Source organism: Nicotiana tomentosiformis, chromosome 10 (genome assembly GCF_000390325.3).
Source record: "Nicotiana tomentosiformis chromosome 10, ASM39032v3, whole genome shotgun sequence".
Classification (NCBI taxonomy): domain Eukaryota; kingdom Viridiplantae; phylum Streptophyta; class Magnoliopsida; order Solanales; family Solanaceae; genus Nicotiana; species Nicotiana tomentosiformis.
In genome coordinates, this window is record NC_090821.1 from 35,472,036 (window position 1) to 35,544,124 (window position 72,089).

General features: G+C 39.0%; 2 protein-coding genes and 2 long non-coding RNA genes across 7 annotated transcripts in view; 3 read left to right on the forward strand and 1 right to left on the reverse strand.

The window, feature by feature from the left end:
• The first annotated feature begins 7,733 nt into the window (after positions 1 to 7,733).
• Positions 7,734 to 8,159, forward strand: LOC138900004 (uncharacterized). Its single transcript, XM_070186705.1, has one exon. It carries the CDS (start codon positions 7,734 to 7,736, stop codon positions 8,157 to 8,159), a length of 426 nt encoding a protein of 141 aa, XP_070042806.1.
• Positions 8,160 to 16,518: 8,359 nt separating this feature from the next.
• LOC104096692 (probable U6 snRNA-associated Sm-like protein LSm4) lies at positions 16,519 to 26,794 on the forward strand. Of its 3 annotated transcripts, XR_011411399.1 has the most exons (9): positions 16,519 to 16,666; positions 16,876 to 16,910; positions 17,034 to 17,075; positions 20,545 to 20,643; positions 20,759 to 20,836; positions 23,607 to 23,646; positions 24,349 to 24,504; positions 26,037 to 26,235; positions 26,526 to 26,794. XR_011411399.1 is itself a non-coding variant. In XM_070186320.1 (8 exons), the coding sequence occupies exons 2-8, from the start codon at positions 16,908 to 16,910 to the stop codon at positions 26,546 to 26,548; spliced, it is 441 nt and encodes a 146-aa protein (XP_070042421.1). In that variant the 5' UTR covers positions 16,521 to 16,666; positions 16,876 to 16,907; the 3' UTR covers positions 26,549 to 26,794. The 3 variants fall into 3 exon arrangements, 2 of the variants coding, with proteins under 2 accessions (XP_070042421.1, XP_070042422.1); XM_070186320.1 differs by lacking the exon at positions 26,037 to 26,235 and having other exon boundaries at positions 16,521 to 16,666; XM_070186321.1 differs by lacking the exons at positions 16,519 to 16,666; positions 26,037 to 26,235 and adding an exon at positions 16,669 to 16,761.
• Positions 26,795 to 28,592: 1,798 nt separating this feature from the next.
• LOC104096693 (uncharacterized) lies at positions 28,593 to 37,574 on the forward strand. Of its 2 annotated transcripts, XR_011411585.1 has the most exons (4): positions 28,593 to 29,291; positions 32,014 to 32,059; positions 35,188 to 35,288; positions 37,464 to 37,574. It is a non-coding gene; the product is annotated as an uncharacterized lncRNA (long non-coding RNA). The 2 variants fall into 2 exon arrangements; XR_004507115.2 differs by lacking the exon at positions 37,464 to 37,574 and having other exon boundaries at positions 28,625 to 29,291; positions 35,188 to 35,422.
• A 34,192-nt stretch (positions 37,575 to 71,766) lies between these two features.
• The window catches only part of LOC138900625 (uncharacterized), a 4,568-nt gene continuing 4,245 nt past the window's right edge, over positions 71,767 to 72,089 (reverse strand). The window contains exon 2 of the long non-coding RNA XR_011411737.1: positions 71,767 to 72,070. This is a non-coding gene — a long non-coding RNA (uncharacterized lncRNA). The remainder of the gene's footprint in view (positions 72,071 to 72,089) is intronic.

The window sequence follows — 72,089 nt, forward strand, 5'->3', positions numbered from 1 at the left end:
GGGCCCTATGAGTACAGGCACTTGGTATGTGTTGAGTGAGGGGATTTATGTCAGGCACCTGTACAGTGTTGAGAGTGTGCTTATTGATGGTTTCATTGTGAACTTGTTGATTTTGGCGTTGCTACTTGTCATGTAGGCATAGAGACGTATTTTTTCATGCTATTTGGAAACTCTATATCTTGAAATTGATACTTAAACTGATTTGATTGGAAAGCATGCTTATTTTCTGTTAATGTGAATAAGTTAAACTTGTTATTCTTGAGTTGTTTTCCCTTTATTATTATTATCATGTTGTTACTGTTATTGTTGACTGTTGAAAGTGAGTAGCGGACTTTGCCAATCCCGTCACTATCTTCAATCCAAGGTTAGGCTTGCTACTTACTGAGTACATAAGGTCGGTTGTACTCATACTATACTCTGCACTTTATGTACAGATCCAGGTGCTACTGATAGAGCTGATTGTTGAGAGTTGTCCTGGTTTTCGTCGGTGATTTCAAGGTAGCACTGTTATTTCCGTCTGCATGCCTTGGATTCCTTTCTTTTAGTTTGGTTATTACTATTTATGTACTTCAGACGGTATTGTGTCGATATTCAGACAGTTATACTTATTATTCTATAGAGCTCATATACTCGTTGACAACAGATTTTTGGATGGTATTTTAGATGTATCCCTATAGTGCTACTGTTATATATCTTATTCCACTTTTGAGGCTATTTCTTATCGTCATTTTATTTCATTTCTATATATTTGATATTGGCTTACATTGCAATTCTATAGAGCTCATATACTAGTTGACACCAAATTTTTGGATGGTATTTTAGATGTATCCCTACATTGCTATTGTTATTTATCTTATTCCGCTTTTGAGGCTATTTCTTATCGTCATTTGATTTCATTTCTATATATTTGATATTGGCTTGCATTGCAAGCAGTGTTAGGCATCGTCACGACTTTGGTTGAATTTGAGGTCGTGACATTAATAAGATAGGTAGAATAAATATTGTACTAAAGTTATGCCCTGTAAACATAAATTTTGGAAGCATTCTCTAAAATGTGTAGCGAAAAGGCTATTGTTGTACAAATTTCTCATACAGAGATTAAAGTTAAACAACATCCATAAATGATTCTATTTGTGCAAATCTCTCGTTCATGTTCAAATTCAACTTAGTTGGGTAAAACCAGTATGACCCAGTTTAAATCCCATTCTACCTGAAAAAATGAGTGCAACCCACTTTACAGCCCGTCAAGTGGGTAGCCAAACCGATGGTCATAGCAAGAGCCGTAAATTGGGCTTGGCCCTTAAGGCTGGCCTAACCCAGATCGTTACTTTAGTAGGGTTGGGCTAGAATTTTTTTAACCCATTTAAAGTGAGGCTAATAGGCCTGATCCAAGTTAGCCCGCCATCACTTGAGGGTCGACTGAGATTGGGCCAAGACTTGGGCCAAAAAATTATAAAAAATACTAAGGAAGAGTCAAAGAGACAGGTCTTACTCACATATAATACTTAATCAAATGAGTCCTCTAAGTTGAGTTGTTGGGATATGGTTTCTTGAAATGAATGTTCTTGAATTTTATATTTTTTATCTCCTAGTTGAATTATTTTATATTCGTACATATCCCAATACTTTGTTGACACAATGAAATTTATTTCAACGAAATAGAAGAATTCAATCCATGTTGGTTTATTGGGAACCCTTTAATTTTTTTCATGTTAACCTTATTCTATACGTATGTGACTATTGGGTAGGTATATTTTGATTAGCATATATCCATAGTTTGGGTTAAGGTTTCTTTTTGTGAAATGTCTTTTCCTTTATTTCGATTATTGATTGATAATTTCTTGGAATTTAGCTAACAATTTCAAAGTTTTATAAACTGCTAAACCCTTCTATTTGCAAAAACAAGTTGGCTTTCTAGAATACTATGAAGTTTTATGTAATATTGACATATTATTATAAAAATCTATGCTTTTATAATTTTTACTTACTTACACATCATCATATATTAAAAATATTAATAAATTTGTAGAATTTTAGATTTGAACTTAAATTGAAAAAATTCTTAAAGAAAAGATTGAAAAAAGGGCTAGCCCGACCTAGCTAAAGCTGGGTTGAACTGTTTTTATTAAAGGATAAATAACACCAGGTGACAACACATAGAGGAATTGGCAAATTTTTAGCCTTATATTAGATTTGAAAAAGACAACCCCAAACAATTGGCATTATATAGCCAAATCCTAAAAAACCTATTTTTTTTATTTTTTCTCTCTCACTGTTTGCCACCCCATGTGCCTAAGATCCGGGCGACCACTGTCTCTACTAGGGTCACTGGCAAATGATGTCACACCGACCTATTTTCTTATTTATTCTCTTTCACTGTTTGCCACCCCATGTGCGTAAGATCCGGGCGATCACTATCTCTACTAGGGTCGCTGGCAAATGGTGTCACACCGACGGTCACCAGGGAGAACTCCGACCATGCCTGTACTGGTGCGTCGATTCTCTTGACTAGGCTGGCTTTGGCTAGGCACAATGTTGGTAACATTAGCGTTGTGGTCGCTGATTTGAAGAGAGATCTATAGAATCAAATAAAAGTATATGTATAGTTTCGATTTTCTTCTTTTATAGGAGAGTAAATGATTTCATTTATCAAAGCCCAAAGAGATGATTTTCCATGGTTGCATCTTATTGGTGGAGAAAACCTCGTTAGCATGTTTTGTTTGCTACTACTACTACTATTCAAGATCAGATAAGAGAGTTGATGGAAATATTAGGAGACACTGTTATTAATTAATTATGCAACGATTTGAACTTCTGTGCTTGAAATAAATATATTACACAGACATGATGAAAATATTAGAAGATTTACAATGTCATTTAATTAATTATCAAAGATATACAAGGAAGGAAAATACATTTTCGATATATATTTTAATATACATAAAGAAAGAAAATAAATTTGTGATATATATTTTGGTATACACATTATTTGATGTGTTATACAAAAAATATAATTATTTTTGTGTTATATACTTGGATATAAGGACAACAATAAATTACACACAACTAAATTTATAATTTTTGTCACGCTCAAAACCCGAGGAGGCGTGGCCGGCACCCGATGCCATACTCGGCCCGAGCATACCACTCTGTAATTATAAAGTTTGAAGGGGTAGCCCTCAACGTAGGCCGACGAGGCCTACCTGCAAGCTGACAATATCAATCAAGGCTGATGGGGCCATATTCTGAATCATCTGAAAATGACGCCTATCTCATTCGAGGGGTAGACATACCCAAAATCTCATATACATAACTGTGCAGGCTGATGAGGCTGCCATAAACATCTACAACTAGCAATACCAAACTGAACATGCACACAGGGCTAATATCTATAAATAGCAACATTCGGCATCACACGGTCATCAATCATAAATACTGCAAGTCAAAAATAAGAGCTCACCTTACGACCTACTGGTCTGAACCGGATTGTGATGTAATATCCCATCTCAAGCCATATCTTCAGTATGAAATGGGTGAGGGTATTTAGACTTCATTTCTTCCTCCGCTTCCCATGTCATCTCTTCCACGTTCTTGCTTATCCATAAAACCTTCACGGAGGCTACCTACGGAGAATCTCCTCGTAGGATAGATCCTCTGTAATCTAAACGCCATCTACTGGGACAACCCGAGAAGGGTCTCCAATGCACTTCCGTAGCATGGATAATGGATTGACTCTAACTTTAGAGGAAATTAAGCTTATAAGCTACTCTGTCTATCCGTCAAATGACTCTGTAAGGCCCCATATATCTCCAACTAAGCTTGCCCTTCTTACCGAATCTTGTGAAGTCTTTCATAGGAAACATATTTAGGAATACCCAATCATCTATGATTTTCCATATGTTCGTACTTTAGGAATTGTTACTCTAAGAACTTGGCCATCGTAACTTTTTATTCTAATAATCATAGAACTAAAGACAATCCCCACCTTGGATCTCATAGTTCTCGCTTTACTTTTCTTAAACTTAGTTATCATCTTGGTACTTGTAATATTTCTATTCAGCTCTTCTGTCGAACCTTGTATAGAGATATGCATATATTTATGCTCCGCTTGAGGGGTGAGTGATTTAGGATCGGCTTCAAATTCTCAACCTCGTATTCTAGCTTTCTGACTTATCCCAGTCTCGTAAAAATTTATACTTGACTTGTTATCTTAGCTCACTCACATTCTTGATCTTTTGAATTATGGTACTTCTGTAAAAGATAGCACATTTCTATTTGGAGAGTCGGTCATCCATGTTATGCTTTATAGTCCATGATCAGCTTTGAAGTACCAACCAAATGACGTCGCTCGTCTCAGATCATGTTTTCTTATTTCTATAGTAATACGATGTTGATGTCGTCTGTGTTCTTTACTCGAATGGTAAAAATGATAATCCCTCGCCCTGGTAATGTCTCTGAGTCCTGCAACAGTGAGGGCACATATTTAGCATGTCATCTCCACTCCATCTTTTATTATCTCTAAGGCTGGTACTCTTTTAACATGATTTATCGTAGAGTTGTTATACAATATGGACGTTGTACTACCTCTCTTGAACCTCTGATATTAAGAGTGATTCTGCAATGTTCTGAGTCACGAATTCTATAATTATCTAGGTCTAATAATCAGACTCCTGATTTACTTAGTTATTGTAACTCTCGTGCTTCCTCTTCTCTCTCAGCCTTTATGTAGGCTTAAGTTGTCTTTCAATTTGTGACTCATGGTATTAGTTATTACTTTAGGCTTTCGTGGACGCTATGGAACATCCATATTATAATCTTCTAACAATTCAAGCATTTGTCCGTGACTTGGAGTTAATTCATTCTTCTAAGTTATACCGGAGTCTCCTATAACTGTAAGAATGTCAACATATATGATGCTTGGATAATACTCTGAAATCTTAAGTGTGGTCATAACTTAACTAACTCTGGGTCATAGATCGAATAATTCATTTTGTGCCTTCTCGGCTATCCTTAAACGTAAGCAAATACTTTTCATGGTCGTATTGCCACGTGTTGCATGAATACTTAGCTTATCTTAGTGCCCACGCATATTGGAATTTCGTGCAACTTATATGATATCGAATATTACTTTTGATTATACTTTCCGTTCATTAGTCACGATAGGTGCCACTTTCTAATGTAATGCATACAATGTTGTAGTGAGACTGTTGTTAAAAGATCATTTCTTCTTTAGGTTACTTTGCTTAAGTTGAAGTCTTCTTCCTTATTTCCTCAGCTAGTTTTTCGTTGTAGTACTTAGGAGAGACCCTCTGACTCTTGTAAAGCTGCGAGCTTATTACATCGTATACCCGATGGAATTTTTGATGTTCTTACTCGCCTATAATTATCCTTGGTTACTTACCTTTGTGTCCTTGTGCTCGTAGGATTACTTCTGAATATAAATTTTGATTGTCTCCTAGTAGCACTCTCGTTTATTGCCATAAAACCTATACGGTACCTTTAACTACCCAAACTCCTATCTGAATATTTTTCAAGGATTACGATCTCGTATCTGCGAGACTAAATTCCCTATGTTGGGGTTCAGTGCGTTTATCTTGCACGATATATTGATTTATCTTGACCTCTTGTCTAGCCATTACTAGGCTATTCCTGAATCAACTACTAATTGCTCGTTGTTCATTCTCATATCAATATTCCGCGTAATCTCTCTTGGGTTATGTCTTTTGTCTTAACCTACCTCTCGTTCTGGATCCTTATGTATCAAGTGTCCATTCACACTTATTTACCAATTAACATCCTTGACGAGAACTCTTATTGCCTCTTCTGTTACATATCGTGTATTCGTACGTTAAAGTATCGTCGTAAGTTAATCGACGTAGACTCGGGGATGAGATATTTTTAAAGTTATAAGCATTTATGCTATTTATAACAGGCGATAAGTGCCGTGAAGGTTAAAGGGTAAACGAATCAAAGAAAATGAGTTTCGTTGAAGGTGGTCAATTTGGAATAAAATATGGTCCGAGCTATAATACCTGGTATTTATGGACTAGTGCCATACAAGATACCACATGACCATGATAGTAGGGTACATAAAGTATGTTAAAAGTGAGTAGAATTTTAAGTAATTTGAGATAATTCTTAATTATGTGAGTAATTGATTAATTATGGGGATAATTATGGTATTAAATAGGATTAAGCGGATAAAGATTTTTTGGGGGCTGCCACATGGCATTAAGGTAGGCCAAGGTGGCACCAATGTTCATGATGAGTCATAACACATGAGGTGCCTTGTTTACACGTAAAAGTTCTTTGGATAATTACCTTTGTTTGGTTTCCTTATTGGTAATGTAACTTAGAGAATATGAAATAAGTTATGGCATGCTTGCCACTTTAGAGTTTAGACCAGCAACGTTGGTGCGGATTAACAGGTTTAGTTGTTATTCATCATTGCAAGTGATTTCTTTCAATGGAGTGAATATTAGTCGGATACGAAATAACGTGGTATGATATCAATAATATCATACGGATTTTTCCCTACTTCGATCCACCGTTACGTGTTTTGTCGCAATTAACATGTGTTAGAGGGATTGTCAAGAGAATCGGCTCAGGTATGTTAAGGCTATCCCTTCTTTCTTTTGGCATGATTCATACGATACGAACGAAACGAGCAAACACACATCTTTCATAAATACCTCTATTCAGAGAAGTACTAGGGGTGCCTATGTTCTTGATTCCCCATGTGGATTATTATTATATCTTCTGTTCATGGGTCTCAGAAAAATACATAGTTGATAAAATTTATCCGAAAGGCATATTGATCTTATGACATTCCGAGAAATCTTATTAACGTACTTCTTATGCATTTCATTCATTTATACATGTATATTGACCCATGACCATATGGTGTTATATACGCGTATATTATATGTATATGGAATATGAAAAAAGATTATGGTGTTATATACGCACCACCACCTGATCAGCTGGTATATATTGATGATTTTGCCCACAGTGGCCGAGATAATATGACGGGATGCCCTCAGAGGCTTGATCGTCTCATATATTCAGGGCCTAGTCATAATTCCAAGGCATCAAGTTCTCAGTATAGGAGTGAGTCAAGTCAGATGAGGCCGTCCTTGCCACGATGTGCTCAGTGTGGTAAGCAGCATACCGGGCAGAGCCGTATGAGGTTGGGTGTTTGTTATACTTGTGGCTATTACAGGAGATTTGTAGATGGATTTTCTTCCCTTTCAGCACCATTGACAAAGTTGACTCAGAAGGGAGCTAATTTCAGTGGACCGATGCTTGTGAACGAAGTTTCCAGGCATCGAAGGACATACTAACTTCTGCGCCGGTTCTAACACTCCCAGAGGGAACCGATGATTATGCTATCTATTGTGACGCTTCGGGCATTGGATTGGGTTGTGTACTAATGCAGCATGGTAAGGTTGTAGCTTATGCTTCTAGACAACTAAGAAAACACGAGAAGAATTACCAGACCCACAATCTAGAGTTAGCCGCGGTGATTCACACTAAAGATATGGAGGCACTATTTGTATGGCATTCATGTTGATATCTATACGGATCATAAGAGCCTTCAGTATATCTTCAAGCAAAAGGAATTATATTTACGTCAGAGGAGATGGTTGGAGCTACTAAAAGACTATGACATTGATATTTTATACCATCCAGGGAAGGCGAATGTAGTAGCCGATGCCCTCAGCCGTAGGTCTATGGGTAGCATGTCATATTTACAACCAGAGAAGAGTGGGATAGCCCATGACATTCATCAGATAGCTAGTCTTGGAGTTCAATTGCTGGACTCAGGTGATAATGGAATTACTATTCAGGACACGATAACATCCTCTTTAGTAACTGAAGTGAAGGGACACCAGTACGAGGATCATGTGTTAGCTCATTATAGGGATACAACCCCTCAGAAGGAGAAGACACCATTTGAGATTTTAGAAGATGGGGTCCTCAGATATCGAGGACGATTATGTGTCCCTAATCTTGCGGGGCTGCGTCGGCAGGTTATGGGAGAAACTCACTATTCTCGTTATTCTATCCATCCAGGAGCAACAAAAATGTATCGTGATATCAGGGAAATATATTGGTGGGACGGAATGAAAAAGGATATAGCGGAGTTTGTTGCTTAGTGCCCTAACTGTCAGCAGGTTAAGATTGAGCATCAAAAACCCGATAGGTTATTACAGGCTATAGAGATTCCGACTTGGAAGTGGGAAGTAATCAATATGAATTTGATCGTAGGTTTACCTCGTACCCAGCGTAAGTTCGATTCTATATGGGTGATTGTTGATAGACTTACAAAATCAGCCCATTTTCTGCCCGTTAGGACTGCATATTCCGCAAAAGATTATGCAAGGCTTTATATTAAGAGGATAGTATGACTTCATGGTGTCCCTATATCTATTATTTCGGATAGAGGTGCTAAGTTTACAGCTAATTTCTGTAGGTCCTTCCAAAAAGGATTGGGGACTCAGGTGAGTCTTAGTACGATATTTCATCCCCAGATAGACGGACAAGCTGAGCGTGCTATTCGGACACTTGAGGATATGTTACAGGCTTGTGTGATAAACTTCAAGGATAGCTGGGATGATCATCTGCCGCTTATTGAGTTCGCGTATAATAATAGCTATCATTCCAGTATTTAGATGGCTCCATACAAAGCTCTTTACGGACGAAAGTGTAGGTCACCTATAGGATGGTTCGATATTGGGGAAACTAAGTTAGTACGACCAGAGTTGGTACAACAGGCAATCGAGAAGATTAAGCTTATACAGGAAAGGCTATTAGCATCTCAAAGCCGTCAGAAGTCTTATGCGGATAATCGACGACGGGACTTGGAGTTTCAGGTTGACGATTGGGTATTCCTAAAGGTATCACCGATGAAAGGCGTTATGAGGTTCGGTAAGAAAGGAAAACTTAGCCCTCGGTACATTGGGCTATATAAGATCATACGCAAGGTAGGCCAGGTATCATATGAGTTAGACTTGCCTTCTGACTTGGACTCTGTACATCCAGTCTTTCATGTGTCTATGCTTCGTAAATGTATCGGAGATCCTTCCAGAGTCGTGTCAATTGATGATGTCCAGGTCACAGAACAGCTATCATATGAGGAAACTCCCATTGCTATACTAGATAGACAGGTTCGGAGATTGAGGACTAAAGACGTAGCTTCAGTAAAAGTACTTTGGAGAAACAATAATGTGGAAGAAATGACTTGGGAAGCCGAAGAATAAATGAAGTCTAGATATCCTCACTTATTTTCTCTTCCAAAGAAGGATCCGCTTGAGACATCACAGTCTTAAGATACGTGTATGGATTTTTGTGTTAGTTATTATCATTGGTCGTGTGAGACCATTGTCATTATTGATGATTGTGGTCCTATGTGGCATTGAATTATTGAGTTTTCTACAGGAAGGATTGATAGTAGTACTTTTACAAAGGTGACTCTGCCAAAATTTATATAGATCTCGGGGAGTTAAACATTCGAGGATGAATGTTTCTAAGGGGGGAAGGATGTTATATCTCGCGTTTTCGTACGTTAAAATTTCGTCGTAAGTTAATCGACGTAGACTCGAGGATGAGATTATTTTTGAGGTTATAAGCATTTATGTTATTTATAACAAGCGATAAGTAAGTGCCGTGAAGGTTAAAGGGTAAACGAATCAAAGAAAATGAGTTTCGTTGAAGGTTGTCAATTTGGGATAAAATACGGTCCGAACTATAATACCCGATATTTATGGACTAGTGCCATACAAGGTACCACATGACCATAATAGTATGGTACATAAAGTGTGTTAAAAGTGAGTAGTATTTTAAGTAATTTGAGATAATTCTTAATTATGTGGGTAATTGATTAATTGTGGGGATAATTATGGTATTAAATAGGATTAAGTGGATAAAGATTTTTTGGGGGCTGCCACACGGCATTAAGGTAGGCCAAGTGGCACCAATGTTCATGATGAGTCATAACACATGAGGTGCCTTGTTTACACGTAAAAGTTCTTTGGATAATTACCTTTGTTTGGTTTCCTTATTGGTAATGTAACTTAGAGAATATGAAATAAGTTATGGCATGCTTGCCACTTTAGAGTTTAGACCAGCAACGTTGGTGCTAATTAATAGGTTTAGTTGTTATTCATCATTGCAAGTGATTTCTTTCAATATAGTAAATATTAATCGAATAAGAAATAACGTGCTATGATATCAAGAATATCATACGGATTTTTCCCTACTTCGATCTGCCATTACATGTTTTGTCATAATTAATGTGTGTTAGAGGGATTGTCAAGAGAATCGGCTCAGGTATCTTAAGGCTATCCCTTCTTTCTTTTGGCATGATTCATACGATACGAACGAAACGAGCAAACGCACAACTTTCATAAAGACCTCTATTCATAGAAGTACTAGGGGTGCCTATGTTCTTGATTCCCCATGTGGATTATTATTATATCTTCTGTTTATGGGTCTCAAAAAAATACGTGGTTGATAAAATTTATCCGAAAGGCATATTGATCTTATGACATTCCGAGAAATCTTATTAACGTACTTCTTATGCATTTTATTCATTTATACATGTACATTGACCCATGACTAGATGGCATTATATATGCGTATATTATATGTATATGGGATATGGGAAAAGGTTACAGTGTTATATACGCACCACCACCTGATCAGCTGGTATATGTTGATGATTTTGCCCACAGTGGCCGAGATGATATGACGGGATGCCCTCAGAGGCTTGATGATGTTATGTACACTTATGCCTATGCATGATACAGCATTTATACGCACGTGCATGACATTATAAATATTTCAGGATTCACAAAGTTATTTAGACTTACAGGTGGAATTCTTTACTCCATGTTTCATCTATGTCTTTATGTACTGATTTTCATGCCTTACATACTCAGTACATTATTCGTACTGACGCCCCTATTTTTCGGGGCCTGCATTTCATGCCCGCAGGTGCAGGTAGACAGGCTGACGGTCCCCCTTTTTAAGGATCTTTGATCAGCGAGAGTTGGTGTGCTCCACTTGATCTAGAGCTGTTACTAGTTTTGGTACGCTATTTTTGGTATGAAGATATGGGTATGACGGGGCCCAGTCCCGTCCTTTATATAGTTGTACACTCTATTAGAGGTTTGTAGATAGTCATGTATAGTTGGATAGTATGTGGTCTTGTCGGCTTCCAGTCTTGAATATGTAGTAATAGTAGCCTTGCCGGCTCGCCCTACCATATTTCGCATGTATATGTATATATGTCTTTTGGATATGTTTTTCCTCACGTATGTTTTTCACGTGATTCAGCAGTTTATTGACAGATGTTATTCATGACCTACCCTTAATTCATGTTTATATCTTGAAGCATGCTTAGGGGTGTTCGACAGGTAAGACTCGGGAACTCGTCATGGCCCATCGGTTTGGGTCGTGACATTTTCGCGCCATCGTGCTTACATAATGTTCTGGAGTCATGACATATCTATAGTATCTGAATAAATGCAATCTCATTCATTTCGCCTTTTCACCGCATTTTTCCTTTACCATTCTATATTTATATGAGCTACTTAACTCCGACTTAATACCATATCTCGCCGTTTTCCCCCCTTTAGGGGAGTACTAACATTTAATACTATGAAGTTTTACCTATAGATGTTTTACCTCTTCATCTTCAGCGTCTTTCCATATTTTCAATGATCCTTACTCACCTTGCGGTAACCCTTTTGTACCAAGGATAACTGAATTTCTTATGCATGAGGGTCACACCTAGTGTAATTGGCACACTTAGTCCCTTAAGCTTAACTCGGCTCACAATGTTTGCTAACGAGAACCGTCTTCCCGAATGACCTTTAAAAGTTATTCTTCTGTTGTCCATTCTATTATTGTCGGAACACGATCTCCAAAATTCTCACGATGTCGACTATTATCAAATCCTCTGACCCCTAATTCATGTTTGGTTTTATCTTGTTTACTAGCCCATACTAATTTCTATTACTCTAGGGGTATAACTTAGCCTTCTGGTAATTACGTTGGAGTCACCAACTCATTTCTCGAAATGAGGATATGACTTTATGGCTTATACTCTTTTATTGTCTCAAGTCCTGTCTCCTCTTATCTTTTCCTTCACTAAACTATAAACTTTATCATCCTGTCATAATTTGATTTACCATTATGACCCATTTATCACATCTTACTCATAATGTTTCATTTACTTTTTTCTTATTCTCCTACTAATGTTTCTGTCTATTACCTTATTCTGAACATATCCTCAACAAAATATTCTTTCGCTTTTAGCTCCCCGTGCTCCATCCACTGGCTCTTCGAGTCGCCTAATATTCTCTTTTTACTAGGAGCGGGAGTCATACTAAGGTAAATATTTATCCCTTCTAGGATTCTAGTGCCTATCTTTTGAAATTTTTGAATATTCTAGTATTCATATCTGATTGTACTATTCTAGAGCGCACTACCTGGGCGTCTCAGAGGGAGAACTACTATCATGTTTGTAACATCCTTCAGAAATGTCAGCTAATGCTAACAATCCATCCACCATTTTGGGTTACTCTAACCCCAGCTGGATCCTTATATCCCATCCTTCTCTTAAACTATATATGTTAGCTCCCATTGGGCATAACTGAGATGGGTGTGGCCAATTGTACATACCTCTGTTACTGTTGAATGTAACTCAGAATGCTTATATTTCTTTGCATGAATTGTGGATATTGATAATCTTCACTAACTGGTACCTCGTATCCTTCTTCACCTTGCTTCTGTTACCTGTTGAAACTTATACTTTTACCTTCTAATACTCCCATGGCCTGCTATTCACGAGGTGTGTTATTTATTCCCATCCTAGGGTCTTAAGCATGAAATTTGCACATCTGGTATGCATAATCTGATAGGGCCTCAAACTGGGTCACGTCGTCAAGAGCTCTCCCTCTACTAGTGCCCTTACCTGCTGTTGTATTAACCCTCTAGCTAGCTATAATCTTTCTAATTGCAAGCATCTATGTATCATTAACAAACATAAGTCCCAGCTCAAACTCTTATGACTCAGCTCTATAACACGATTTGAATTTGAAAGAAGGGTAATAGACTTCTAAATGCCTTGTAGCTTCCTGTTTATATAATATGGTGCACAACACATCTATAAAAAAGACTCTACTAAATACGACTTGTAGACTCCCTAGGGCAGAATTGCTTTGATACCAAGTTTGTCATACCCCAAACCTGGGGAGGCATGGTCGGCACCCGATGCCATACTCGGCCCAAGCGTACCACTCTGTAACTGTGAACTCTGGAGGGGTAACCCTCAACTTAGGCCGACGAGGCCTACCTGTAAGCTGGCATTACCAATCAAGGCCAATGAGGCCATATTATAAATCATCTGAAAATAACGTCTATCTCATCCAAGGGGTAAACATACCCAAAATCTCATATATATAACTGTACAGGCTGACGAGGCTACCATAAACGTCTACAACCAGCAATACCAAACTGAACATGCACACAGGGTTGGCAAGGCTACAATACTAACATACAAAATATACATGACTCGTCTACAAACCTCTAGAGATAATAGAATTGTATCATGGTCGGGACATGGCCTCAATTTACCCATCAAACCTGTATATACAAAATAGACTCCAAAGTCTAGACCTGTCAACTGCGGGGAGTATAGCTTACCAATCAAGATGATGTTTGGCTCTGTCTACTGGGAAGGTCTATCCGGCTATCTATCAGGACCTACAGGCATGAAATGCAATGTCCTCGACAAAAGAGATGCCAATACGAAATAATGTACCGAGTAATGTAAGGCAATATAATAGCTAAAAGCTGAAATTGAATTGATAATATAATAACTAAAAGTAACTGGAGTAAAAAATGATCTAAAAATATGTTTACCTGCTGATACTGACTCAACACTCTCAATACAGTAAGGAAAATAGTTGTCCGGCCCTATAAAGCTCGGTACATGTAACTGTTCGGCCGTAGTAGGTTCACTCATAGGCACTCGGCCATACTAGGATCGGTATCTTGGCCATTCTAGGCTCGCTCATAGGTGCTCGGCCATAGTAGGCTCGGTATATAACTTACCATCTAATAAGAGGTTTCCCAATAAGGGACTTGCCTACCGATTATAGCTCGATGGTGGTGAAAATAAGGTAATACTTTCTCTTTATGTCTCGTTATCAAACACATGTAGTTACGTGATAATGCCAAAATACAGGAAAAATTTAGCCTTAACATACCTTATCCACGAAGCTAAAATTATCGCACAAGTCCTCACACCTCTTACGGATGGTAATCTATATCATACGAAGGATTAGTATCAATATTGACTTCATATTCTATAGGGAGGTTCATTTAGTCATTTTATCGAACAACTTATGTGCATAACTTCATAGGGTCATTTATAGTTCGAATTCAACATGTTTTAGCACAATAATCTTCATCTTCGCTTCTCCTCACCCCCGCCATTCTATCCATACCTTTATAATTCCATTTAGTATCTTAAATCATGCAAAAACTGCCCACCCAACATAGCTCAGCTTCATGTTTCGTAGTTACTAGTTTCTTCAAGAATTCTCCAACAAAATTCAACCCAACACTTGTACAAACTTAAGATTAGCTTAAGGAAGATGAAACTTACCTCAAATATACCAAGAACCCTCTGTTCTTTAACTTACTTCAATACCAAGTCACTTCCTAAGTCGTCACAACGAGAAGGAAAGGGAGTTAACGGTAGCCACGATATTTTTTACGTTGAACTTGTGTGGTTTATCTTTGGATTCACTTTAGGATCATGGGGGAACTCTTTGAGAGAATCTAGGAGTGTTTAGGAACTGTTTTGGTCGAGAAAATTAAGTTAAAACAAGTTAGAAGAGACTTAAATACGAGATGGACTTTTCCACCGACTTTGTGGGTCCCAAGGGAGCTGCTTGTGCAGTTTCGCGAAAATGCGATTATCTCTCAACTCCGATATCGTATCGACTAACGGTTTAATACATTGAAAACTAGACGGGTAGACCTTTAATTTTATGGGTGGATTACCCCATAATTCATATTATATTGAGAGAAAAGCTCTACTACATTTGACCCAATTTTCAGCAAAACTTATGACCGTAACTTGTGACGACGTTCATCGATCGATTGACTTCAAAACTTAACACACGACTATCATACGACTAAAATAACTCATAACATAACTTTCTTATCATGTTAAGCATCCTAGTCTCACCCCAAAATTACGGGTTATAATATTCCCAACTTGTCGACTTTCGACGAAACTTATTTTCTTCAATTCGTTTAGCTTCTAAACCTTCCAACTCTCTTGGTACTTGTTGTTCATGATATTAAATATTTGTAACTTTCAAGGTAATATGATTAACTTACTTTATATACTTTCAAAGATAATCTCATTTCCAACACATCAGTTGACTTACGACGTACCTTTAAGTACGAAAACATAGGATGTAATAATTTTATATTTTAGATAGACAAAAAAGGAAAATAAAGTTGTGATATACATTTTGATATAGACAAAGAAAGACAATAAAATTGTGATATAAATTTTGATATATACATTATTGTTATAATATACATTTATTGGCTACCTGATGCCAATATCTATAACTAGGTTTTTTTTCCGCTAATTATATGGGTACGTTGTGATAAGGGCATTTGCATCTATACCCAATTTTGGGGTCACAATTGAACTTATACCCACTTTGCACAAAAATTTGCAAGTCTACCACTTTAGGATCAACTTCACACTTATCAGGTTTTAAGTTAAAAAAAATATTTGTTTGAAATGCAATGCACTTAAGACCAATCAAGTCTAAAGTACAAAAAATTACACTTAAGATGTACTTAAGGCTAAATAGGTCTGAAGTGCAATAAATATTTTCATCCACTTAAGGTCAAATAGATTTGAAGTGAAAAAATTACACTTCAGATGCACTTGTGGCCAAATAAGTGTGAAGTGCAACTAATATTTTCATGCACTTAAGGATACGTAGGTCTGAAGTGCAAATTGCCTAGAAACAGAATTTTATTCTTCGAATTACATCAATCCTCTACTCCAAATGAGCTCAAATTTGAAACATAACCTCCAAATATCATCAAGAACAAACCCCAATCATCAATTTGTCAAAGCAATAATAAATCTAACAAACCCATTTTACAATTAAAAAGAAGAAGAAGAAACCCTAAGCAGTAATATAATAAAGTGTCACAACATCTCACCACTATAAAACACTATAAATTATCTTAAAATATGCTCAATATCATATGAATTTACCATCACCTTTATTTTCACATCAAAGGAGAAAAAGAAAAAGAAGAAGAAGAAGAAAAAAAGGAAGAAGAAAAAGGTCCCAAGTTGTCTTAAACTTTGGATACATGTTAAACTGGGGCGGGGGCGCCCTTTTGAAAATGGGATCGCCCGTTCTAGCTTATCAAATTTCATGGCCCGTAAGGCTTGATTGGGTTGGGCTGGACCAGCCCATTCTGACACCATATCAGCGGCATAATGGACAATATTCAATTTAGTAGTACTAGTAAAAGTGTCTGTAAAGTAGAATATTTGCCCTACGTCTGGTTGCCTAGAAGGTGGAAGACGAAGAAGATCAATCAGGTAATGCGTTTATATACGAATTTCGGAATTCTCAAATCGTTTCGTTTAGTGCAAATAACCTTAAAATCCAATTTTGGAGGGTCACAGTTTTGATGGTAGAAAAGAACGCTCTACAATTTGAAAGTGCTTTCCTTTTAGTATTAATTATATATACGCAGTTTGTTCTCTGATGCCATGTGTGTGATATTCGTCTGTTTTGTATTTTGCAGCAATTTGAATTCGGATCTTCACACATTAAAAGATGGTACGTTTAACATAATTGCTATAGATATTAGGGTTTTTATTTTTCATTAATATTGTTATTTTGGTTTGATTATGAAGCTGTGGAAAGATTTATCCCTGCCTTGATTTTTTTTTTCTGTCTCAGCTCCCACTCTCACTGCTCAAGACTGCACAGGGGCATCCCATGGTATCTCTCTCTCCCTCTGTTTGTGTGTGTGTGTGTTCATGTCTGTGTTATATGTCTCTTAAGTCTTAACAGCAGAAACAACGACAACAACTACTACTACTATGCTTCAAGCCCAAACTTGTTGGGTTCACCTATATGCATCCTTGATATCTTTTTTTTGTTTTTTCAAACATTGATACCTATTATGTTCTATTTGGACTCTTTTCATTCCAATGCCCAATAATGTATCTTTTGAAAACACATTAGGGTTTTCTAGAATTTGCCCCCAGGGCTTAAGTCAAGTGACAAAGTTTGAGGGACTTATGACTTAGGTCACAGGTTCGAGCCTTCCACCATGCAAACTAAGCCTAGTGCTTAAGTTGAGAAGGGTAGAGGCAGTGTTGTCAAAGGCTCATTTAAAGCATGCTTAAGGCCTGAAGCTCAGAAAAGCTTGAGGAGGGCGCTTCGCGTTGCTTAAGCTGCGCTTCAGTGTAAACAAGTCACTAAGGCGTGGACACCTATTGCCCATGAGTTCTATCTTGAATTGAGCGGTACTAAACAGCACAATTTAATCGCAAATAAGTGTATTATGCTTTAAGGAAAACAATATGAATGAATTTGTTAATTTTTTCTTAAATTATATATATATTTTTATTTTTTTCCATCGTTGCACCTTTTTTTTTTTGAACTGAAGCTCACTCTTAAATTGCGCTTTGCGCTTAAAGCCGCAACAGACCTGGAATGCTTTTTAGAGCTTTTTGCCTGTGACAACACTGGGTAGAGGGACGGGGCCATCAGCCTTTCGATGGCTGTGGTTGGTCCTAAGGATTGGCCCAGACGGATTTCTCAGTCATTATAAAAAAATAGGATTTTTAGAGGTTCTGTCAATTTCAGTCCTATCCCTACAATGACATATAGAAGAGGGCTCAGTATTTGGAAATGAAGGATGCAATGTTGCCTTTAACATACACCCTGAAATAGAAATAGAGTCTGGGTAGGAGCATGTATTCGATCAATTTGATTATTGTTTAATTCAATTTGGTTTTCAATTGATCAGTGTTGTAAATAGCGAGCGCTACAGTGCTAATAGCGTGTAGCGACGCGAGGCGAGATAGCATCGCTATTTTGGTCTGTTGCGTTGCGAGGAAGAAAAGGCGAGCGCCTCTGCATGTGTAGCGAGAGGCGCTGCGAGGCGTCGCTTTTTGAATAAAACGGAAGAAAAGGCAGCATTAATATTAAAACACAAAATTAGGGCTTGGGTTTCACTTTTCTCCTTCAGCGACGAGCAGCGACCTTCTTCTTCTCCTTCAGCGACCTTCGATCTTCTTCTTCTTCTTCCATCATCAGCCATCCTCACCAGGTATGTTACTTTCTTTTCTTTTCTTCTTCTTCTCCTTTTTTCTTCTACTTTCTTCTTCCTCTATTTCAGCAGCGACTTCTTTTTTTTATTTTTCTTTTTCTTCTTCTTCTTTCTTCTTTCTTCAATCATTCAATGATCGGCTCTTTCTTCTTTCTTTCTTCATTTTTCTTCTTCTTTCTTTGCTGATTTCCAGAGGCAGTAGCCTTTTTTTTTGCTCTGTTTTTCTTCTTCTTTCTTTGCTGTTAGTTTCTTCATTTTTCTTCTTCTTTCTTTGCTGTTTTCCAGAGGCAGTAGCCTTTTTTTTTGCTCTGTTTTTCTTCTTATTATTAATATATTATTGTTATTGAGTTTTTAGTTATATGTATATAATATTTTATGTTTTTGTATAAATTGTCGCTTCACATCAAAAAGGCGAGCGCTTCGCTGCGCGCCTCTCGCCTCAGTGAAGCGGGCCTTCGTCGCTATTTGTCGCCGCACGCTATCCAAAACATTGCAATTGATTTTTGTTTAGTTTTTTTTCCGATATATTCCTTGCTTGATCCGTAGATAGACGTGTCGATCATCCAAGTGAAATGAGTTCATGTTGATTTTTTGGGTCCAATTTTCCAATTAGGAAAAGATGTACCACCTATCAAAACAAAGAGTAAAAAATATTCCTTATGTGAGAAGTTGAAGAATTTTGTCTAAGATATCATTATTCATGCGTAGTTAATTGATTGATCGATAATATTATGCATGTCTTTGAACTATCCAAAAACACAAATACTGAATTGTCATATCAAATTTCCTTACCTATGTGAACACACTCATAATTCAAATTAATTACAGTCACAACTGCTCAATTCAATTCAATCCAATCAAATACTAATTTAATTCAATCTCAATACCAAATATTCAATTGTGTGAAGAAAGCATCATTCACAAGGAAGAAACGAGGTGTTTATGTAAAGCATCATTGCAAGTAGTGTAAATGAGGATAGGGTATCAGCAAGGGGAGTGTCTGGAGTAAGAGGTATGTATAAAAGAAGAGAGACAAAAAAAAAAGGAAATTAAGCAACAATGATTCTATCTCATTGCGGATGTTTATGTTATGGGAAGTGGTAATTGGAATGGGAATAGGTGAGTGGTATTCAGTAAAGAAAATTCTGAAAAGAACAAGGACATGAAAAAAGATGATGTGCGGAACAGAAATTGAATTTGTGTTGTCATCCTGATTCAAATCCTCGGCGGGAGGGTGAGCAGACCTTTAAGGATGAAAGTTCAACCATGGCACCCATTGGTATTTTGTGACATTGGATTCACACTTTTTCAATGTTATATGATTTTTACAAAATAAGCGCTATTTTACATATAGGTTTCTTGCAGGGGCTATGGGTGCACAAGCACCCCCTCCTCTGTGAATCCACTCCCAGTCCCTACTGATATACAAATATCTAACCAAACTTCAAAAACTCCGGGCAAACACCTGGCCTAGAATTGGTGTATTAGCTCAAGTAGTGAACAATCTTTCTAGTATTACTCCCTCGTCCCAATTTATGTGGCACTGTTTGACCTAGCACAAAGTTGAAGAAAGAAAGGAAGAGTTCTGAAACTTGTGCTCTAAAACAAGCTTTAGGTATTTGTGTGCTATAAATCAGTTCAGTAAAGGTAAATTGAAAATTTTCAAGTTAAACTGTTTCTAAATATAGAAAGGTGACATTCTTTTTGGACAAACAAAAAAGCAAGTGCCTCTTATATTGGGACAGAGGGAGTATTTCATAATAACCTGAACTATTGAATAAATTGCTTATCGAAATTCAGAATGATGTTGCTAATGAGATAAGGGATCAAGGAAAGTTCATCTTTCTCTGTTCTTTGAAGCTTTGACTAGTTGCTTATGTAATAGCTGAAGGAGAATAATTTTTCTTAAAAACTTTTTAGTAGAGTTAATAATGAAGGTGTCTGTTTTGTGTTGCATAAGTTTTCAGTTACTTCAATTCGCTATAGCATCTCCAACATGAGTTTCAAGCCTCGATAATTCGACATAACTGTGGAAATTCAAAATAATTCATTGGTTTATTAGAGAATCCAAGTTTTTACCTTGTACTCTTAAACTTGTTTTAATCTGGAGATTTTTGCTTTGTCTTGCAGTTGGTGGAACTAAAAAATGGGGAAACGTATAATGGTCATTTGGTCAACTGTGATACCTGGATGAATATCCATCTTCGTGAAGTTATCTGTACTTCAAAGGTAAGTTTATTAGTTTATGTTCTTGATCCTATTTATGTTATAGCTTCTTCTTTCTATGTCATAGCTAAAGTTTCTTATGTAGTGTAGTAATGCCTGATTTTAAAAAGGAATGCAGGATGGAGATAGATTTTGGAGAATGCCAGAATGTTACGTTCGTGGGAATACAATAAAATACCTTCGAGTACCTGATGAGGTTTGATTGTTTCTCGAATTCCAATGATATGCCGTCGTCTACTATTATTCTGAATCTACACATTGTGCTAGTTACAGGGTAAATATGACTGACTTATCCCTTAAAGAAAAAAAGAGTGAATATTGCAATTTGACTTGGGAACAAAGGCAAAGAATTCGGTTATATTGTAGTAATAAGTGCAGGTAACTGTTATTTTTGATTGGAATAAATATTAAAACTGTTATTGGTCATTTCTCGACTCCCAGTCGAAAATATTCGGTGGGAGGCCCCATCTTCTTTGTGGTTGCTTCTTGTTGTGAATTGAGTTGTTTGAACTCCACACGTGGCAACTCATTGGCTTTTAGGTACTTGATGAGTATTATTCTGATATAATACCTCCTCTTTTATTGCTTGCTTTTGTGCTGTAAGTTGTTTGAACTACCAACATGGAAACATATTGGCCTTAACACGTTCCGCATGGTTTGAGGGGCTGTAGTTTCGTACACTGTAATGAAGTCATCATACTAGCTAGTCTTGATGCAACTGAACTTAAGGGAGCTAAAACTTATCTTTAGGTTTGTGGGTTGCTGTCTTTAGAATATAGGAAAGAGATAAAAAGAGAGAAATTGTTAGAATGTCCCACATTGGGTGAGGGAATAGACTGTTTTCTCCTCATATAGTTCTTAGTCAATCCTCATCTCTTGGGCTGAGATTTTGAGGTTGATTTAGGCTCACTATTTATTTTCTTTACAGTGTACCAGAGCCAGATCCATCCCTACTCTTTGTTTATCAAATGTTGGGCCCCATATTATATTTTTCATGCTCTAGATGTCCAGCTCTCGGCCTGCAAAGGAGGGGCTGTTTGAATGTCCTGCATTGGTTGAGAGGATGAGTTGTTGTCTCCTTATAGTTTTTAGAAATCCTAACACCAAGAGCTATCTTTTGGAGATGAGTTAGGTTCAATGTCCATTTTTGCAATATGGTATTAGAGGAGGCACAAGTCGTAGGTTCAAGTCTCACGGCCACCTATTGTCAAAAAGATTTTCACGTGTTTGGCTCATGAAAAATAATCAGGCTTATACCCGAGGCAGTATGTTGAAGATATAATGAAGTAAATAAAAGCGTATCCTTTCTAAGACTCTAACTGCCTAAGTTTTTAAATGAGATAGTCACATAATTCAACAGTAACTTGCTAGCAGTCTTGGCACATAGAATCAGAGTCTTCCTTAGTTTACTAACTTTAAATGCTAATCTAAATTGCCATCCAAAGAACTTCAAGCAATAATAGGGTTGGAAACTTCATCCTTGGACTTATCAAGTGAAATGTGATATCACTCATTATGGATTTCCACATTCAAAAGTTGTTTCTACCTATAAATGTTGTAAATGGATTTCTTGTGATGAAATTAATTGCTGATTGGATGGTGAAGTTTTTTCTTTTTTCCAACATTATTGCCTTGTGGAATATTTAATATCGTAGTGTTGAACCATTGTTGACATAGATACTATTGCTTGACGTAGTAATTAACTATGATTTATTTCCACGTTAATATCAAAGGACATTCTGGTATGGAGGAATTTTGAATATTATGGTTGGATGCAACTTAGTCTAGTTAGATGATGAAGTGTTATTAAAAGCCATCATATCGTCGCTTAAAGTGACGAAGTGATGCGAAGCGAGGGGTTATTGCTTCATGGGTGAAGCCTTGCACTTTGTAGTAGTGTGTGCTTCAAACAATGATGTGCAAATAATCCCAATGTGAAGCGGCAGGTTCATCGAACTCAACTTTGAAGAGCTGGATTAATATCATTGTTATTGTACATTGGGTACTGAAATTGGTTATTTTAACTGCAATTTTGATCATTGTAATACTAAATTCATATATGTTTGATATTCATTTATGTCATGAGTTGTCTTATTCACTTCAAAGAAGCGTGCGTTATGCTGCTTGCTTTTAACTTCAAGCTCCATGGACCTTATGAAAAAACTTGTCATCTCTTTGCGCGTTTCACTTTTAAAACTGTGGTCTGTTGAGACTTCTTAGGTAGAAATGCAACTTTCTGAAGATGACTTCAGAGATTGGTTCACTTCTGACCATACTTGTGAAATTCATCCACTTGCAGTTGTCTGTTAAACAAAATAGTTGGGCTTAGCATGCTTTCTCATTTGGATGTACTTTACAACGTGTTTTTGTTGACATCAAAAACTTATTGGATCAAGTCCATATAAAATTTGGGCTAAATCCTAAATTCAAGATGCATTGACCTAAGTCAACATTTTCGGTAATTGATTTGATTTACTTTTTTAAGCTCAAATTATGACTTAAGTCAAATCCAACTACAGTTGGGTGAGGCCACTAAGTTAAGGAGGCGGCGGTTCAATTGAATTCTCTTTGCTGAAAAATTGTGCTGCGCAAATGGGGCAAAAACAAATTCCTGTGGTTATTTATAAATAGTTGAATCCCCTTGACATAAGGAAAGATTCTAGTGTAGTGGTAAAAAGGGGTTAAAAATTATTTTAGGTCATAGGTTCAAATCCTTTGTTTGAGACTACAGTATTTTCTTGAATCCCCTTGTATGAATTTTTGGCTCCGCCACCGGTTAAACTTTGTAAATGTTTGAACCATTTTATTTGCTGGGAGTAACTGTTTGTTTCCTTCCACAAGAAGGGGGATAACATTCACTGGATTTTAGTTATACGTGTGGTGTCCTTGTCTCTCTTTTTTACTCTGTTAATTTTCTACTTTCTCTGTGTTTGGGTGGTAAACTGCGCTATGTGTAAATTTTCCAGGTGATTGATAAGGTTCAGGAGGAGGCAAAAAGCCGTACAGGTACTATTTTAGATATTATTGCTTTATGAAAGAGTTTTGACCTCTTTTATTGGAGCTTTTGTCATCATGGTTATTCTTGATATGCAATAGAACTGGTGTCCCGACATATAGCTTAACTACTTCGTAGATTAACTGTTCTAACTGCCAGGCGTTTCCTTACTTCACCATCTTGATAAACTAGAGCTTGTCCATTATGTTTTGATCATTTTGGCATGCAATTTGGCTGCATGTATGCTTTTTACAATGGAATGTCATAGAATGGCCTTTCTTCTCTAAGCGCTTCCCACCGAAAACATATTCATGAACTGCATTGATGTTTTATGTAATTCCATTGAATGTAATGTCTTTTATTTTGCACCACTGGTGATGACATGTCTTCTATTATGAATGGAAGGTATTCTATTATAGCGTTAGAGAAAGAAAATTGTGGTCTCCTTCTCATATTCCTTATGGTTTGTGGATATTGGTTATTCATAATTATTCAGCAACTTGCAAGCTATACGCCACTGGATTACAGCTTTACTCATTTGGTATCTACAAGTTATATTAACTCTGAAGAATTTTTTGTTAGACCTTGGGATATTTGACATCAAATTAAGTAAGCAACACGTGAAAAATTGAACTGGTATTTACCCAATGATGACATGCATTTTTTCCCTGGTGATTAATACCTGAAAGTACTGTATGTTAATGGTTTTGCAGATAGAAAACCGCCTGGTGTAGGACGTGGAAGGGGAAGAGGAGGTAGAGATGACAGTGCTGTGGGGAGACAAGCAAAAGGAATTGGGCGTGGGATGGATGATGGAGGTGCCAAAGGCCGGGGCAAAGGAGGACCTAGTGCCAAGTCTGGTGGCAGAGGTATGACTGAATGAAGCAACTAAAAGTTAATTCCTGATTCCGTTAATACCCTTAGAACATGATGATATTTAGTGGTGACAATAATATCCAAACCCACAAGTCCACACATTATGGGTTTAAGTAGTAAGAAAATGGGTATGGTTAATTTTTGCTTGTGGGTATCAAAAAGCACATTTTATTGTTTTCTATAACCCTTGGGTCCCCAAGAATCCATGTAAGACGTCTCTTCCTTCTCATAACCAGCCAACCAGGTCTTGTTTTTCCTTCCATTATTTTAAACCCATTTTTCTTGTGGGCAAAGGAGGACCTAGTGCCAAGTCTGGTGGCAGAGGTATGACTGAATGAAGCAACTAAAAGTTAATTCCTGATTCCGTTAATACCCTTAGAACATGATGATATTTAGTGGTGACAATAATATCCAAACCCACGAGTCCACACATTATGGGTTTAAGTAGTAAGAAAATGGGTATGGTTAATTTTTGCTTGTGGGTATCAAAAAGCACATTTTATTGTTTTCTATAACCCTTGGGTCCCCAAGAATCCATGTAAGACGTCTCTTCCTTCTCATAACCAGCCAACCAGGTCTTGTTTTTCCTTCCATTATTTTAAACCCATTTTTCTCTCTCCAATGACCAGGTTTCATTTTCCTTCCATTGTTTTAAACCCACCTTCTCCTTTTCTCGTAATTGGTTTAGACTCATTCTCTTTGCTACCTTTTTAATTATTTGGATGATCTTTGCTATTGGAGAAGAACTTATCTTATTTTTATAAGATTCAAACTTTATCTTACACAATAACAAACCAAGATCATCTTCTAATATAAACGTCGACGAATCACGAAGTCAAGCTGAAAAGTGAAAAGAAAAAACACATTGTCGTGAGTTATGACAAAAGACAAAGTTGAATAATTAAGAAAAGGAGAATTACTTACACAAGCAAAACTTGTTTGTATTTAATTAAAAAGTAATTTCTTAGAATTTTCACATGTACTCTGAAAGTGAAAATATTTTTGGTTAACTTAGTCGGCGTTTGGACATAAAAATGTAATTTTTGAAAAAAGTAGTTATTGGAGTTAAGTTTGAAAAAAGGTATTTAGAATTTGAATTTGTGTTTGGACATGCATTTCACTTGAAAAAATATTTTAGGTTTGTGAGGGAAAATGAAATTTATATGAGAAGTGGTAAAACCCACTTTTTCAAACTTGGAAACTCATCTTCAAAAAAATTGTGAAAAATTCAGTCAAATGTATAACCAAACAAGTGTTGAAAAAATAAAATTTGAAAAAAAGGAAAAAATGTGTATGGACAAATGGGTCCTTAGTTTTAAACCCTAAAATACGTTATGTGCACTTTGATGCTTAAAAAAAGGATATTCCTTTCTCACCAATCACATGCAAAATTGGACAGTTTTATACTTGGCCAATATGTTGTTCTTATGACGAAGTCATCAGAGTATTCCAGGTAAGATATAAGTTTGCATTTTATGCCTAAATCATTGCACACTAACATGACACCTATTACAAGAGGTTTCAGGTGGATTTTGATGACTTCATTTGAGACTGAATCCTTCTAGGTTTACACAAAATGGGTTGATTGCATATGCAGCCAATTTATAAGAAGCCATTAGAGTTCATTCACAGCCAACCAAATTGTAACAGCCCAGCCCGCTAGTGATATTGTCCGCTCTGGGCCTATGCCCTCACGGGTTTAAAACGCGTCACTAGAGTCTAAGGTTTGTCTACTTATATATCCAGCATCTCTCCCGTGTTTTGTCGATGTGAGATTCGCCTAGGGTGTCACACGAATCTACCCATGTGCCAATACTTGATTTCACAGTTTTTTGAAATATGTTAAGCACATATCTCTCTCTAGTACTTTCAAAATTATCCTGAGCTCATTTCAGGATTGATTATATCAATAAACAAGCTTCATGTTCAAGAAATTTCTTATAGTTACTAAGTAAACAAAGACTGCCTATTTTTTTTATGTCATTGATGAATCTGGGTTGGATTTCTCATATAGGTGGAGGTCGCGGACGTGGCTGATAATCTTTCATCGAGAGACCAGGAAGCCAGGTGACAATTTGCCACCTTTTAAGGCATACTATATGTATTTTGTTTGTCACCTAATTCTAAGGCACTTGAAGGCTGAGAGGCCACTTCCTTATTCTTAGTTTGAAAGTAATGTATTTAGGCTTGAGCTGATCATTTCGTTTGACCGTTGCTTTACAATTGTGAAAAAACTGTCTGCAAGTTCTTGTTATATTTATGAAATCCCAGATTTAAAAACTTTCTGCGGTCCAAGGCAAGAGTGCTACTAATTCTCTTTGACTCCATGATCAGATTATACATCAAGATGGCTTTCTTTTTCTGTTTTCCCTCTGGGAAAGTCCTTTGAGGGGTTATTTTTGTGTGTGTGTGTGTGTGGGGTTGCTAGAGTTGGTGCTGCACTCTCTGTCTGTTTACTATGAAATGCAGACAAAGAAAGGGATTCTGTCTAGATCCTGCGCATCTCATCCTACCATTGAATCTAGTTCAGGACACTCTCGGACTCATACTAAACAGACTGTTGTACAGAGATCTGGAATTAATAGTTCCTCGTGTCTGCGTGATGTTTATACTCGCTTTGACTCTCCTCGTGCTGCTGCTCGAGCTATTTGTTCTTTTATACCTGTTAGTTGATAACTGATGAATGATGTCAGTTAATGGTTCAGAGTTGCGGTGAGGTTAATTTGCACATCTCGCAAGAGTCATATTACTCTATATGAGAGACAGTATTTTTGGGGTTGGTGCAAGTTCATAGTTCACCTTGCTTTAAAAATGATACAGGGTCTTGCCAAAAGTTTGGTTTCATCTTCATATTTTTTTAATTTGTTACTCCATAAATCCTTAAAAACAATTACTATGTAGTTCAGGTCACGAGCGACAAAGTATCTTATATTTTCAGTGTGAAATTCTGACCGCCACTTGCTCAATCTTTTTGAAAAATGACATACATGTTTGCAATTTAAATAAAAAAGTACTTAATAAAATGCAGCTTGGAATATTTACAAATATTTACCAATGATGTCAAAAGGTGGTAGCTAAGAATTTTTTTAAAGTCTCTTTAAAGAGGAGTTAAATTTGTCCCTCTGCTAACGCTAAAAGAATCACATTTGCCTTCTGTCAAATTAGGCCTGTTCATGGATCGGATTTGGCATATTTTGGACTATCCGATCGGATTTCGGATTTGATAAATTGCCATTCAAATCCGAACCAAATTAAATTCGGTTCGGATTGGATTTTGATATTTGGATTGGATAAATATTTTGGATTACGGTTTGAATTGTAAGCCTTATATATTAAGGTGCTTATTTCATGAGTTCATCTCTTAGTGATCGGTGTAGCATAACCATTAACATACTCTATAAAGAGGGGATCTAACAACTGATCCATAAAGATTTACCCAGCTAGAACGAGAAGGAAATATATACTCTATAAGGATAAACAACATCAATAATTTAATATGGATTCAAAAGGTTAAAGTGAATAATATTGGTTGATAATTGTAGCAACGGAACTGAACAAACCCAAAAGGTTAAACTGAATAATACTAGCTGATAATTGTAGCAACAGAACTAAATAAACTGTAGTACCAACAAGGCAACATATCAACAAAATAGCATTTTTGAAAAATTTAAGTTCTCAAATGGAAAGGAGGGAGAGAATAAAAAACCAAAACCTTAGATCAATCTAAAATAAAAATCGACCATAAATAGGAAAGAATCAATCAATAATTTAAAATGGAAAGGACGAAGAGAATGAAAAATAAAAAAAACCAATAAACCTTACTTCTTGAGAACATAGATGAAGCGGCGATATTGGAGATTTGGAGTGATGGAGGCAGGTCTAAAAGCTCTAAGAGATACTTGGTTATGTGAGAGAAATAAGACAAATGAAACCCTATTTGATGGCACCCTCACTTTTATATATAGGCCTTATATTTCGGATTTCGGATCGGTTCGGATTTAAATTAAGCCAAACCGTATCCGATCCGATATTCAAAATATTTAAATCTATAATCCGAAATCTGATCCAAATAGTTGAAATCCGATCCGAACCGATCCAAATAACATGGATCGGTTCAGATTTTCGGTTCAACCCAAATAATGCACAGCACTACCTTTAATATTAGCTAAGCGGCTTAGATATACTCCTCTATTAGAGTTGTTCAAGATGGACACCTAATTCAGCATGGTACTGACATTTGGCAAGATGGATACCGGATGACATGCTATCTCGTTGCCCCAACTTATTATATCCCATCCCCTGCGCTTCTTCTACACAGTGCACTCGCACTCTCCTCATTCAATTTTCACGGATAAACACACAAATTAACATATATTACGCTCTGACAAAAAACGTTGTTCATCACTAATTGTGACAAAACATTTTCCTCCATAGCTAACTAGCACCACCAAGCTCCATTACTCTATTAATCCCACGCCAATAATCACATTTCTTTCATCAATGACGCGAGAGTCGGCCCCTCCGTCCATCCCCCGGCTATCCTACTTAAAAGGAAAATCATTCTTATCTCAAAACTCCTATTGGTAAAAGAGTTTTTGCGGCTGAGTCAAAACTCAAGGAGCTCGAGGTTTTGGGTGTTCAGATCTAGGCCAAAAGAATCAACCCAAGCGACACTTTCCGGTCGAGCTTCGATCTTTCGAAAGATTCCAGTTCATGGCTTCGTCCAGTTGTTTGAGTTTGAAAATGCTGAAATTTGTTTCGTCAGTGTAAAGATCTTAAGGTCCTTTCTTCTCTTTAACACTTGTGGTTCTTGGTTTAATGATTTATTTAAATTTTGCTCGCATTGTATTTTTCCATCAAATGATAATCTTGTTGCTTATGTGATTGCTAGTGGCCTGGAATCGCATATCTAATTATTTTCTGGAGTTTATATATATCATTTAATTATATAAATAAAATACAATATAAATACTAGTGGCAGAAGAATTAGAGCAAAGAAGGTAAAATGTATTGTGGGTGGTGAGGACCAAATATTAGGGCTACATGAGATTGGATGTTCATTTTGAACAATTCTAACGGAGGGACAATTCTAATGGAGGAGGGATATATTTGGGCCACTTAGCTAATATTGATGATATTTTTGGGTAAATGTAATTTGGCATAGCAGAGGAGCAAATATGAGCACTATTTCCTCTTTAAATAGTGATAGTGACCAGTGAATTGGGACATATATGGGTTAGGAGTTCCGTTTGTCGTTACTCAGTGGTTTTACACGATTTGGGCCTTTTTAGATGGCATAAGCCAAACTGATCATCACTTTTGTAACCTTGTATTTAGAAGGCAGAATATATAATTTGTCGCCTGAGCTTGATGTCAAATCCTTCTGATATACTTTTTCAATTAGGACAACCATTTATACACCCAATCTGTCCAAAATGTGTCTAAAACACCCCCTTTGGTTACATGGCACTCATGTTTTTTACACACAAAAAAGACGTGTTAACCCTATATAATGTCTGTCCCAATCTTTATTTAAGTCTGTGCGTCAGACTATTTTACTTTTCTTTTTTTTAAACAAAAAATATTTGGTTTCCTTTCCTTACCCAGTGATCTCACTATTCCCCAACGTCCCTTACTGTTCAGCGCTGCAACCCCACTCCCCCGCGTCTGGGTCGGGATCCCCTCTAGTGATGTTTGGTCCAGTATCGTTCAATAGGGTGCTGATTTTCTGATACGTGTCGTACTAACTAACCAATGGACAAGATTTCCTTAGCTAAAAACTAGTTTAACCATGGTTCTGTTTCTCTTCTCTCAGTTGTTCTTCTTTAACCCTTTTCAAGCTATTCTTTCGTCCTCTTTCTTTTTGCCTTCTTTGCTCTCTATGACTAGTATTTCTTTTATTTGCAATATTAATTATTGGGTGGTGGAGAGAGGACTCTTCTTAATAAACATTTGCACTTGCCTCACCTTATTCAAATTAGTCCAAGAAAGAAATAAGCAAATAACAATGTCCCGAAAGGATATCTAGCGATTCAAATAGGGCAAGTAGAAGATAATGTTTCATACTTCAATCGCCCATTTTTCATTCTGTTACTCAAAGAGGCTGAGGCAGTAAATTTTTTTAATCAAAAGGGTACACCATTACCATTCCTTGCTATGTCGACGACTTTGCTGCGTTCCAGCCAAGATTGATAAATACCACCAACACCCTCTTCATGTCCGATGTTTATTGTTTTAGATCCTAATTTTTTTTCTTTTCGAAGGTATGGTTGAGATGAAAAGTGGCATCCTAGAGGAATTCGTTTTGCGGCTATGCATGAGACGGAATTAAAATGGCTTCGAACGTCACTAAACTCAATCCTGATATCGCAGAAAGAAAGCATCTCTAGGTGATTTGACCTTCCTCTTTACTCAGTGGCGGAGCTAGAGAAGTTAATGCGAGTTTGGACGAACCCAGTAACTTTTGCTTAGACTTTGTATTTGTATTAAAATGTTCAAAAAATATGTATAAATATTTAATTGTGAACCCAGTAACTAAAACGAGTTATGAGTTCGATGATAAATTCAAAACCCATAAATTTTTAATCGTATTTCCGCCCTAAAATGAACTTGAACAGATCCATAAAAGAACAATAATTCATTAGCATCAAGCGAAAGAAAATATGTTGGGTAGTCTTGACCACATGGACGTAGAACGGGAGAGGAGAAATTCAACCATGGTTAAACTAGCTTTTTAGTTAAAGAGATCTTGTCCATTAATTAGTATGTAGGACATGTGTCACGAAATCAATACCCTATTGAAGAATACTGGACCAAACATCACCGGAGGGGATCCCAACCCCCGCGTCTTCCTCCTCACCAATAATGACTTTTCTAAATTAGAAGAATTAGGAAAAAAAGCATTTGCAAATGTTGAGTGTGCATGAGTTGTCCATGTTGAAGAGGTGTGTCACTGGGATTTGACCTTAAGCTCAAATGGTAAACTATGTATTCTGCCTATTTAGAAGGATGAACTATAGAATAAGCCCAAAAAAAAACAAACAAACAGTACTTACCTATAATTAGTCATTAAGTTATGCTACCAAAAATAACAAAAACAAAACTACCAATAATATATAACATTCAAAAAATCTAGGCAAAAAAGGAATTTTTTTTTCTCCAATGGATATGATTGAAATTTGTTGAAAGCACATGGATGAGATAATATAAAAAATTTGAGGAAGATTGAAGGTAATTTAAACTGATTTGGAATCAAAATTCATTATCAATGATATACAACTTTCAAAAAATATAGACAGATTTTTTCCCAATGGATATGGTTGAAATTCTTTGAAAATACATAAATGAGAAAATATACAAAATTTGAGATAGCAAGGAATGGTAATGGTGTACCCTTTTGATTAAGCCCCCAAACTCTCTTTCTCCATTCCTTTTTTTTTTCCCCATCACTTTCTTTATCTCTCTCTCTCCATCCCTCTTATTCTTCAATATGACAATTACAGGCGGACTTCGGCGGTTTATTCCGATGGCGGCGACAATAACATTGAGGTTAGTAATTTTTTTTCTCTTTTTTTAGTACCTAATTCTAATCTCCTAATTGGATTCTCCGTGCATCCCTAAAATTGGATTCAACATTGAGGCTTATATGTCTATTTTTTCAATTTGGATTTACCCTAATTCGATTCTCCGTGCATCCCTAAAATTTAACCATAACCTTATCAACAATATTGTGCAATAGTAAATTGGAGAGTAATTTGGAAGTTTGTTGATGATAATGGAAAGTTATCTTATTAACAATGTGCATTAGTGAATCTAAGATTTACATTTAAAATATAGCATGCTTTAAAATAGTTGAAAGCTCTATATTATTTTATTTTAATAGTTTAATGTAACTAACAAAATATAATTTAAGTTAAATTAAGGGTCATAAGATCATGAGACTTGTGTAGTTGATATGAAATTTAGTAATTATCAAAAAATTAACTCCTAAGATTTGAACTCATTCATCAAATTAATAAGCTTAGACAGTCAAGTAATATTTTTTAAAGTGTTTGGCAACTATATAACTTATAGTGTTGAAATCATCCAAGTATTACACTTAAAAATATAATAAGTGAGTGGATAGGTAACATTGATAAGAATATGACTTATTAATTATTTTGTGTTATAAATATTATTTTATTTATAGTGAAAGTCTATCTTTTAGAGAGATTTTAGGGTTTGTTATTTTGTGGCCAAATCACTTTTTCCCTATAAATAGATGAGTTCTATTTCATTGTAATTCATCCCAAATGAATAAGAATTCTCTCTCTACTTTTTTTCTGCAATACTCTTCTTCTTCTTTTATTGTTGTAACGACTCGACTGGTCGTTTTGAGCTCTAGCACGTCGTTCAGAGATTTGAAGCCTCGAGTAGCTTCACTTCATATTTTATGACTTGTGCGCGTAGTCGGAATTAAATTTTGGGAAGTTCGGAGTTGATTCGGAAGGAAAATTCCCAATTCGGAAGCTTTAAGTTGGAAGAGTTAACTAAGGCTTGAATTTTGAGTAAACGGCCTCAGAATCGGGATTTGAAGGTTCTAATAGGTTCGTATGATGATTTCGGACTTGGGCGTATGTTTGGGTTGAGTATCGGGTGGTCCGAGAGCATTTCAACGCTTATTATGGAAAGTTGGCATTTTAAAAGTTTTAGAATTTTCTAAGTTTGATTTGAAGTAGACTTTGGTGTTATCGATGCCCGTTTGGGGTTCCGAGCCTTGAAATAGGTTCGTATCGTGATTTGTGACTTGTACGTAAAGTTTGGCGTCATTCCGGAATGTTTAAGTATGATTCGGACGCGTTCGTCGAAGTTTGAATGTTTGAAAGTTGAAAGAAGGATTTTGTTCGTCGATTCAAGATTTTGATGTTATTTACGACATTTTGAGCCTTTGAATAAGTTTGGATAAGGTATTGGGACTTGTTGGTATGATTGGACGGGGTCCCGTAGGCCTCGGGTGTGTTTCGGGATGGTTTCAGACAAAGTTTGGATGATTGGCTGTTGCTGGTTTACTGGTTTTGTTCTTCGCGAACGCGGAAGAAGAGACGCGTTCACGATGAAGGATTTGAGCTGGAGGCCTTTTGTTCAACGCGTTCGCGAAGGTTTGGGTAGTAGTGCTTTGCATTCGCGATGGCTAGGTCGCGTCCCCGTAAGAGAAACTGGGCCTGGGAGTCTTGGCCTACACGTTCACGAGGATGGTGTCGCGTTCGTGATGGTCAGGTCTAGTAAGGCATCGCATTCGCGAGCCTGTTTTCGCGATCACGAAGAAGGATTTGGGAACAGAAGCTGGTTGTGCTTCGCAAATGCGAGGGACTTTCCGCGTTCGCGAAGAAGGGCGCCTGGGCAAATTATAAGCTTGCAAGGTCGGGATTTTCTTATTTTCAACTAATTTCTCTCTTGCTTGGGCGATTTGGAGGAGCCATTTTCATCATCAATCTTGAGATAAGAGATTTTTATAAATTGGGAGTTAAATACATGGATTATATATGGATTTAAAACATGAAAAGTTATGGAAATTGTGGGTTTTGGTAGAAAACCTAGAATTTGGTACTTTTGAATTTTGACCACGAAATTGAACATGAAATTAGGAATAAATTATATATTTGAGTTCGTGGTATTATGGGTAATGATTATCTTCAAGAATTTTAGGAATCCGGGCACGTGGGCCCGATGATTGACTTTTTTTGACTTTTCGAGCGGAGTTGGGAATGATTATAAATTAATTAATTATAAGTATTAGAGTACATTCTTATTGGTTTGTATATTGTTTGACTAGTTTCGGATCGCTTGGCTTTGAATTGAGGAGTTAGAGAGGCATTGGAGCCGGTTATTGAAACTTCAGAGCGAGATAAGTCCCTTGTCTAATTTTGTGAGGGAAAAATTATCCCGTAGGTATTAAAATTGTTATGTGCTACTAGTTGTGGGTGCTACGTACGCACGAGGTAACGAGAGTCCGTACATAGCTAAAAGCATGTTTATGTCCGGGTAGACTTAGGACTTTATCATGTAATATTTAAATTATTTGAACTCATTTTGCTTGCTTAATTAAGTGAATTTATAATTGAAATTGATTTGGGAATATATTAGGTCGAGCTTTACCACCTTGAGTTGTTTGGCGAGATATTTGATAAACGGTAAAAGTCATGTTTACTTTATGCTCCTGCATCTGTTTTGTAAGTATGTTACTCGTAATTCGATAAGTTTCTTCCTTTCCTGTGGATCGAGCCAAACACCTCGGCAGTATATTGAGATGCATATCTGGTTCGCGCCGGTCGACCCTCGGTAGTGTACACACCACTCTGGATCGAGCCGTACGACCTCGACATAATCGTGCGTGATACTGCTAGCAGTCCGGATATTTATGACATTCCCTTTTTATTGAGGCCTCGCATTTATATGGTATTCCTTATTCTTGTGAGATTACATTTGATATTTCTAATCTGTTGAGATAGCATATGAGATTTGTGAGATTTATATCGCTAAAAGAAATGTTGGAGGATTATGTTAGTTATCGTTTTACCTCATTATTACCGCTGTGCTTCATATCCGTTTTTATCATACCGATTTATTGGACTTACTGGATACACGTTGATTTACGTACTCATGCTACACTTCTGCACTAAATGTGCATGATCTGACAGGTTCATTTGGTGGTCATCTTGGCGCGTAGGCGCAACTGCCGAGGAGATTTGATGATGAGCTGCATTCCAGACTACGTATCGCAACCCACAGAGTCTCCATCGTATTATTTACTTTATCCTGTCTAATTTATATTCCAGACAGATATTGTATTATTATTGTACTCCTTAGTAAATGTGCATGCACTTATGACACCGAATTTTGGGATATTCTAGTTGATGTTTACGGATTTGCATATTATTGTCACCTTTTATTTTTATGCCTTACTAATTATATATGTGTAACGATCCGGCCGATCGTTTTACTTTCTAGATATCCGTTCCCCTAATTAAGACTCCCTGTATGTGCTTTTACTATTTTATAACTTGCGGAGATGGTTAGTTTGGGTTTGGAAGGGTTCGGGTTGAAATCGGAACACTTAGTTCCTTAATAGTGACTTAAAAATGATTAAGTTTGACTTGAGTCAATGTTTTGAGTAAACGACCTCGGAACTGGGATTTGACGGTCCCAATAGGTTTGTATGATGATTTTGGACTTGGGCGTATGTCCGTATCGGGTTTTGGATGACCCGGGAGCGTTTCGACGCTTAATATTGAAAGTTGGCGCATTGAAGGTTTTCAAGTTCTTTAAATTTGGTTTGAAGTAGGATTTGGTATTATCGAGGTTCGTTTGGGATTTCGAGCTTGGGAATAGCTATGTATGATGATTTGTGACTCACACGCAAAATTTGGCATCATTCCGAGTTGATTTGATAGGAATCGGATGCGCGGAAGTGTTTCTAGAAGTTTTTGAGTTTCATAATTCGATTCATGCGTTTTGGCGTCTAATTCGTATTTCTAATGTTATTTTGGTATTTCGATCGCGCGAGCAGGTCCGTATTATGTTGTTGGACGTGTAAGTGTTATTGGATGGGGTCCCAGGGGCCCTGGATGCGAAACGGATTGGAATCGGACTCAGAATTTTCCCTGAGGGACTGCTGGTGCACCGGTTCTAGTGCGTCCGCATCTGCGTGATTTTGGCCGTAAGTACGAGCTTGCAGAAGCGAGCCTGTGATCGCAGAAGTGGCCTGGGGTGAGTGGCCAGTGGTCTGCAGAAGCGAGCTCGCTTCTGCGATGATGTGGCCGCATGTGCGAAGCAAGGCCAGCCAGGCATGGGTCGCAGGTGCCACAAGCCTTCCGCAGAACCGGGTTCGCAAAAGCAAAAGCCTGTCTGCAGAAGCGAAAGCCCATCTGCAGAAGCGAAGGGGGGCAGCCTTGGCTAGGACCGCACCTGCGATGGATTTTTCCGCAGGTGCGGCGTCACAGGTGCGCCCAGGATCCGCAGAAGCGAAAATCGCTAGGGCAGTGAGGTTTATTTAATGTCGGGACTTAAGGCTATTTTGGTTCATTTCTTTCACTTCTTGGACGATTTTAGAGCTTTTGAAGAGGGATTTTCACCTAGCACTTTGAGATAAGTAATTTCTATACAAGATGAGTTTAATACATGTATTTTGGATAGATTCTTAACACATAAATTGTAAAAATTGTGGGTTTAGTTGAAAAATCTAGGTTTTGATAAAAATGAGATTTAACCACGAAAATAATTATGGAATTGGGTAAAAATTATATATTTGAGTTTGTGAGGTTATGGGTAATATTTATCTTCGAAAATTTCTCGAATCCGGGCATGTGGGCCCGGGAGTGAATTTTAAGAATCTTCCAATTTGGGTTAGGTAATTACTCTAATAGCTAGATTACGAACTTGTGAGTGTATATTGATTAATTTATATAATATTTGACTAGTTTCGGATTGTTCGGCACCAAGTTGAGGCTTTAGAGTGTGTTCGTGGGCCGTAAAGTGAGCTTTGAAACGAGGTAAGTCTCTTCCCTAACCTTGTAAGAGAGAATTTACCCCATAGGTATTTTAAATTACTATTTGCTTCTAATTGTGGGGGCTATGCACGCACGAGGTGACGAGAGTCCATGCGTAGCTACTAATTATGCTTCGGATCTCCCGTACCTTGTCTTTATTGGTTCACGCTTTACTTTACTATAATTTTCCACTCCTCATTTACTTTATAAATAAAAATCAGTTATTTTGAAATTATTAAAAGAATAAACACATGGATATTTCACCTTTGGCTTGCCTAGCGGCGACGTTGGGCGCCATCACGGCCTATTGATGTTTGGCAAAAAATGCATATATTTACCCATTGTTGCCTCACACTATAGCATTTTTAATTATCTTTTGAGTATTAATTACATTACTTGGTGCATAATATCATATTTTAATTGTGTAGGAATAAAGCGATGTGAAGATGAAGAGATTTGGAACAAAATTGAATAAAACGCGAAAGAAAAAAAGAAAAAAAATAAAGGAATAAATAAACGAGGAGAAAGGGGGGTGGGGGGAGGGCACCTTTTGGGTTTTGTCCCCCCAAGTGTAAGACAAAAAAGGGAGGAGTTTGGAGGAGAAGGGGGGGGGGGGGTTCCTATTTCGTTCGGGATAATGTTATTTCGGCCCTACACGGCCCCAAGTAATATACTTTGAAGGAGATCTAACATAGTTTGAAGGAGAATTCACATGGAGGAACACAGACCACGCTTGGAGGAGGCTACTAACTAGTTTTTCTTCTCTTCCCTTCCTTTAATCTCATAGTTTATTAGTTCTAGAGTTTTGGGTGCTACATGAACGTTGTAGTTTGAAACTTGAAGTGTTCTTATTATTTTATCATATTGGTTTATTTATTCAATCTTCCGCTTAATTATTTGATTGCTGGATCACCAATTGAATACTATCCACGAATCTAGGATTGAACTCGAGAGAGGGAGTTCTAGATTGCATATAAGATTGAGTAGAGCAAGATCTTGAACTCGAGCATCGGGAACAAATTTCCGGTTAGGATATGAATATACCTAATCGCCTTGCTTGGTTATTATACGGGAATTATTATTGCGTTCTTGTTAATCCTAATTCTATAGGAATATAGGCATTAGGTTAGCTTGAATAGGCGAGTAGTACTTTAGGAGAAGGCTACGAGCAATATTAACCATGTCAATTAATAAACGAGATAAATTAATTAGACAATTTAAGTGAAAAACTCAACGGGATTGTTAGCTAACCCATAACTCTGGAATATTTTCTCCCATTGAATTCGTCTTTAATAGTGCCAACTTGTTTCCTTTAATCTCTTTGTTTGCTACTCTAGATTAGTTGTAGTTAGAAAAACACATTTTAGAAAATCGCTTGAGTAGATTAATTGTCTTAGTTTAATTTAGTAAATAACTGTAGTTAATCAGAAGTCCTTGTAGGTACGATATCTGGACTTGCAATCCTATATTACTTGTTGACCACATATACTTGCGTGTGCGTTTGGGAGCAACAAGTTTTTGGCGCCGTTGCCGGTGACTTAGAAATTAACTATTTTACTAGATTATATTATTACTTTTTGTCTATTTATTTTTTAATATTTTAGCTTAGTTTAATATTTTATTATCTTTGTTGACATGACATCTTGGAATGAGAATTGGTCGAATATTGGTTATTCTTATTTTAGTGATCCCTGTCCATATTGTGAAGGACCATACTTGTGAAAAAATTGTAAATCTCAATCTTATCAGTGGAATATTTGTAATGTGTATGGTTGTAAAGGTGGCCATTGGGATAGTTGTCCTAATTCTTTTTACCCTTCTCTAAGCCCTTATTATGATTTTTCTAATAATATTTATGAGTTTGATAGGAGCAATAAAGTGGAGGATGTGGAACGTGTTGCCCATATTATAGACATGGTGAGGCAAGTAGCCGAGCAACAAGATGAAAATCAAAAGGCTATAGAAAGAATTAGTGCAGCAATCACGACAATGAAGGCTAATACGGAAGAATTGGCTGAAAAGAGCGAGTTCCCACAAGAAGATAACTTTGAAGAAGCAGCTATAGTGAGCCAATCTTGGCTAGAGGAACAAGCTCAACTAATAAAATTTTATGGATTTCTCCGTAATGGTCTTTCAAATATGACAGAACAACTGATAAAAGGAAAACCTGAGCTCAAGCAAGAAGTAGACCAATTTGGCTCAGATATCCATGACCTGCAAGCTAAATTGAATCAAAAGGTTGAGGCGTCTGATGCCCTACAACCAATTGTTGTGGATACTGGCCAGCTTGTGAAGCAGAAAGAGGAATTCCAACTATTCGACCATAATATTATTAATGATGCCAAGGTTAAGGAAGTGTGCAAAAGTGAGAATGTTAAAAGTTTTTTTAGAGTTGGAGCGTATTGGATTTTATTCTAACCACTTTTAAACATTGTATTTGGTTGGTGACACGAGAATTGATCCATTCGAGCATATGGAAGAGTCAATGGATGAGGAACAAAGTGCATATATTCTGAAATTTGCGATGCCAAGAAGACAAAATGACATCCCTCACTTAAAGGCCAAGAAGTGCAAGATGCGATATCTATTGCTTGGGTTTATTTTCACACCACTTCCCCAAGAACGTGATAGAAAAATTGATGCAAAATTGGGGGCACAATTCATATCCTCAAGGTGGAGGAAAAGTGGTGAAAGTGATGGCGTTGTGCCGCGATGTTAAATCAAGCACTTGTTGGGAGGCAACCCAATTCTATTTTTTCTTTTTCTTTTTGTTTATTGTGTTATCGTTATAGTGTTATTTTTGTATTTTGTAGAAGTAGGAGCATGGAATCAAAGCCAGTAGGCATATGCATAAGCGAGCAGGTGGTTGGAACTAAGTGTGGGGTGCCCGCACAAAGGATCATACCTGGGAGAAGTCTGAGTATCCCGTGAGCTGCGAATATATTGGCCTTTGGCATACCAGGGAGTCCCTTTTACCCTCTTGTTATTTATTAGATGCATTGATGACATTGCAAAATATTAAGTGTGGGGTGAGGAGATTGTCTGAGTGATTTTCTGTGCTATCCTAGTTTAGTTGTAGTACTCTTTCTTAGTGTAATAGTTTTTGTGTAAAAACAAAAATTGAAAAAAATGAAAATTGAGAAAAAAAAAGAAAATTTGGATTTTTTCCGACGATGGATCTTGTCGACAACTTCTTGAGGGATTAAAGTCCAACGAAAAAAAATTCAAAAGAATTTTCTTTTTGTTCTAGTTAGTTGTAGTTAGGTAATAATCCCCCTTGAATTTTCTTTGTGCATCGGTTCTTTTCCAGAGGATGTAACTTGAACCGGGTAGTTTTTTATTTTTTAGGAGTAGTAAAAGAAGGAGAAGGAAAAAAACCTTTGTGACATATTTTATACTAACATATTTAGGCATGGGCTTGAGTAGTACTTTCCTCTGAGTGCTTGAGTAATGAATAAAATAGCAGACTTTCTGACACCTAGGCTCAGGGTTATGACTCTGTATTTAGCTTATTCTTATTTTGTTGTTCGCTATGATGCTGACTGTCTTAGAGTATAATTGATCCATCTTGATTGATACTTATGCCATGTGGGGTGAGAATTTCTTAAATATATTCCATGTTTTGCATCTTAGTCTAGAATTTGTCCTACATGTTATTGAAGCGAAATAAAAGTGTTGCTATGTTTAGAAGATGATAATAGGCTTTCTTTGATTTGTCTTTTGAATTTTAGCCTTTTCAGATATTGTACCACTAGTTAGCCCTTTGATTCTGTAGCCTTTTTTTTGGAAGCCGTATTTTTGCCTTAATTATTTTATTGAATCCCTAATTTTTGCATCCTGCTTCCTTGAGCACTGTTGCTTAGACTGTGAATTAATTGATAAATTTGAAGAAAGGGATAATTAAGTAAAAAATAGTGACCAACGATAGCTTAAAAGTGATGAAAATGCCCTCTTGAAAAGAATGTGACATAAAAAAAAAGAGAAAAAAATTGCTTTGAAAAAAAAATGAAACATTCTTGATATGAGGGAAATACATTTGAAACAATTGATGAAGAGAGGGCTGAAAAATAAAATTAAGAGATGAAAATAATGGGTGATGAAGTCTAAAAATGCAAAGTGCTTAGGGAAGTGTAAGTCACTATTATATAATTCTCCTACCCGTCCCTTAGCCAACATTACAACCCGTTAAAGTCCTATTTGATTCTATTCAAGCACACTTAATTAGTAGAGATGTACATAATGGGCAAGCCTATGGTTCTTTGTGCATACATGTGAATTTGTTTGTGAGTGCGAGAGTTGTTCTTTGATGCTAAGTCCTTAAATTATATTCATTCTTTGATTTGAGTGTATGGACTATTTATTATTGTGAGGGCACTGGTTTTATGATAGATAGGTGATGGTATTAGCTTCTTTGACAGAGTAGGTGAGCAAGCTTAAATTTGTTAAGTTAGAGTCCGTCTCTCAGGTTAGGAGGTTAGAAGTTTGTTGTTTGTTTGTTTGTTTGTGACTGGTATATCTTGCACGATGATCAGAAAGTGTATATCTGATGGTTCGAGTTGCTATAGGGCCTTATTGATAGTATCAACCGGAGTGGTAGTGTTTCTAGGCTTGATTTATTGAGAGTGATTTTAATGCTTACTCGAAGACGATCAAGAGTCTAAGTGTGGGGCTGTGATGTTTGGCCAAAAATGCATATATTTACCCATTATTGCCTCACACTATAATATTTTTAATCATCTTTTGGAGTATTAATTACATTACTTGGTGCTTAATATCATATTTTAATTGTGTAGGAATAAAGCGATGTGAAGATGAAGAGATTTAGAGCAAAATTGAATAAAACGCGGAGGAAAAAAAGAAGGAAAATAAAGGAATAAATAAAGGAGGAGAAAAAGGTGGGGGGGAGGGGGGGGGGACCTTTTGCCCCCCCCCCCCCAAGTGGAAGACAAAAATAAGAAAGAAACAATTAAAGGCAAAGAGTTGAATTCACAAAAACTTACTGCTTTCTGCGCTAGGCTTAGCGAGAGGCGCTGCCCTGGACGCTGGAGGGAGGAGGGGTTCCTATTTTGTCCGGGATAATGTTATTTCGGCCCTACACGCTCCCAAGATGCATAAAAGGGTTCTAAATCTAATTTGGAGGAGATATAACATACTTTGAAGGAGAATTCACGTGGGGGAATACGGACCACGCTTGGAGGAGGCTTCTAACTAGTTTTTCTTCTCTTCCCTTCCTTTAATCTCATAGTTTATTAGTTCTAGAGTTTTGGGTGCTACATGAATGTTGTATTTTGAAGCTTGAATTGTTCTTATTATTTTATCATATTGGTTTATTTATTCAATCTTGTGCTTAATTATTTGATTGCTTGATCATCAATTGAATACTATCTACGAATCTAGGATTGAACTCAGGAGAAGGAATTCTAGATTGCATATAAGATTGAGTAGAGCAAGATCTTGAACTCGAGCATCGGAAACAAATTTTCGGTTAGGATAGGAATATACCTAATCTCCTCGCTTTGTTATTATATGGAAATTATTAATGCGTTCTTATTAATCCTAATTCTATAGGAATATAGGCGTTAGGTTAGCTTGAATAGGCGAGTAGTACTTCGGGAGAAGGCTACGAACAATGTTAACCCTGTCAATCAATAAACCAGATAAAGTAATTAGATATTTTAAGTGAAAAACTCAACGGCATTGTTAGCTAACCCATAACTTTGGAACATTTTCTCCCATTGAATTCGTCTTTAATATTTCCAACTTATTTCCTTTAATCTCTTTGTTTGCTAGTCTAGATTAGTTGTAGTTAAAAAATCACACGTTAGAAAATCACTTGAGTAGATTAATTGTCTTAGTTTAATTTAGTAAATAGTTAATCACAAGTCTCTGTGGGTACGATATCTGGACTTACAATCCTATATTACTTGTCGACCACGTATACTTGCGTGTATGTTTAGGAGCAACACCTATATGGGAATTGGGTCGTGACAACATGGTATCAGAGTACTAGGTTCACGTAGATTTCTCAAGTTATGAGTAGGCGTAATAGAGTCTTGCGGATCGGTGCCGATACGTCCGTACTTATCTTCGAGAGGCTATAGGGTGTTAGGAAAATACTCTTTCTTCATCTCCTATCATACAGTGGATGTTGTGCTAAGTATCTTTCTCTTATTCTCTCACAGATGGTGAGAACGTGCATGATAGATGTACCCGACCATGGAGGAGCTGCTCCCCCTATTGCAAGAGGCCGAGGTAGAGGCCGAAGGAGGGCTCCAACTCATGGTAGAGGATAAGGATGTCCTAAAGTTTCTCCAGTTGTGCCACCAGTGGATCTAGTAGAGGATCCTGCTACTGAGAAGCAGGGTGAGATGCCCGCAGCGGAGCCAGCCCCAGTGATTTTCATGTCCGCATCAGGATTCCAAGAGGTCATGGGCCGTATGCTGCGGTTCATGGATTCTATGACTCAGGCTGGTTTATTTCTAGGAGACCCGGCCACATCTTAGGCGGGAGGGGGAGCACAGACCCCTACCGCTCAGGCTCCAAGGTATGCAACTGCTGTATATCAGACCCTAGGCGCACTACCCGTGGGCGAAGCTCAGCTAGTTACAACGGCTATACCAGAGCCCAGACCAGCTGCGGCCCACGACCCGCAGAAGCTACTGGATAGATGGACCAGGTTACATCCTCCTGTCTTTGGAGGTGAGCGCCATGAGGACCCCCAGGACTTTATTGATCATTGCAGGGACAGACTGCACAACATGAGGATATTGGAGTTCCACAGGGCGGACTTTACCACCTTTCAGCTGGAGGGCAGGGCCCGTAGATGGTGGTAGTCCTATCTTCTTGGCAGGCTAGCAGGTTCTCCTCCCTTGATTGGGATCAGTTCACACGCCTCTTCCTGGATAGATATATTCCACCCTCTTAGAGGGAAGAGTTGCGATTTCAGTTCGAGCAGCTCCAGCAGGGCCAGATGTCGGTGACCGACTATAAGGCGAGATTCTCTAAGTTGTCTCGCCATGCACTTATGATATTTACTACCGATGCAGAGCGAATGCGGAGGTTTGTTGCAGGTTTACACTATGGTATCCAGGCCACTATGGCCCAAGAGGTTGAGATGGGGACCTCTTATAAGCTGGTTGTGGAGATAGCTCGGAGGATCGAGGGTGTTCGTTAGTGGAGCCGAGAGCAGGTGCCGAGGGACAAGCGATTTCGATATTCTGGAAGGTTCAATGGTGCTCCGACTGGGAGCAGAGGTTAGTTTGTGAGGGGTCAGTCTAGCGGGCCCACATATCCAGCACCGCCTCCTCCTCGGGGTGCTCCAGTACGGCCCTATTTCAGTGACATTCCATAGAGCTCCTACCATCCACCAACTATTTAGGGTTCCTTCAGTGGGTATTCACGCCATCAGGGTCAGACTTCAGGTCAGCAGTCCACCATTCCAAGAGGTTGTTTCGAGTGTGGGGATCTTGGTCATGTGAGGAGGTTCTGCCTTAGGTTTCGGGGCAAGGCAGTACAGCAGGGTCCTCAGCCTATGATTACAGCACCAGCCATCGGGCCGTCCAGAGGCGGAGGGCAGGCGGGTAGGGGCCGTCCTAGAGGTGGAGGCTGGTCAGGTAACGCTCTAGCTAGGTTCTATGCTTTTCCAGCGAGACCAGATGCAGTAGCGTCAGATGCCGTGATCACAGGTATTATTTCTGTCGGCGGTAGGGATGCTTCAGTACTATTTGATCCAGGGTCTATATATTCATATGTCATCTCTGTTTGCTCATTTTCTGGGTGTTCCTTGTGAGTCCTTGGGTACTCCTGTGTATGTGTCCACGCCAATGGGCGATTCAGTTGTTGTGGATCGGATCTACCGATCCTGTATTATGACTTTTTGTGGTTATAAGACTTGAGCGGATATTCTATTGCTTGATATGACCGACTTTGAGGTCATCCTGGGTATGGACTAGTTGTCTCCATATCATGCCATCCTTGATTGCTATTCCAAGACTGTTACCTTGGCGATGCCAGAGTTGCCTAGATTGGAGTGGAAGGGTTCGTCTGTCAGTGAATCTACTCGAGTTATCTCTTTTCTGAAGGCTCGACACATGGCCGAGAAGGGTTGTTTGGCTTATCTAGCTTATGTTCGGGATACTACTACAGAGACTCCAACGATTGATTCAGTGTTCGTGGTCTGGGAGTTCTCCGATATGTTTCCTTCTTATCTAACTAGGCATGCCACCAGATTGTGATATCGATTTCTGTATTGATTTTGCTCTAGGTTCCCAGCCTATCTCTATTCCACTGTACTTCATGGCTCCAAAAGAGTTGAAGGAGTTGAAAGAACAGCTTGAGGAGTTGCTAGCAAAAGAGTTCGTCAGACCGAGTGTGTCGCCTTGGGGTGCACGGGTATTATTCGTGAAGAAGAAAAACGGGACTATGTGGATGTGCATTGATTACCGCTAGTTGAACAAAGTTACCATTAAGAACAAGTACCCATTTCTGCGTATTGATGATTTGTTTGACTAGTTGCAGGGTGCCAGGGTGTTCTCTAAGATCGACTTGAGATCGGGGTATCATCAGTTGAAGATTCGTGATTCGGATGTTCCGAAGACAGCTTTCCGGACTAGATATGGCCACTATGCGTTTCTTGTGATGTCCTTGGGTTTGACCAACTCCCCGTCGGCATTTATGGATTTGATGAACCGGGCGTTCAGGCCTTATATTGACTCGTTTGTCATTGTCTTCATTGATGACATATTGATCTACTCGTGTACCATGGAGGAGCGCGAGCAACATTTGAGAGTGGTGCTTCAGACCTTGCGGGAACAGAAGCTATATGCTAAGTTCTTCAAGTGTGAGTTCTGGTTATATTCTGTGGCATTCTTGGGGCATGTTGTATCAGACGAGGGTATTAAGGTAGACCCCAGGAAGATCGAGGAAGTTCAGAGTTGGCCTCGTCCTACCACAGCGACCGAGATCAGGAGCTTCTTGGGGTTAGTAGGTTATTATCACCGGTTTGTGGAGGGCTTCTAATCTATTGCAGCACCTTTGAGTAGGTTGACCCAGAAAGGTGCTCCATTCCGGTGGTCCGATGATTGCGAGACGAGCTTTCATAAGCTCAAGACCGCCTTGACTTCAACACCGGTATTAGTGTTGCCTTCCAGTTTAGGGATGTATACTGTATATTGCGATGCTTCACGCGTTAGTCTGGGTTGTGTATTGATGCAGGAGGGGCGAGTTATTGCATATACTTCACGTTAGCTGAAGCCCCACGAGAAGAATTACCATGTGCACGATTTGGAGTTGGCCGCGATAGTGCATGCTCTCAAGATTTGGAGGCATTATTTTTATGGGGTGTCCTATGAGGTTTACACCGATCATCGCAGTGCGCATCCCCATTATCTTGAGGCATAGTGGTGAGCTGCTTTCTCAGTCCGTTCTGCAGCCCCCGCAGTCTCTCTTTTGTATTTACTTTCTATCTATCCTATTTCAGATAGTAGCATAGGTGTTTTATGAATACACTTGTGACATCGGGTTTTGGAAATATGCTAGTAGGCACTTTATGGATTTTGAGTATTTATTTCATTATATTTGCCCTTTTATTAGTTTACGCTTTACTTTATTAAATTTTTCACTTCTTATTTACTTAATAAATAAAAATCAACTACTTTGAAATTATTAAAAAGAATAAATACATGGCTAGTTCACTGTTGGCTTTCCTAGCGACGACGTTGGGCGCCATCACGACCTATAGAAGAAATTGGGTCGTGACAACATGGTATCAGAGCATTAGGTTCACGTAGGTCTCACAAGTTATGAGCAAGACTAATAGAGCCTTGCGGATCAGTGCGGAGACGTCCGTACTTATCTTTGAGAGGCTATAGGGTGTTAGGAAATTACTCTTTCTTCATCTCCTATTATGCAATTGATGTTGTGCTAAGTATCTTTCTCTTATTCTCTCACAGAAGGTGATAACGCGCGTGGCAGATGTACCCGACCATGGAGGAGCTGCTCCCCCTGTTGCAAGAGGCCGAGGGAGGGCTCCAGCTGGTGGTAGAAGACGAGGGCATCCTAGAGTTGCTCCAGTTGTGCCACCAATGGATCCAGTGGAGGATCCTGTCATTGAGGAGCAGGGCGAGGTGCCTGTAGCAGAGCCAGCCCCAGTGGATTTCATGTCTGCACCAGGATTCCAGGAGGCATGGGCCGTATGCTGCGATTCATGGATTCTATGACACATGCTGGTTTATTTCCAGCAGACCCAACCACATCCTGGGAGGGAGGGGGAGCACAAACCCCTACCGAGATCAGGAATTTCTTGAGGTTAGCAGGTTATTATCACCGGTTTGTGGAGGGCTTCTAATCTATTGCAGCACCTTTGACTAGGTTGACCCAGAAGGGTGCTCCGTTCCGGTGGTCCGATGATTGCGAGACGAGCTTTCATAAGCTCAAGACTGCCTTGACTTCAACACCGGTGTTAGTGTTTCCTTCCAGTTTAGGGATGTATACTATGTATTGCGATGCTTCACGCATTAGTCTGGGTTGTGTATTGATGCAGGAGGGGCGAGTTATTGCATATGCTTCACGTTAGCTGAAGCCCCACGAGAAGAATTACCCTGTGCACGATTTGGAGTTGGTCGCGATAGTGCATGCTCTCAAGATCTGGAGGCATTATCTTTATGGGGTGTCCTGTGAGGTTTACACCGATCATCGCAGTGCGCATCCCCATTATCTTGAGGCATAGTGGTGAGCTGCTCTCTCAGTCCGTTCTGCAGCCCCCGCAGTCTCTCTTTTGTATTTACTTTCTATCTATCCTATTTCAGACAGTAGCATAGGTGTTTTGTGAATACACTTGTGACACCGAGTTTTGGAAATATGCTAGTAGGCACTTTATGGCTTTTGAGTATTTATTTCATTGTATTTGCTCTTTTATTAGTTTACGCTTTACTTTATTAAAATTTTCAGTTCTCATTTACTTAATAAATAAAAATCAACTACTTTGAAATTATTAAAAAGAATAAATACATGGCTAGTTCACCGTTGGCTTGCCTAGCGATGACGTTGGGCGCCATCACGACCTATAGGAGAAATTGGGTCGTGACAACATGGTATCAGAGCACTAGGTTCACGTAGGTCTCACAAGTTATGAGCATGCCTAATAGAGTCTTGCGGATCAGTGCGGAGACGTCCGTACTTATCTTTGAGAGGCTATAGGGTGTTAGAAAATTACTCTTTCTTCATCTCCTATCGTGCAATTGATGTTGTGCTAAGTATCTTTCTCTTATTCTCTCACAGAAGGTGAGAATGCGCGCGACAGATTTACCCGACCATGGAGGAGCTGCTCCCTCTGTTGCAAGAGGCCTAGGGAGGGCTCCAGCTGGTGGTAGAGGATGAGGGCATCCTAGAGTTTCTCTAGTTGTGCCACTAATAGATCCAGTGGAGGATCCTGTCATTGAGGAGCAGGGCGAGGTACCTGTAGTGGAGCCAGCCCCAGTGGATTTCATGTCTGCACCAGGATTCCAGGAGGCATGGCCCGTATGCTGCGATTCATGGATTCTATGATGTGGGCTGGTTTATTTCCAGCAGACCCAACCACATCTCAGGAGGGAGAGGGAGCACAGACCCCTACCGCTCAAGCTCTAGGACATGCAACTGCCGTATATCAGACCCCAGGCACACTACTTGTGGGTGGAGCTCAGCCAGTCACAGCGGCTATACCAGAACCCAGACCAGCTGCGGCTGGCGAGCCACAAAAGCTACTGGATAGATGGACCAGGCTACATCTGTCACACCCCGACCTCGGGAGCGCGACCGACGCTCAACCGAGATACCCCGGCCGGGTAAACCTGCTAGATGCCTTCTACCCAACCTCATCCATCAACAATATAAGAATAAATACAAGTGATAGACATGAGAAAAAATCAAGTATTCCTCATTCTTTTCCATTACTCAAAGGATATTCATTTATGATTCCCAAAATATTACAAGTTTATAGATGTAAAGAAAAACATGTTTGCCAAATACCAACATTTCTAGTTCAATTCCCAACATCAAATACCACCCACAACCTGTCTACGGAGCCTCTAAGTACAATAGAAGTGAAGAATGGAAGAGCCGGCGACAAAGCCTCAGCTATACCTCAAAGCTCAAAATACAACATCAAATGACATAAATCCCGAAATAGAGTAAGGCTCACCAAAACCTGCTGAATAGAGAGTGAGTGCTAATGAGGACCAAAACTGCCCGCTGATGAACTACCTACATCCATTGAAGATGCAACGCCCCCGACAAAAGGGACATTAGTACATGTATAATAGTACTAGTATGTAAAGCTAAATGTTCTCTTTCGAAATAGAACGCCAATAACAGAAGGGGAAACACCATGAAGCAACAAGTAACAATCAATGATATCAAAATGCCAAGTTAAAACATAACAATTTTCAACATACGAAAAATATTATATATTTATGGATGAGAGATTATTAGCACCGATATACCACCGTGTTTTTAGCACGGAGTCCGATCATGCCCGATTGGATAGGCCATCTCCGCATGAATAATGTGGTTTGATATGTGGTGCGAAAGAAAGGTGTTATCAAGAGTAGTACCACCATGTGCGCAACATGGCGTCCGATCTCCACCCGATCAGCTAGGCCGCCTTCCCACATATGCCGTGTGGGTTGACTTTCCAATTCATAGCTAATATCAACCTCATGCCAATTAAGGGGAATAACCACAATCACATCAATATTTCAATCTCGTCCAAAACAAGGGGAATAATCACAATCCACGCCTACACCGGCACGTGTAGTTTCAGGCATGGGCCTTATGACCCACCCTTCCTCGATTTGCTAATGATACTCCCAAAAATATTTTTGGTTTGCACACAAGGGAAACAAAAGCACAAATATATTTTTTATTCACGTCATTGCCTTTCACACTATAGATAGCTTCGTTAGTACCTTCAACCATTCACAACATCATTATAATTTCATTGGCTCTCTTGGCCATACTTATGATTCCTCATGCCAAGGCATGGTGGCTGTATCTTATATTTCACACTTTCATTTCTTTACTTTCAAGGATCATCGACATAAACATTGACATATAGAATATTCCGGAAATCACAACTTTAAGTTTATTAGTAATGAAGACTTTAAACACATTGGATTTCTTTCCAAGAAATGGAGTAAAATGGTTGGCAATCGAAGCACAAGTTAAAAGCATAAACGAGTAACACATCATTTAATCTTGAAATACTTTTCCCAAAAAGGAAAATACACAATTTCAACTCATGAATATATATAATAGCTAAAGACACATTGAAAATACTTATAAAGCATAACATTAGTTAAAACAGACACGTTTGGCCACAAGTATAATTCTCATTATTGGCATGGTGGCCACACTTTCATCTCCAAACCACTTCTTTCACCTTCAAGAATCCTTATAGATTATCAACAACAAGGCATTTTAATTCAAGACTTTAGGTACACATATAAGCGATTGGAGTTTTAGACGCATGAAGTATTCTTCCCAAGTTAAGCATAATAGACTTCCATTTAAAACACGACTCAAAGCCATAACATTTTAATACACATATCATTCTTGAACACATTCTCGAAGGATAACATAATGTAATAGGAATATTCGGAACACATTGCAAATACATAATTCTCGACACTTGCTTACTCGGGACAATCAAATTTATTGGGAACAACTCGGAATATGGGAATAAGGCACTTGAGCCAATAATACTTGAAACTTACGGGAACATTATGGAATTAAATTCTAAGAGAGTGGTTTAGCCAACATACCTGGAATTTGGCCCTTAATAATACTACGACGTTCCGCCACACTAAACAACTTCAATCTACAATAATGCAACACAATTGCACCAATATTAGTATGATTTCTATACTTTAAGTTATTTTGAATTTTTATCAAACATCTAGTGTGCATATCTTTCTACAACCTCCTCCAATGGAATTTATTCATCTAACAACCACCTTCCACACCAGTGATTCACCTAATAATCGTCTCTAGGCCATCCACAACTTCCATTAGCACATGCATGCCCAACAATTCACTCCCAACTCATAAATCTTATCAATTAATTCATTTTACAATCTCTACAATACCAACACAAACTAGGTTAGGCATTTGTGGCTTCCAATCACCTTCCCATAAGTCCTAACACATATTTCATATATAAATAATCACCATGAGTTAGTTAGAGTTGGTGGACATACCTCTTGTAGTGAGACTCTTGAAAATCCCAACTTATAGTGTTCTTGACCAAGTTAGGGATTTGAATGAAAATCTATGGATCTTCAAGATTAATCCTAGTTAGTATAAGTGTTAAGGAGTAGTAATCAACTCAAAATTATTCCAAAAACATTACCTTGGTTCATGGGAGGGAAGTGTTGGACGGATTCCCCTTGATATGCAAGCCCTAGCTCAAAGAAATGACTTAGTCCCTCTCTCTACCCCACCTTGGGGGTATTTATATGGCTCCTACGTGCGCAGTCGCGCCTACGTGCACGATCGCGCACCTGGGCAACTGACCGCGCATCGGCCGCGTACACGAGGCAGAAACCCCCTTATATGCGCGGCCGCACATTCTGGGCACGCATATGGCATAGGTCTGGTAAAATGGCCATAATTTTCTGTATACATATCCAAATGATAAACGGTTTGATGCGTTAGAAACTAGACTCAAAGGGCTTAAATTTGATAGGTATATCATCACCTAAGTATTTATATTGTGGGATTTATATTTGTTTGAAGTCGGGTCTTGTACTAATTAAGACATCCTTTCCACTTAATGTATCCAACTTGTTCCACACAAATTCTTGCCATTCACAAAACTCCTTAGTATGTTGCAACACATCTTAAACATATATTTTAATTTCAAATTGATTGTGTTCTATCCCATGGGTCTCCTCTAACACTCGAATACGTTATTCCCAAATGCCGTTGGCGCACTTTCAAATCTTAAATCATTAGGAAATTTTAACGGGGCCTTACATTCTTCCCCGCTTAGGATCATTCGTCCTCGAATGAGGGTTAGAGTCTGCCATAGACACCTAATATGACTTAAATATTTATCCACACACCAAAAGCTCCAAAATTTGGCTAACTCCCCAAATTTCCAAAAATTATGACAGAGTTTTCCCTGTATTTCAGCCTATCCACCTGTCAGAGAGCCCCAAAAACCACTCTTAACAACACATCTACAACTCAACAAAGCATCACAATATATATTAATCTCAACATTAAAAGCATTACATTAACAGAAGTACTATTTTGACATGAACTGTACATATTTAAATGATAACACATAGAAAGTACCCTTCAAATCACAAACATTTGGCTATACAAACAAGTGGGAATAATTTGTTTCCACAACATCATCGGCCTTCGAGGTAACCTCCTCGACTCACAGACTTCGCCGTAGCACTTTAACAGAGGAAATCCCAACTTCTGGACTTATCTAACAAGGATGACAATTAGGTACCTCTCATAAGCCAATTACCCATTAACTTAACCTTCCATAGCTTCCACCGGAACGATAGACAAATGATTCCTAACTACCCTCCTTGGAATAGACACATGAAACACCGGGCACATGGAGAACAACGATGGGGACATCATACGCATAGCTCGGCCTATTTCTTTTAAGGTTCCATAAGGCCCAAATATAAACTACACCTATCTTACCTTTATTAACAATTCACATAGTATCTTCATGGAGAAAGTCTAGAGAATAACCCGTTCACTATCTTCAACTTTAAATCCCTACACCGAGCACCCAATCTAAACCTTTGGCGACTTTCAACAAGTATTCTATGATGTGCTAGAATGAATATGACCATAGAGTTCCTACCCAATAAATTCGATCATGGAATGATGCTTCTTTTTTGACATGCTTGAACCTACAACTCTCGATAGATTTACTACAAACAAGAACAACGAGGTTCGAGATTGAACTGAAATTATTCAAGAATCCATCAATGTACTGAGAAGGGCATTTCAGGAGGTTATATCTTAAGAGACACGAAGGTTACTACCAATAGCACTGACATGGTTAATTATCATAATGACATCATTGGTTAGAAAAGTTCTAATGGGTGATATGATACTCCAGGGAGAAAGACAATTAACTCCTATCCACCCAGGGATGTGGAACATTAAGGATAGTAAATTCTCCGCACATGATAATGACATAGTCAATGATTCTAGAAACCAAGTGTTTAAAGATAACAGCACCCAGAGAGACACTATAAAATAATCATAGAAGGTTTGCAGATGTTCTTAATGAGTTCACCATGAATATTTTTATGACTTGAAAAGTACCCAGATGCTAATGGAAGATAGGAACACATGAGAAGCAGGCGTGATGCTATGATAACCCCAAATGTGCATTTGGTCTTGACGGAGAGCCTAATAAAGGACAATTATGAAAAAAGAAGTGTTGCAGCAACATATGGAAGGATGCGATCTCTCATGATTATCCAACAATTGTCAGGAAACTAGCACAATGAATTCACTAACTAAGGGACATAGTTAATACATGTTTAGAGGTGTAAAGAGAAAATGAACATTTGTTATGAGCTGGACATGATTCTGCCACAATAACTCTCAAGCGGCCATACCAGGCCATTTCATGGGAAACTACAATACTAGGAATAAGGCGAGCTACATACTGTAGAATGATCTAAGAGGACATGAAATTCATACTGAGATGGGCGAACAATAGATATTCCTATGTCAAATTTGTGAGAAATCCCAAATTTCTGAGAAACTTTATGCGGACGAGTGACCATTTCAATTGACATGTACACATATGATAGGTGCTAAGATATGCTTTTATGTTACTAAACCGTGGAAAGGGTTTATGAGAATGCTCACAAAAGGGAGTAAAGTGACTGTTCAAACCATATGAGTCACGTGCACAGGAGAAAAAGACTGGCTCAAGAAATATCTCGGCACTAGGCTGCCTTACATTAGATTCGATACCCTGTAGATAAACATTATGGTAGTGCGTGCATAAATACAAGTGAGCAGGTGTTATCCATTTGAATCAGAAGGTTCTGTAAAAATTCATCAGGTATAGTCCCTTGTTGAGAATATTAGGGAAGCAAGTGAGAAGTATTAGCCTAGGGTTATAACCTAATTCCAGGAAATCATTATAGAACTCAATTTCTCAAGAGATTGTAAATATAAGGAATTGGGATAGAGAGTCTTCACAAATAATAGGTCTCGTTCAAAGAGTAGATACAGAGAATAGCTCATAAAGTTATTCCGATTCTATCCTAATTTCCATAGCAGCATAAGGAATGACATATGACAAAGTGGAACCGAGATCAATAAGGGTATATACATCATGAGGTTGGACAGTCGATATACCTATAACCACATCTGGAGAAGCCTCCGACTTTTGAAGCCTCCTCATCGCATAAAACCTGCTGGGCCCTCCCGAGCTCTTGATACCACCCCTAGCTGCTCCATGCCCTGCGGCTGCTATAGTGCCTCAAGCTGGGGGAGGCGCTGTAGCATAAGGAATGACATATGACAAAGTGGAACCGGGATCAATAAGGGCATATACATCATGAGGTTGGACAGTCGATATACCTATAACCACATCTGGAGAGGCCTCTGACTTTTGAAGCCTCCTTATCGCATAAAACCTGCTGGGCCCTCCCGAGCTCTTGATACCACCCCTAGCTGCTCCAAGCCCTGCGGGCGCTATAGTGCCTCGAGCTGGGGGAGGCGCTGTGGATGTAGTAGCTGAAGAACTAGATGGTTATGCCGCAACCCGCCCATGCTCTGGCGAGACGAACGATAATCTCTCTGAATGTGACCCCGCATACCATACTCGTAGCATACATTGGTACCATAGTGACATACTCCCGAATGACATCTTCTACACTTCACACAATGGGGATGAGGTCCGCTAAACTGACTCGCCCCATTGACATGATATTCACCCTGTTTGCATACATAAAACATCCCCCTTATCCTTCCTCCAGGCCTCCAATGCAGGAGTAACAAACCCTGTACCGGTTTGCTGTGTGGGCATTTGGAATTTCCCAAACCTGTCACCCCTAACATGCTGCTGAGCATACTCACAACACGACGCCAAATGTTCATTCCCGCACATTGGGCAGACTGGGATGGGTGTACCCAACCTAGGGCCTTTGTTCTTCATGTTCCCCCTCTTTCCACAACCATAACATATTTCAAGAGTCACCCAACATGTTCCCAAGTGACGCTTCTTGCAAATCAAACAATCCGGTTCATTAGCACGAACAACCCTCTTTCGTTTCTTAGATTCTCTTACCACATGATTCGGTAGTGCGGTGACATTGGTAGGAACAAGAACACTCCCCCTAGCAACAAGTTCTTCCAATCCCTCCACGGCTTGATGCATTCTCCCAACGAACTTTTGTGCAATCTCCCCCAAATTCAATGGCGGGGTCATTTCCTCCTCATTTCTTCGAACTCGTATATTACTCATATGGAAAATGAGACATAACGAGGAAATTAGCTCCCTATCTCGGTCTCTATCGCACGATCTGGAGTATCAAAGAAGTGTGAATTTCCTAAATGTCCAAGTAGCCTCCCCATTATAGATGTGGTCGACAACACACCGATAAGAAGGACTCTACTAGACACGGCTCTGAGATATCCTAGGACACTTTAAAACCTTTGGCTCTGATACCACGTTTGTCACGCTCCGACCTTGGGAGCGCGATCGGCGCTCAACCAAGATACCCTGGCCGAGCAAACCTGCTAGATGCCTTCTACCCAACCTCACCCATCAACAATATAAGAATCAATACAAGTGATAGACACGAGAAAAAAAATCAAGCATTCCTCATTCTTTTTCCATTACTCAAAGTATATTCATTTATGATTCCCAAAATATTACAAGTTTATAGATGTAAAGAAAAACATGTTTGCCAAATACCAACATTTCTAGTTCAATTCCCAACATCGAATACCACCCACAACCTATCTATGAAGCCTCTAAGTACAACAGAAGTGAAGAATGGAAGTGCCGGCGACAAGGCCCCGTCTATACCCCAAAGTAAAAAATACAACGTCAAATGATATAAAGCCCGAAATAGAGTAGGGCTCACCAAAACCTGCTGAATAGAGAGTGACTGCTAATGAGGACCAAAGCTGCCCGCTGATGAACCACCTGCATCCATTAAAGATGCAGCGCCCCCGACAAAAAGAACGTTAGTACATGCGGAATAGTACTAGTTTGTAAAGCTAAATGTTCTCTTTCGAAATAGAATGCCAATAACAGAAGGGGAAACACCATGAAGCAACAAGTAATAATCAATGATATCCAAATGCCAAGTTAAAACATAACAATTTTCAACATACGAAAAATATTATATATTTTGGATAGGAGATCATTAGCACCAATATACTACCATGTTTTTAGCACGGAGTCCGATCACGCCCGATCGGCTAGGCCATTTCCCCACGAATAATGTGGTTTGACATGTGGTGTAAAAGAAAGGTGTTACCAAGAGTAGTACCACCATGTGCGCAACATGGCATCCGATCTCCACCCGATCAGCTATGCCACCTTCCCACATATGCCGTGTGGGTTGACTTTACAATTCACACCTAATATCAACCTCATCCCAATTAAGGGGAATAACCACAATCACATCAATATTTCAATCTCATCTCAAACAAGGGGAATAATCACAATCCACTCCTACACCGACACGTGTAGTTTCGGGCATGGGCCTTATGACCCACCCTTCCTCGGTTTGCTAATGTTACTACCAAAAATATTTTTGGTTTGCACACAAGGGAAACAAAAGCACAAATATATTTTTAATTCACCTTATTACCTTTCACACTATATATAGCCTCGTTAGTACCTTCAACCATTCACAACATCATTATAATTCCATTGGCCCTCTTGGCCATACTTATGATTCCTCATCCCAAGGCATGGTGGTCGTATCTTGTATTTCACACTTTCATTTCTTTACTTTCAAGGATCATCGACATAAACGTCAACATATAGAATATTTCAGAAATCACAACTTTAAGTTCATTAGTAATGAAGACTTTAAACACAATGGATTTCTTTCCAAAAAATGGAGTAAAATGGTTGGCAATCGAAGCACAAGTTAAAAGCATAAACGAGTAACACATCATTTAATCTTGAAATACTTTTCCCAAAAAGGGTAATACACAATTTCAATGCATGAATATATATAAGAGCTAAAGGCACATTGGAAATACTTATAAAGCATATCATTAGTTAAAATAGCCACATTTGGGTACAAGTATAACTCTCATTATTGGCACGGTGGCCACACTTTTATCTCCAACCACCTTCTTTCACCTTCAAGAATCCTTATAGATTATCAACAACAAGGCATTTTAATTCAAGACTTTAGGTACACATATAAGCGATTGGAGTTTTAGACGCATGGAGTATTCTTTCCAAGTTACGCATAATAGACTTCCATTTGAAACACGACTCAAAGCCATAATATTTTAATACACATATCATTCTTGAACACATTACCGAAGGATAACATAATGTGTTAGGAACATTCGGAACACATTGTGAATACATAATTCTCGACACTTGCTTACTCGGGACAATCAAATTTATTGGGAACAACTCGGAACATGGGAATACGACACTTGAACCAACAATACTTGAGACTTACGGGAACATCATTGAATTAGATTCTAAGAGAGTAGTTTAGCCCATATACCTAGAATTCCGCCACACTAAACAACTTCAATCTACATCAATGCAACACTAGCAAGATTTCTATACTTTAAGTCATTTAGAATTTTTATCAAACATCTAGTGTGCATATCTTTCTTCAACTTCCTCCAATAGAATTTATTCACCTAACAACCACCTTCCACACCAATGATTTACCTCACAATCGTCTCTAGGACATCTACAACTTCCATTAGCACATGCATGCCCAACAATTCACTCCCAACCCATAAATCTTATCAATTAATTCATTTTACAATCTCTACAATAGCAACCCAACCTAGGTTAGGAATTTTTGTCTTTCAATCACCATCCCATAAGTCCTAACACATATTTCATACATAAATAATCACTATGCATTAGTTAGAGATGGTGGACATACCTCTTATAGTGAGACTCTTGAAAATCTCAATTTGTAGTGTTCTTGACCAATTTGGGGATTTGAATGGAAATATTTGGATTTTCAAGATTAATCCTAGTTAATATAAGTATTTAGGAGTAGTAATCAACTCAAAATTACTCCAAAAACATTGCCTTGGTTCATGGGAGGGAAGTGTTGGAGGAATTCCCCTTGATATGCATGCCCTAGCTCAAAGAAATTACTTAGCCCCTCTCTTTACCCGGCCTTGGGGGTATTTATAGGGATCCTACATGTGCGGATGTGCACCTAGGCAACTGACCGCGCATCGGCCGGCAAACGAGGCAGAAACCCCCTTATATGTGCGGCCACGCATTCTGGGCGCGCATATGGCATAGGTCTGGTAAAATGGCCATAACTTTCTGTATACATATCCAAATGACAAACGGTTTGAGGCATTGGAAACTAGACTCAGAGGGATTCAATTGGATAGTTATATCACCACCTAAGTCATTATATTGTGGGAGTTCTATTCGTTTAAAGTAGGGTCTTATGCTAATTGAGACATACTTTCCACTTAATGTATCCAACTTATTCCACACAAATTTTTGCCATTCACAAAACTCCTTAGTATGTTCCAACACACCTTAAACATATAGTTGAATTTCAAAATGATGTGGTTCTATCCCATGGGTCTCCCTTAAAACTCGAATACATTATTCCCAAATACCGTTGGCGCACTTTTAAATCTTAAATCATTAAAAATTTTTAACGGGGCCTTACAACATCCTCCTATGTTTGGAAGTGAGCGACATGAGGACCCCTGGGACTTTATTGATCGTTGCAGGGACAGACTGCACAATATGAGGATATAGGAGTCCCACGGGGTGGACTTTTCCACCTTTCAGCTAGAGGGCAAGGCCCCTAGATTGTGGCAGTCCTATCTTCTCGGCAGCCCAGCAGGTTCTCCTCCCTTGACTTGGGATCAGTTCACACGCCTCTTCCTGGATAGATATATTCCACCCTCTTATAGGGAAGAGTTGCGATTTCAGTTCGAGCAGCTCCAGTAGGGCCAGATGTTAATGACCGACTATGAGGCGAGATTCTCTGAGTTATCTCGCCATGCACTTATGATACTTCCTACCGATATAGAGCGAGTGTGGAGGTTTGTTACGGGTTTGCACACCGGTATCCAGGACACTATGGCCTGAGAGGTTGAGATGGGGACTTTTTACGAGCTGGTTGTGGAGATAGCTCGGAGGATTGAGGGTGTTCGTCAGCAGAGCCGAGAGCAGACGCCGAGGGACAAACAGTTTCGATATTCTGGAGGGTTCAGTGGTGCTCCATCTGGGGCCAGAGGTCAGATTGTGAGGGGTCAGTCTAATAGGCCCCCATATCCAGCACCACCACCTTCTCGGGATGCTCTAGTGCGGCCATATTTCAGTGCTATTATAGAGAGCTCCTACCATCCCCTAGTTATTCAGGGCTCCTATAGTGGGTATTCAGGCCAATAGGGTCAGACTTTAGGTCAGCAGTCCACCATTCCGAGGGGTTTTTACAGGTGCGGGGATCTTGGCCACATGAAGAGGTTTTGTCCCAGACTTCGGGGTAAGGCAGTACAACATGGTCATCAGCCTATGATTACCGCACCAGCTGCCGCACCAGTCGTCCAACTGCCTAGAGGCGGAGGGCAGGTGGGTAGGGGCCATCCTAAAGGTGGAGGCCAGTCAAGTGGCACTCCAGCTAGGTTCTATGTTTTTCCAGCTAGACCAGATGCAGTAGCCTCAAATGCCATGATCACTGGTATTATTTCTGTCTGTGGTAGGGATGCTTCGGTACTATTTGATCCAGGGTCTACATATTCATATGTTTCATCTCTGTTTGCTCATTTTTTGGGTGTTCCTCGTAAGTCCTTGGGTACTCCTATTTATGTGTCCATGCCAGTGAGTGATTCTGTTGTTGTGGATCAGATTTATCGGTCCTGTATCGTGATTTTCTATTGTTAATGAGATTAGAGCGGATCTTCTGTTGTTTGATATGACTGACTTTTAGATCATCCTAGGCATGGACTGTTTGTCTCCTTATCATGCCGTCCTTGATTGCCATGCTAAGACTGTTACCTTGGTAATGCCAGAGTTTCCTAGATTGGAGTGGAAGGGTTCATCTATTAGTGCATCTAGTCAGGTTATCTCTTTTATGAAGGATCGACACATGGTTGAGAAGGGTTATTTGGCTTATCTAGCTTATGTTCGGGATACGGTTGCAGAGACCCCAGCGATTGATTCGGTGTCTGTGGTCCGAGAGTTCTTCGATATGTTTCCTTCTGATCTACCAGATATGCCACCAGATCATGATATCGATTTTTGTATTGATTTGGCTCTAGGTACCCAACCTATCTCTATTCCATTGTACTTCATGGCTCCGAAAGAGTTGAAAGAACAGCTTGAGGAGTTACTAGCAAAGGGGTTCGTCAGACCGAGCATGTCGCCTTGGGGTGCACCGGTGTTATTTGTGAAGAAGAAAGACGGGACTATGCAGATGTGCATTTATTACCGCCAGTTGAACAAAGTTACCATTAAGAACAAGTACCCGTTGTCACGTATTGATGATTTGTTTGACCAGTTGCAGGGTGCTAGGGTGTTCTCTATGATCGACTTGAGATCAAGGTATCATCAATTGAAGATTTGTGATTCTGATGTTCCGAAGATGGCTTTCTGGCCACTATGCGTTTCTAGTGATATCTTTGGGTTTGACCAATGCCCCGACGGTATTTATGGATTTTATGAACTAGGCGTTCTGGCCATATATTGACTCGTTTTTCGTTGTCTTCATTGATGACATATTGATCTACTCACGTAGCACGGAGGAGCACGAGCAGCATTTGAGAGTGGTGCTTCAGACCTTGCGAGAACAGAAGCTATCTACTAAGTTCTCCAAGTGTGAGTTCTGGTTAGATTCTGTGGCATTCTTGGGGCATGTTGTATCAGGCGAGGGTATTAAGGTAGATCCCAGGAAGATCGAGGCGGTTTAGAGTTGGCTAATTCCTACCACAACGACCGAGATCAAGAGCTTTTTGGGGTTAACAAGTTATTATCGCTAGTTTGTGGAGGGCTTCTCATCTATTGCATCACCTTTGACTAGGTTTACCAAGAAGGGTGCTCCGTTCTGGTGGTCCAATGATTGCGAGACGAGCTTTCAGAAGCTCAAGACCGCCTTGACTTCAACACAGGTGTTGGTGTTGCCTTCCGGTCCAGGGAGGTATACTGTATATTGCAACATTTCACGCATTGGCCTGGGTTGTGTATTAAAGTAGTAGGGGTGAGTTATTGCATATGCTTCACGTCAGCTGAAGCCCTACGAGAAGAATTACCCCATGCACGATTTGGAGTTGGCCGCGATAGTTCATGCTCTTAAGATCTGGAGGCATTATCTTTATGGGGTGTCCTGTGAGGTTTACACCAATCATCGCAGCTTGCAGCATTTGTTAAAGCAGAGAGATCTCAATTTGAGGTAGCGCAAGTGGCTTGAGTTAGTAAAAGATTATGATATTACCATCCTTTATCATCCGGGCAAGGCAAATGTGGTTGCGGATGCCTTGAGCATAAAGGCGGAGAGTATGGGTAGTTTGGCATTCATTTCAGCAGAGGAGAGGCCATTGGCTTTGGACATTCAGTCCTTGGCTAACAGACTTGTGAGGTTGGATATCTTGGAGCCCAGCTGAGTTCTTGCATGCGTTGTCGCTCAGTCTTCATTATTCGAGCAGAATAAGGCTCGTCACTACGACTATCCGCACTTGTTGGTTCTCAGAGAGACGGTTCTACAGGGTGGTGCCAAGGAGGTTACTATCGGCGAGGATGGTGTTCTGCAACTCCAGGGTCGTCTATGTGTTCCTAATATTGATGGATTGAGGGAAAAAATTGTAGAGGAGCCACACAGTTCTCGGTAATCTATTTATCCAAGTGCTAGGAAGATGTATCACGACCTGAGGAAGCATTATTGGTGGCGTCGGATGAATACAGACATAGTTGAGTATGTAGAGGCGCCTAAATTTCCAGCAGGTTAAGTATGAGCATCAGAGGCCAGGTGGCCTACTCCAGCAGATGGTTATACGTGAGTGGAAATTGGAGCGTATCACTATGGACTTCGTAGTTGGGTTGCCACGGACCTTGAGGAAGTTTGATGCAGTTTGGGTCATTGTCGACAGATTGACCAACTCAGCACACTTCATTCCGGTTGTGACTACATATTCTTCAGAGAGATTGTCCCATATTTACATTCAGGAGATTGTTCGATTGCATGGTTTGCCTGTTTCCATCATATCAAATAGAGACCCTCAGTTTACTTCGCATTTCTGGAGGGCAGTATAGAGTGAGTTGGGGACTCGGGTAGAGCTCATCACAGCTTTTCATTCGTAGACTGACGGGCAGTCAGCACGGATGGTTCAGATCTTAAAGGATATGCTCAGAGCATGTGTGATTGACTTCGGAGGGTAGTGGGATCGATTCTTGCCTTTGGTCGAGTTTGCTTATAATAGCAGTTATTAGTCCAGCATTGCGATGGCTCCATTTGAGTCTTTGTTTGGTCGAGGATGTCGTTTGCCCATCGGATGGTTTGAACCTGACGAGGCTAGGTTATATGGTACCAATTTGGTGAAGGATGCTTTGGAGAAGGTGAAGCTGATTCAGGAGCAATTTCGCACAACACAGTCCAGACAGAAGTGTTACGCGGATCAGAAGGTGTGTGATTTATCATTTATGGTGGGAGAGAAGATTCTCTTGAAAGTCTCACCGATGAAGGGGATCATGAGGTTCACGAAGAAGGGCAAGTTGAGCCCAAGGTTTATAGGTCCATTTGAGGTGTTGAGACGAGTTGGGGAAGTTGCTTATGAGCTTGATTTGCCTCCCAGTCTGTCAGGAATTCATTCGATTTTCCATGTGTCTATGCTCTGGAGGTATCATGCCGACAGGTCACATGTGTTAGACTACAACACGGTTCAGCTAGATGAGAGCCTAAGTTATGAGGAGGAGCAAGTTGCCATTGTTGATAGGCAGGTTCGCCTGTTGAGGTCCAAGAAGATTTCTGCGGTAAAGGTTCAGTGGAGGGATCAACCAGTCGAGGAGGCAACTTGAGGGACCGAGGAGGACTTGCAGAGCAGATATCCACACTTATTCAGCACTCTAGGTATGATTCTAGACCCGTTCGAGGACGAACGTTTGTTTAGGAGGTAGAGAATGTAACGACCCGACCGGTCATTTTGCTTTCTAGATCCCCGTTTCCCTAATTAAGACTCCCCATGTGTGCTTTTACTATTTTATGACTTGCGTGGATGGTTAGTTCGGGTTTGGAAGGGTTCGGGTTGAAATTCAGAACACTTAGTTCCTTAATAGTGGCTTAAAAATTGTTAAATTTGACTTGAGTCAACGTTTTGAGTAAACGACATCGGAACCGGAATTTGACGGTCCCAATAGGTTCATATGAAGATTTTGGATTGGGGTGTATGTTTGGATCAGGTTTTGGATGACCCGGGAGCGTTGCGGAACTTAATATTGAAAGTTGGCGCATTGAAGGTTTTCAAGTTCTTTAAATTTGGTTTGAAGTAGGATTTGGTGTTATCGAGGTCCGTTTGGGATTCCGAGACTGGGAATAGCACGTATGGTGATTTGTGATTTGCACGAAAAATTTGGCGTCATTCCAAGTTGATTTGATAGGAATCGGACACGTGAAAGTGTTTCTAGAAGTTTTTGAGTTTCATAATTCGATTCATGCGTTTTGGCGTCAGATTCGTATTTCTAGATGTTATTTTGGTGTTTCCATCGCGCGAGCGGGTCCGTATTATGTTGTTGGATGTGTGAGTGTTATTGGATGGGGTCCCGGGGGTCCCCGGATGCGAAATGGATTGGTATTAGACTTGGAATGTTGCCTGAGGGACTGCTGGTGTACAAGTTCTGGTGCGTCCGCACCTGCGTGATTTTGGCCGCAGGTGCGAGCTCGCAGAAGCGAGCCTATGATCGCAGAAGCGGCCTGGGGTGAGTGTCCAGTGGTCTGTAGAAGCGGAGAAGTTCCGCAGAAGTGAGCTTGTTTCTGCGATGATGTGGTCGCAGGAGCGAAGCAAGGCCAGCCAGGCATGGGTCGCAGGTGTAACAGGCCTTCCGCAGAAGCGGGTTCGCAGAAGCGAAAGCTCGTCGGCAGAAGCAAAGGCGGCAACCTGGGCTAGGACTGCACCTGTGATGGAGTTTTCCGTAGGTGTGGCATCGCAGGTGCGCCCTAGGATCTGCAGAAGCAAAAATCGCTGTGGCAGTGAGGTTCATTTATTGTCGGGACTTAGGCTATTTTGGTTCATTTCTTTCACTTCTTGGATGATTTTAGAGCTTTTGAAGAGGGGTTTTTACCTAGCACTTTGTGGTAAGTAATTTGTATACAAGTTGAGTTTAATACATGCATTTTGGGTAGATTCTTACCACATAAATTGTGAAAATTGTGGGTTTAGTTGAAAAACCTAGGTTTTGATAAAAATGAGATTTAACCACGAAAATGATTATGGAATTGGGTGAAAATTATATATTTGAGTTTGTAAGGTTATCGGTAACATTTATCTGCGAATATTTCCGAAATTCGAGCACGTGAGCCCGGGGGTGAATTTTAAGAATCTTCCAATTTGGGTTGGGTAATTACTCTAATAGCTAAATTACGAACTTCTTGTCACGACCCAAACCGATGGTCCGCGACGGGCACCCGGTACCTTACTCAACCAAGTACTAACGTAACATACCTTTCTTATTACATCATCATAGGTAAGTGGGCCAGAAGGGGCGTCTTGAAATAACTAGAGTAAACATGAGGGAATGACCGACATAGAACAACCCAACCTGATATATTGACTTATACATATGACGTACGGGCCTATAAGGCCAAAATAATCACTCATACATTGGACATAGGCCGACAAGGCCATACAATCTTTCATATAGATGACATATGTCTACAAGCCTCTAAGAGTACATAAACATCATAAGGCCGGGACAGGGCCTCGACATACCAATCGATACATGTCTAAATCATACTAACAAAATAAGCAACTCCGGAGCGAATGGAGCGCACCAACATCTTCCGCTGAGCTGATAGCCTACTTGGAGGACTCTCAACCTGTCTATCGGGACCTGCGAGCATGAAACACAGCGTCCCCAGGAAAAAGGGATGTCAGTACAAATAATGTACCGAGTATGTATGAAATGAAAATCAGTAAACAATAGACATGAGAGAAACATGGATTAAAAGACTCAACATGTATATCTGAATAGCTCTGTGAATCATGTAATATTATAATGTCATGCATATGCGTATAATTGTCATACCATGCATGGGTATATGCGTTCATAACATCATCAAGCCTCTGAGGGCATCCCATCATATCATCTCGGCCACTGTGGGAAAATCATCAACGTATACCAACTGATCAGGTGGTGGTGCGTATATAATGCCGTAACCTTTTCCCATATCCTATATACATAAATATATATATATATATATATATATATATATATATATATATATATATATACACACACACGTATATATGGGTATATAATGCTATCTGGTCATGGGTCAATGTACATGTATAAATGAATGCAATGCATGAAAAGTACGTCAATAAAATCTTTCGGAATATCATAAGACCATTATGCCTTTGATTAATATCATGAAGTAAACTTTATCGACTTACGTATTTTCTGAGACCCATGAACAGATTATCGAATAATATGACACATGGGGAATCAAGAACATAAGTATCTCTAGCATTTATATGAATAGAGTCATTTATGAAAGTTGAGCATTTGCTCGTTTTGTTTGTATCGTATGGATCATGCCAAAAGAAAAGAAGGGATAGACTTAACATACCCGAGTCGATTCTCTTGATAATCCCTCTAACACACGTTAATTGCGACGAAACATGTGACGGCAAGATCGGAGTAGGGAAAAATCTGTATGATATTCTTGAGAAAAATTGCACCGTACTCCCTTATAAATGCAAAATCTCACATTGCTTAAGATGCTACAAAATCATGTTGAATTGCCATGAAATCTTGTTGAATTTGTTGAAGATGCTAAAATTCCCACGTTACTAAGATGATAAGGAAATTTGTATTTGAATTCTTGTTGAAGACCGTAGCTAACACTTTGATATATGAGACCTCTCTTTGAATTAGAGAAATTTTATGCCTTAAATGGTGTGAGCCCCACACACTAATGACTAAGCTACAAAAATTCCTCCAAGTGCGCCACTTTTTATGTGACTTTAAGAGTCACCATTTGGCTTGATGTGTTGCCACATTGGGAGATGTAAATCTTTATCCAAATATTTGAATTAATTATCCACTAATAATTTGATTAACTTGTTAATCTCCCATTAACCAATACTTAACCAATTACCCACATAATTATGAATTATCTCAAATTATTTAAATTCTACCCACTTTTAACACACTTTATACCCCTCACTATCATGGTCATGTGTTACCTTGTATGGCACTAGTCCATAAATACCGGGTATTATAGCTCAGACCATATCTTATCCCAAATTGCCAAACTTCGACTGAACTCATTTTCTTCGATTCGCTTACCCTCTATCCTTCACGAATGTACTTATCTCTTGTTTGAAATAGCGTGATACTTATAATCTCAAAATAATCTCATTCCCTAGCTTACGTCGATTAACTTACGTCGAAACTTTAGCGTACAAAAATGCGGAATGTAACATCTTATTTCCGAGCTTTTATCAATTTACTTATGACGTACTTTCACGTATGAAAACATGGGGTGTAACATCATTCCCCCCCCTTTGGAACATTCGTCCTCGAATGTTGACTAATGCACTTGTCATTTTTATAACCTATGGCTCTTACGAATACTTTAGTACTCTCTTTGCCATCTAGGCAACTGTTCTGTGAATAAATCCAAAGGCCAGGGCATTCCCCCCTTTAGGCCTCTTTCTCACACCATGACTTGTGGTCGGAATCCTTCCAATCTCGTAACTGTTGCTACCTTCTATCATGCAGCCTGTACGACTCTGACCTTGTGAGTGCGCCTATTTGATTCTTCTCTCCTTTTTCATCTAGTTTTTAGCCAATCTCTAGGCCTCACTTTGTAAACATATACAGAGCTTGACAAGATGTCCCTCTGGTCATCTATAGGTATACTGAAGTTTTCGCTCGGTACTTTGTTGAACTTACGAATATTGCTATATCTCACTTTATAGACCCTGTTATCCATCCGTATGACTTTAATGTATCTAAGTAGGTCATACTATACCATAATTCTTACTTCAATTTATCGCGCTACCAAACTCTAGGTTACTTTCGTTGCTCATCCTATATGTATAAATCTATGTCCTTTAATGCTTCCTTATTATTGTTCATCTTAAGAATGGCGGCCTAATCTCATCTCATACTTTGTGACTTTTGTCCATCCATTGTTGATTCACCTCCATATTGATCTATAAGATACCACTGATAACTTGAAACCTCTTACGTAATCACTAGGGCTCACGTTGCATCGTGGAACATTTGAAGTAATTAGACTGATATCCACCTAGGGGAGATACTATACTTCCATAACCGTATTTCATAGCGTCCCAATGTGATTCACATGGGTATTTTAATCCTGTACAATTCTTTAAATCCCTTTGTTTTTCTTCTTCAAATCATTACTCAATCAAAGGCCCAAACGTCATACCTTATCTATCACAATCACACCCTTATTCTACTACCCGGGCAACATTCCATTCCTTCTAGATGCTATTAGTATTAGATTCCTTTGAGTTAATTCAGGCTATACTGAACTTTCTATAACTTAGAGAAACCATTAGCTCTCTTGTTTTCATGGGCTTAATCCCGAGGACTTATCCATTCTCGTCACCTTCCCACTCGCCCTTTCTCATCCTTACTCCTGTCATAAAACCTTGTTGCTTTACTATAGCTTACGACCTATACGTATCTATTTATACTATTCACAACCTTCCTTCAACTTGCTTGCACCATAGATTTTCTTATGTTATTCTGGAACATCAAGCGAGACATCACATCATCTCTAACTCTTCTTTACTCTCTTAACTGGACCTCTCGATACCTAGAAATCATCGGCTGGAAGCTATGTCACTGACGCCGCTGCTATCATTCCTGGATACTGATTCCCCGCGCTTCTAGCCTTCTATCCGCAGTAAGGACTATTCACAACCTTCTGCATTTAAGTATCTCGTACGCTATTCACTTTTACCTTACTTACCTTAAAATTTCACATCACATCTTCTATCTCTTTTATGACCTCCCTTTCACATAGGTATAATTCATATCCACAACTTGAAGATCTATTATAATACTTGCACCTCTGGTGCATACACAATCTGGTGAGAGCTTCATACTGACTTCTTATAAGGCTGGTACTTTTCTGACTGGCTTTATCGTAGAGCTATTATAGAATATGGCTACTGTACTATCTCTCTTGTACCTCTGATATTAAGAGTGATTCTGCAATGTTCTCAATCACGATTTCTATAATTTTCTGGGTCCAATAATTAGACTCCTGATTTACTTTGTTGATGTAACTCTTTAGTTTCCTTTTCCTTCAGATCAACCTTTATGTAGGCATAAGCTATCTTCCGATCTGCGGCTCATGGTATTACTTTAGCCTTTCATGGACGCTATGGAATATCCAGGATATAATCTTTTAACAATTAAATCCATTTTCTATGACATGGACTCAGTTCTTTCTTTTAACTTATACCGGAGTCTTCTATGGCTGTATGATTCGCAACATATATGCTGTATGGATAATAATCAGAAATCTTAAGTGCATTCATAATGTAACTAACTCTGGATCATTGATCAAATAATTCCTTTCATTGCTTCTCAGCTTTCTTTAAATGTAAGCAATTACTTTTCCTAATCGTTCTACCGCTTATTGCATGAATACATGGCTTATCTTAGTGCCCACACATATTGGAATTCCGTACAACCCATATGATCTTAAATATCACCTTTTGATTTTTTTTTCTCTTCCCGTTCATAGCCACGATAGGGGGCCCTTTCTTATGGAGTACATACGATATTGTTATGAGACTGTTGTTATAAGACCATTTCTTCTTCAAGTTACTATGCTTAGGTTGAAGCCTTCTTCCTTATTTCCTCATCTAGTCTTTCATTGTAGTATTTAGGGAGGACCTTCTGACTCTTGTAAAACCGCGAGCTTATTACATCGCATTCTCGATAGAATTTTTGATGTCCTTCCTCGCCTATAATTATCCATAGTTACTTACCTTCACGCCCTTGTGCTTGTTGGGTTGCTTGATATTTTGACAGTCTTCCCAGTGAAATTCTCTTTTATTTCCGTAATACTCATACGGTTCCTTTAACTACCCCAACTCCTATCTGAATATTTCTCAAGGATTCATGATGTCATATCTGTGAGACTGAATTCCCCATATTGGGGTTCACTCTTGTTTATCTTGCAAGATCTATTGATTTGTCTGTATCCTGTTATCTATCCATAACTAGGCTCTTCCTGAATCAACTACTAACTAATCGTTGACCCATTCTCATATCAATATTCTGCATAATATTTCTTGGGTCATTTCCTTTGTCTTAACTTACGTCCCTCACTGGCTCCTTATCTATCAATAACATCACCAGCAGGAACCCTTACTTCCTCTCCTTGACATCATGTTTGTATAATGTTCTGGAATCGTAGCATATCAGTAGGATTTGAGTAAGTGCAATCTCATCCCTTTTCTCATTTTTATCGCATTCTTCCTTTACCAGTCCATAGTTACTAGAACCACTTAATTCTGACTTAATGCCACATCACTCCATATTTCCCCCTTTAGGGGAGTACTTAAGATTTAGTGCTACGATGATCTACGTATAGATGTTTTACCTCTTCATCTTTGGCGTCTTTTCACATCATCGATGACCCTTACTCGCCTTGCGGTAATCCTTCTGTACCAAGAATAAAAAAATTCCTTACTCGCGAGGGTGACACTTAGTATAACTGGAACATACAGTCCCTTAAGCTTAGCTTTGCTCATATTGCTTGCTTTAGGGAAACGTCTTCCTGAATGACCATTCTCTGAATTTCTGTTGTCTACTCTGTTATTGTCGGAACAAAATATGAAATTCTCATGATGTCGATCATTATCAAATCACTCAATCTCTAATTCATATTTAGTTTACCTTCCTTGTTCACCAGTCCATACTGATTTCTATTACTCCGGGGTCTAACTTTTCCTTTTGTTAATCACGTTAGAGTCACGAGCTTATTTTTCAAAATGAGGACATGACTTTATGGCCTATATTATTTTGTTGTCTCAAGGCCTGTCACCTCTTGTCTTTTCCTTCACTTGATTATAGACTCTGTAATACTGTCATTTTTTTAATCTACCATTGTCATCCATGTATCATATCTTACTCATAATGCTTCATTGACTCTCTTCTTATTTTCCACTAACATTTATGTCTATCACTTTATTCTGAAAACTTCAACAAGACGTTCTTTTGCTTTTAGCTCCCATTTGCTCCATCCAGTGGCTCTTCGGGTTTCTTAACGTTCTCTCTCTACTAGGGACAGGAGCCACACTAAGGTAATATTTATCCCTTCCAGGCTTCCAGTGCCTATCTTTGTAGTACTCATATCTAGCTATACTATTTTAGAGTGTACCATATGGGTGTCTGACAAGGAGATCTATTAGCATATTTGCAATATTCTTTGAAAATGTCAACTAACGCAAACAATCCATCCACCATTTTGGGTCGCTTTAACCCCAGCCGGATCCTGATATCCGTCCTTCTTTTATACTACTTTTGTTAGCCCCCATAGGGTATAAATGAGATGGGTGTGGCCAATTGTACATACCTCTGTTATTGTTGAAGGTAACTCAAAATGCTTATATTTCTCTTCATGAATGGTAAATAATGATAATCGTCACTAGTTGGGTACCTCATACCCTTCTTCATCTTGCTTCTTTTACTTGTTAAAATTTGTATCTATCTTTTGAATCTCTCATTGCCTTTCACCATCGGGGTGGATATATATTCTTGCCTTAAGTCTCCTTATCAAGAAGCTTACACGTCTTAGTACGCACATGATCCGCTAAAGACCTTACATTTACCCATCATAGGAATGATGCAAACTCGAGTTCCTCTAACTCAACACTTCCACAGCTATATCTCTTACCAACCATCCTTGTGGATGTAGGTATCGTCGTATTATGAATAAGATAGAGTTTAGGAAATTGAGTTCTTACAAATGAGCTCTACCACACAATCTAGAAAAAGAAGAAAGAGTGAGAGTCCTAAATGCCCTGTAGTCTCCTGCTTTTAAGTGTGGTGCACGACACACCCATAAACAAGACTCTACTAGACACGACTTGTAGACTCCCTAGGACAGAACTGCTCTGATACTACTTTTGTCACGACCCAAACCGATGGGCCGCGACGGGCACCCGGTACCTTACTCAACCGAGTAATAACGTAACGTATCTTTATTATTACATCATCATGGGTAAGTGGACCAGAAGGGGCATCATGAAATAACTAGAGTAAACATGAGGGAATGACCGACATAGAACAACCCAACCTGATATAATGACTTATACATATGACGTACGGGCCTATAAGGCCAAAATAATCACTCATACAGTGGACATAGGCCGACAAGGCCATACAATATTTCATATACATGACATATGTCTACAAGCCTCTAAGAGTACATAAATGTCATAAGGCCGGGACAGGGCCCGACATACCAATCGATACATGTCTAAATCATACTAACCAAATAAGCAACTCCGGAGCGAATGGAGCACACCAACATCTTCCGCTAAACTGATAGCCTACTTGGAGGACTCTCAACCTGTCTATCGGGACCTGCGGGCAAGAAACATAG

What these genes read in the sequence shown, in the direction of transcription:
- LOC138900004 (XM_070186705.1), top strand. Translation starts at nt 7,734, where the DNA reads ATGGGTAGCATGTCATATTTACAACCAGAGAAGAGTGGGATAGCCCAT.
- LOC104096692 (XM_070186320.1), top strand. An exon ending in CTGCACAGGGGCATCCCATG is followed by an intron (nt 17,076 to 20,544) that starts GTATCTCTCTCT and finishes TTTGTCTTGCAG; the next exon opens with TTGGTGGAACTAAAAAATGG. An exon ending in GGAGGCAAAAAGCCGTACAG is followed by an intron (nt 23,647 to 24,348) that starts GTACTATTTTAG and finishes ATGGTTTTGCAG; the next exon opens with ATAGAAAACCGCCTGGTGTA.